We start from the raw sequence: 70,037 nt of genomic DNA, 5'->3' as shown, positions 1-70,037 counted from the left end.
ATAGTACAAACATTTCGTTTATTAGGTAATATAAAAAAAATCATTTACTTATTATTATTAGTTTTTGTTTCATTTGAAGAACACTTTTGTTTCACTAAAATTTCTCAACCATTGAGTATATATGTTGATATTTAAAAAGTTTTCTTATATCTCTAAGATATTTTTCAACTTATCATACCCTTAATTTTACATTTGTTTTTCTTTGTGTGATTTCTTTCAATAGTCTCTCAAATTGTTTGTAAACATTGGTTAAATTTTTAATATTTTTATTTATTGTTTATTTTCATTATGTAGAAAACTATTTTGATATATTTTATCTAATTTTTTTTATTTTCTAACTCATTATCAATTATACTGTAATTTTTTCACTATAATTGTATAAATAAATTTTATTTACTACAATATAAAAATCTAATGTAATTGTCATGAATATTTTTTTATCATCATCCAGCATAATTGAAGTTCAAAAGATATAAGATCTATGTTAAAATTTTATTATTATGATTATTATTTGTTCTTTGTATCATTTTGATCAAGTATTATTACTTTTATTAGTGTATAAAAAAGAGATTCATTAGAATTTAAAAGATTGAAGTAAACAAAAATTTAAAATATATTTTAATTTGAATACTTGTTTTCCTTTTATATTTTTAAATTTTATCAACTAGGTTTCATTAATGTTTGCAAATTTAATAAATGTGTTGGTTCTCATAAAATTTTATTTGGTATTATAATTTAAAATATAAACAATTATAATTTATTTTAAACTTTTATTATGATTATTATTTGTTCTTTGTATCATTTTGATTATGTATTATAACTTTTATTAGTGTATAAAAAAGAGATGCATTAGAATTTAAAAGATTGAAGTAAAAAAACATTTAAAATATATTTTAATTTGAATATTTGTTTCCTTTTCTATTTTTTAAAAAATATTTTTAAATTTTATCAACTAGGTTTCATTAATGTTTGTAAATTTAATAAATGTGTTCATTCTCATGAAATTTTATTTGGTATTATAATCTAAAATGTAAAAAATTATAATTTATTTTAAACTTTTATTATGATTATTATTTGTTCTTTGTATCATTTTGATCAAATGATGTATTATAAATTTTATTAGTGTATAAAAAAGAGACTTATTAGAATTTAAAAGATTGAAGTAAATAAACATTTAAAATATATTTTAATTTGATTTTTTTTTTAAAAAAAAAATATTTTTTATATTTTATCAACTATGTTTCATTATATTTGAAAATTTAATAATTATTTTGTTTTTCATGAAATTTTATTTGGTATTATAATCTAAAATATAAACAATTATAATTTATTTTAAAGTATTTGATATCGAAGAAATAATCATCCTTCTAATATTGAATATTTGATAATATTATGTTTCCTTTACCATAATTTTTTATTATTTTATAAAAATTATTTAAAATTAATATTGAAGTAGTAAGAAAATGGGTATGGGTATGAGTATGGGTACGAGATTATACTCGTTACCCGGTGGAAATGGGGATGGGATAAAAGTTTGATACTCGTTGAGTTTGGATATGGGAATGGGATGAATTTTTTTTACGGCAATGGGTATGAGATAGCGAAACTCGTCCCCATCCCACCCCGTTGCCATCCCTAACTACAACTCTTCTACCAAAGTAAAATTTCAGGAAATTTCTCATAAAATTAAAAATGCAATTTATGAATCTCTAAAACCCTAATATTTGAATCATTCAATAAGACTCCAATCAAACAAATTAAGCTCTCTTCTTCAATTTTTCACTAAAATATATATTTAATAAAATGATTGTTATAACGTGTGAAAAAAAATATAAATTTAATATTTATTAAAATGATTGTTATAACATGATGATACCAACTTAAATGCCTTATTATAAATATATGCATTTATTATAGTGTAAAAGTAAAAGAGGTAAAATAAAAGGTCTTGTAAATATATTATTAAACTTAGAAAATTTTATTGTGTTTTTTAATTTTTTTTAAAGAACCTTAGATAACACTTAAAAAAAACTGAAATTTAATTTTAATTTAATCCATGTATTATTTTTTATTCTCAATTTTGAATGAAAAATTGTCTATATATATTTTTATTTTAATTAATTAAATTGTTTTTCAACATACTTTAAATTAATATGTTAATTTTAAGGTTTAATAATATATATATATAATTAAATTTTAATTTTTCTATAAAGAAAAAATATAAATGTTTATATCTTAAGATTCGAATCAAACTTATAATTCGAATAAACTGAAGGATCCAAAATGTATTCAAATTAAATAATAACTATAATTATATGAAAATAATATTTATTTTAAAACATTAACTTTACTTTGCAATCAAATTTTATGTTTGCCTCTTTCTATAACTTATTTCTTTTTCTCATCAATTTATTTTTGTTTGAGTGTTTTTCACATTCGCTGGTGAGAGGGTGGTATTTGTGAATTTGGACACAACTGTCAGGTGGTGGGACTGCATGATAAGTAGCCTTCCTTATCTTATTATTAAGTGATAGACAATCTACTTATCTTTCCTTACTCCTCTCTGTGTATTTCTTCTGTGGGAGGTGTGCTTTCTTGTCTATCTATTATATATATTTTAAATAAACAATAAAATTTATTTTTCACACATTAAAATTAACTTATATATAAATCAAAACAAATTATGTAATTATTTTTATCAAATGATAGTTTTACTTTATAAAAAACTAATTTAAATATTTTTTTTTAAAAAAAATTCTCATAAAAATGTTTAGTTAGGTTAAAACATATTTTTGTTTCGTGACATATCCTTATATATCGTATAAATAATATACTTCTATATATTGACGGAGCGATGATCGAACATGAACAATCGATCATTTTAACCGATGATAGATTGATAAGTGTGTTGTAAAACATGTTACTAATTAAGTTTACCAGTAATTGATTTATGGTTAAGTCAATCTTAATTAAAAGTTCAAATATCAAATTATAAGTTCAATGTATGGTGGTTAATCACTTAATTACATATCTATTATACACTAACTTATTTAACCCATTAAATTTAAATTGACTTTAGTACCAAGAGTATAAATAAATTATACACGAAGAAAAAAATATTGCATTTGGTAGATGAGAAAATTGTTTTAAGTGGATGTTGGGCCTTATATCCAAAACACTTTCCATTTTGTTTTTTCCAATCTTGGCTTTATATAGAGTTAATGGGTAAACCAATTTTAATCAATTTTTCTTTTTCACCTTTGTATACTTTCATGATCATTTGATATTAAATTACCGAAAATATGACCTAATGAAATTATAAACCAAAAATAATTCTGCATGTGAATCATATAATAGAATGTTATATTTTGTCAATCCAACAGGCAAAATCTTTAATACAATTTTTAAAAATATTATAAAAATCAATAAACCTATCATTCATTGCACTGTTATAAAAATGTATACTGTCAGTCACATATATTATTTATTCTAAAAGTTTAAAACAATTATATTGACATTGGGAAAGTAAGCTCTTGCTGGAAAAGCAAATTTCATTTAACCTTTTAAGCAAAAGAAATCCTTCTAAATTCGTTTTATAAATAATAATTTTCAAAATAATTATGCTAGTATTTCACTCTTAGGTGGCATACTTATCATAATACACTCTATAATGAAGAGAAGAAATAAATTTAGCTAGAAGATTTATTTTTTAAAGCTTTCATGTTCCAAAGACTTTTTCTTTTCTCTCTTTAATTAAACAATACAAATGCATCATTATCTATATTTCCTTTTTTGTTTTCTCCTTCCTTCCAAAAATGCCACAAGAGTTATTTTTGAATCACCCATGTTCATCCACACACACACACACAACGTTTTCTTGTGATCTAGGGATCCATTTCACTATTAGCATAAACAAAGATAAAGAATGAAAAAAAAAAAAACTGAAAAATTTACACAAAAGAAGGCTTTCTCAATATGAAGCCAAAGGTACTTCAGTGATTCTGCGATAAGTTATTTCAATATTAATATGAAAGTGTTGCAACTATGAATCAAGAATATTCTAAGGGGTTAAAAGCCCGATAAATAAGAAAATTAATTCAATATTGCAGATCCATATTTTTAAGGCACCAGGAATTCAGAAGGGAAGCCTTTACCATAGTGAGGAAAGTTGATAGCTTGATACAGCAGTGGCATCCCTTACAATGAATTTCCATATACATTTATCAGTTTTGGTTTGGATATGTTGAAGAAGTGAAGGACTAGAGGAGATGTTGAAGTGGAAGAGGAATGGTAGGCCTCCAAGTTGTGCCATCTGGACTGTCCATAAGAGTAATACCAAGAATAGCTAAATCCTTCCTAATTGCATCTGATTTAGCGTAGTCCTTTTCTATTCTAGCAACAGCCCGTTCTTCAATTTTCTCCAACACTTTCTCTTCTGTCAAGTTTGCACGCTTTAAAGCTTTTTCCTTAAGCTGCTGCAAAACCTGCACCATGTAACAATACTTATTGACCATTTGCCAGAATAATATGAATTATGTTATGCAAACAGATACCAGAGAAACAGAATCTCAAACCTATTCATATTTAATACCATTAGATTTACCTCTGGATTTATGCAAGCTCATTGTAGGTATCTATATAAAACACAACAAATGTTTCATAAAAATATACAGAATCATTACGGAGAATTTGTAGCAGTCCATAGTTATAGCAGCTTAAGACTGGGTGGAAGTATTAATCTTGATATTAATCCGATGGCCAATAATGCAGGGGTACCACAAAAGAATGTCTACAAAAATCTCCATTTAAACACTATGCCAGAATTGAACGGGAGTTAAAGATTTAGAAAAAAAATAAAAATGAAAGGGTTCAATGAATTGACCAGAAATAATAAAACCCGTAAAAAAAGATTGTTAAAAGAGTCCAAAAATAACAATGACACCCCAGAAAGATAACCGATAAAGGAATAAAAAACTTCTATTCAATGGAATTTCTGTTAATTACACATAAATCAGTGATTGTTCTCCCAATAAAATTGATGGGTGGGTATGATATCATACCTCACGTGCCAAAAAAAGAAACAATAGAAAACAGTGACATAAAGAAAAATGTATTCATACCTCAGAGTAACTTGCAGGCATTAGTCCTAAAACAGTAAGAACATCCCCAATGCTCTTCTCTAAAGCTGCAAGTGACTCTATTCGAAATTGTTGTTTTTTCCCCTGCATGATTATGAACTTGGAATGTTATAAACAGTATTTAATTCAAATACTTTACTTGCTTATGTGCCAAGCATTAAAGAATATCATCCCCAAGACAAAGTTTCAAAGATGCATTTCTAGCACAGAAACTCAGAAGATCTGCACAAAACCCTTTTATTGATCCTTTGCAAAGATTAGGTTATTGGCATCATGTAACACTTAGCAAGTAAACAACTTGAAATATAGGTTTGCTTGAAGCAAGGTTGATTGTTAGATACAAGTATGACCAAAACCAGAGATTTGATAGACTGATATTAACCTAAAAAACCAAAATTGCACACCAACAATAAGATGTATTAATGTTAAAGTTGTTCATTTCCAAACCTTGAGCTCTTTTAAAACCATTACTAAACCATAATTACATAATAACTTTAGCTATAAACGAGAAAATGCCATACCTTGCGGGTATGCAGCAAATCATTAATTGATTTTAAGGGATCAGACATTCCAGCCAATACAACTGGAGTGTGAAGATCATCCGACATTGAGGTCAGAAAAACATCCTGGAACTTATCAATAATATTCAATGTATCTGGTGGGATGGAATCTTTTCTAGTTGTCTGATCATGCTGATTCAATAAGCTTTTGCATTCGTGTAATGTCTGCAAACACACAAAACATTCAAGATAGTTCACATAACATACATGCTGACACAATAAAGAAGCAAGCCTATTTAAGAACACCCAGCGGGCAAATGCATAGTAATACCTCGTATATATAAAAGATACGGTCTGAAGCACTTTCAAGTTGTACATTTGAGTAGTTCACAGGAGATCGATAATGGGCACTCATCAAAAAATATCTCAAAGCCAGAGGATGGTAAATGTCTATAACCTGATTAAACAATATTCATGGCATCAAAATGCAACCCTTTGAATGGTAACCATCAACAAATAAAAATTGTAGGTCCTTCATCATAGACTAAATAGTTCTTGTCTAATAAAAAGACAATATACTTAAGTAGGATAAGTTTAAACCATCAGGGATGAGTCACCTGACGTATTGTGAAAAAATTTCCCAAAGATTTTGACATCTTCACAGAATCAATGGTAACAAAACCATTATGCATCCATACGCTTATATCACTTTTATTACAAGCAGCACAACTTTGAGCAATTTCATTCTCATGGTGAGGAAACACAAGATCAATTCCTCCACCGTGGATGTCAAAAGAGTAACCAAGATAAGCTGCACTCATGGCACTGCACTCAATATGCCACCCAGGTCTTCCAGGACCCCAGGGACTTTCCCAAAATGGCTCCCCAGGCTTTGAAGACTGCAAAATAGCATTGGAAATTCACAATAAGTTCCAAACTAAATTAAGATTTCAATAATTTAATAATCATTGATTTGTAATATATAAGATCAACATATTTAACAGATAATGTTATCAATATTTGTCAATTGTCACTGATATATTATACCTTCCACAGAGCAAAATCAGCAGGATTTTTCTTCCTTAAGTCAACTGCAACCCTCTCACCAGCTCGGTTATCTTCTAGATCTCGACTGGATAGTTTCCCATATTCTGGAAATTTTTCTACATTAAAGTATACATCCCCATCAACAACGTAGGCATACCCATTATTAAGAATCTGTCAACAAGCATGTTAACTGATCAATAGTGAAGCAAATCAACATTGTATTTCTTAACCAGAAAACAAAATAGAGTTTTCTAATGAACTATGAAGAGAAGCATTTCATCTACCAATAACGTATCTAAGTAAGGTTGTGTAGAAATGGAATATGAATAAACAGTCTAAAATTTGTATGTCTTCTAGTATCCATTTTAATGACACAGTAAATGGAGAGTATCAGTACCTTCTCAATCATATCAATGATTTGGGGCATGTGCTCCGAGACCTTTGGTTCCACAGAGGGAGGCAGACAATTAAGAGTTATCATGTCTCGACAGAATTCTTCACAATAGCGCCGGCTCAAACTGATTGGATCTTCTCCTAACTCTTTCGCTCTAGCAATTATCTACATATTGAAAAGTGCAGACTAAGATCCTGTAATACCAATTAAAAAACAGTGGGTACTTTGCATTTTTAACAAATGGATATAATCAAAACTCAAAACTTGTCTACAAATTCTTAAGGTCTAAACTCTAAACGATTAAGAACTACTGTTTAAGGGTAACAACTAACAACTGAATGACCAAGAGCCACGTAAAAGGTTTTGTTTGGATAAACTCCTGTATAAGTGTTTTTATGACAAGAAAAGGAAAAAGGTAAAATAAATTGAGATTCTCTCATGAGTTAAAATCATTTCTACATACTCAACTTTTGTACAAGCTATCTCATTTACCTTCTCCAACAGCTAAGATACATAAGTGGATAACTTTTGAGAGAAACCCAATTCATTATACCTTTTTATTTACCTTTCCTATAAGTAATGACGAAAAGAAGTTGACCTAAACAAGACCTAGTTCAAACCCACGACAAACTCCCCACCCACCTCATTACCATCCTCTACTAAGAGCAAATTCAGGCTTAGATGCAAAAATATCATCTCGAAGATTTTCATCCCTTCTTTATCTGCTAGTTATTAATATTTTGAACAAGCCAAAAGCTAAACACCTTAACCTAATGAAAACAAAGGCACAAACAGTAAAGCTATTAAAACAAAGCTGAAAGACGCGTCACTAAATAACGAATAAAATTGCCTTAAGAACGCCAACTTGTGTATTATGAAGATATTAGACATGAGACAACAAAGAACCATAAATTTTTTTTTTTTCTTAATGAGAAAGTGCCAAGGAGGCATAGAAAAAAGGAAATAGACACTCACTCACTGACCTTGTCATCAACGTCAGTAAAATTGCGAACATAACAGACTTCAAATCCCAGATGCTTAAAGTATCTGCCTAATTGTCAAGCAGAGAAAACCAATTAGTGCCAATACGAAAAGGGGTACAATTGAATTAAGCGTGTGCGAAGAGAAGAGAGAAACCTGTAAAGAAGGTCGAAATTGATATACACGCGTGCATGTCCAATATGGCTGAGATCGTAGGCGGTGACGCCGCACACGTACATTCCCACTTTGGATTCCACTTTGGGTTTGAAGAGTTGTTTTGTTTTACTCATGGTGTTGTGCAGCCATACCTCCGGCGAAGGTTTCTTCAGGGTGAAACCCTGGGCGCCGGATTTGCCGCAATCCTTCTCCGCCGTGAACGGCGGAGACGAGCAGGCGCAGAAGGACGGCGGGCTCTTCTTCCTGAAGATGGCGGCGTGGGGTGTGGATGGAGCGGAGCGAGGAAAAAGCGTAGAGAAGAAGGGTCTGTAGCACTTAAGAAGAGAGACGGTACCCATTTTTGCAGCTTCTCTTTTGCGCTCTCTCTGATATGAGTTATCAACAATCAACTTTCAGTTACCGGGTTCACTCGGACGAGCTCATGCTTTAAGGTTGTCGTTTATCGATTTATACATATAGCCAACAGGGTATCAACTTAGAAGGAAAAAGAACAAATTTTAAAAACTTAAAGGACTCAACTCTTCCTTTCTTTCTTCTTTATTGGAGATTTCCTCTTATTTTAACCTTGATTTAGTATACAAATTGTATTTAAAGTATTGCTTCGAAATTAAATGATTTGTATACTTTGGAGATTTAGAAATAACTAAAAGCAACATTATTCTAATTTTATGATTTCTACTTTTTTTTTTTCTCTTAAGGGAGGGATGCTTTGTAATTTTTTCGAAAGTCTGAAACTAAAAAAGTGTATTTTACACGTCGGTTTAGTTTTAAAAAGATATTATTTATAGGAAATAAGTTTTTCACAATAACATTCTTATATAAGACATGAGAAACTAACTTAAAAAAAAAGTTAAATTTTATTGGAAAATAGTATAATACTTTTTATTAAATTTAAATGGTAACAAATTTAGGATTTTTTTTATGAAAATAGCATATCACTATTCTATTTCTAAACATTTTCTATAACATTTTTGGAAATTTCTTTTACTGGCCAAATAAATGTATATTATTTCTAAGAATTATAATTATCAGGATTGGTTCTCGAAGATTAACACACACAAAAATCCTACCAATAAATCACCTTAAATTTTGTTCTTTTTATTCCGTTCTTAATAACAAAAAAAAAAAGTGAACGAAAAACTAATATCTCACATCTAAAGGAAACGATTGAAATTTGTTGGGAAAGGTTCAGTAATATCATAATTATATATACATATATATATATATATATATATATATATATATATATATATATATGACAAGAATATTTATATTCACAGTGGATAATTGATAACCACACGTATTTTTGTTATTTGTAAATAGTGAATATTTTAATATCATTATTGATACAATATTCCGCAAATGCTTAAAAAAATTAAACTTAAAATTTAATTTAAGTTTTATTAAGTTAATTAATTTATATTTTATTTATTTTATAATTTTATTTAAATCATTTTAAATATATATATATATATGAAACAAAACAAATAATTATTTATTTTCATTTTATTACCCAAATATATCAATTATTTTAAATTTGTGAGCATTTTAGGATAAATCTATTTTATGAGAAATTTCAATTTAATAACTAAATTGATAAAATTTACTCACGATTTGGTAAAGGTAATGTTTTATCCATTTTGACAGCATTTGTTCAATCTTATCTAGGCATTTTAAATTATTTTACCACCATTTTAATTATTTTTAAAACATTTTATCACCTAGATAATGTTTACAAAATTTTTATTTAGTACTCGACAAGATTAATAGAATTACCATCAATCCCAATTATTTGCATAAACCACGAACAGTTAGCTCCATTACAGTTCATCCTTGACAAACGTCTGGATGAATTAAAAAATAAATAAAATTGTACATAAATTATAATACTCTTTTGGTATAAGAGTAATTATTAAAAAAAATTAATTTCTCTCTATATATATCCGAAACCCACTCTTACTTTTTCAATTATTAAGCCTATTTTAAAATCTGGAAGCTTAAATGGTATCAATTTAAATATGAACCCATTTGTTTATATTCTCCTCATAACTATCAAAATCCCAAATTTCAAAATCAAATTACAAATAACAAAAAGAGAAGGCAAAAACATACATCGTAGAAGGCAATACAGCCAAAACAGATTATAAATCAATTTTCTTTTTCAAGAAAAACGACCAAAAGTGGAAATTAAGAGCTTCTACAAGTAGACCAAAACAGCCAAATATTACTGAATGGTTATCAACATTCACAAGAAAATGGGAAGAGTTACGTAGAGCCCTACTCCTGAGCGTTCAAACCAAACGTATAAATCACTACCAGAAATTTCAAATTTTAGCTAATCCACAACATAAATCATCGAAAGATTTCTCAGAGTACCAATTTGTCATGAGAAAAGTCCCCAATAATCAGAAGTCATATGTCTTCAGCTCGTGCTTGAGGCAACCAACTTGCTCACCAGCTTTCCATTACTCATATATGCCTAGTTGCTTCTTGCGGCACCGGGTAACAAGCTTGCTAACGATGGAACTCCTTGATTTCTCATTTCTTCTTGTGCACGCCTCATTTCTTCTGGATCTGTTTCCACAGAAATACAATGAGGCTATCAGCACAATTTATGCAAAATGTAGCACAATATCCGGCATTTTAGGTTCATATAACTAACACACGAAAAACTACCATTCGGCAGATTGCCTATGAAACAAGTAAAGCAATTCACAACATCAAAAGTAAAGTTGCACAAGATTTTCGAGATTTTCCCCATTTCATCTGGGTTTTGACCAAAATGGAGTTAATGATTAGTTAACAAGTTTTTTCCTGAGAAACTCGTCAAGTTTGATAATCATGCAAGAACAAGTTAGTAGAAGCCCAAAAAGGGAGAAGCATAATTCATAGCTGAAACCTTTTAATAGTACACAACGTATTCACATAAAATACCATAGCGGTGGAACGTTGCAAAGTATTCAGTTATGACTCAGTAATACAGTAAAATTAGGGGAGAAAGATAAAAAGATAGAAGGAGGTTCAGATATTTCAACTTGATTTTTATATTTTGACGTTGCCAAGCAACAATAATATCGGCTACGAGATAGGATTAGTCCCAAACTTCTCCAGAAGGAAATAAAACATTTCACCCATACAAAGCAAGAACATCAATATATGCAAAAAAAAGAGACTCAAAAATTGAAAAAAAGTTAGCAGATAAATTATTAAAAGCATACCCATGTTCTCCATCAATTTGGGCATGAGGAAGACAACAATTAGCATAAATCCAACCATCAGACCCATTGGACTTTTCACAACGGACATAATGGAGAATGGCTCCCTAACCTGTAGCAAGACAAGATAACACCATGCAGACATTTAGATGATAAATTGAAGGAATGGGAAGGGGAACAGGCAAACAAAAACAGAGACTTTGCAGTCTAAACCAACCTCGTAATATTGTTCATCCCTTAATGGCTCTAAGACAAACTCACTAAGTCCCCTCCTATTCTCTGTCAGTGCCGCCTGAATTTTGCCATGGTGTCTAGCACTTATATCAACTCGTACCTTTTTTTAATGAACATAACAATTTAAGAAATGAGCATACATTAAAAAAAAATGTATTTGGGGAAAAGAATTGAGATATAATTTTCAGGTTGAGCATTCACCGGAGAAAAGAAATAACCTATTGCAGCTACTTCAATTAGATGTGTCCCTGCAGGAACATTGTGGCTTAAAGCATACACGTTAAGGAATTAGATCATCTCTTAACATGATTTGCCAGCATTAATTACAATAACTTAATAAAATCAAGAACAAGAAGATGAGGAGAGATAGAATTTAATAGGGTTTAACATCCCAAAAACATCCATCATGCAAATTAAGAAGAAGTGGAAATTAAGTTGTAAATCAAAAAGGATACAATGAGAAATATCCATCAGGCCTCAGAAAAGTAACTCTTTGACCACCATTGAGTATGACTTTGACGTTTGAAATTTTTCCTGGAAGAATATATTCTTTTGTTCCCACACCTGTCATAAGTATTTAGCAACATCACTATGCAAACAAAACTTGTAGGCTATATAGCAAACCTATATACAGTCAGAAGATAGATATGCAACAAATAGAATGAATGCATCAAGGATATAAACTATCAAATTTTCCCATTTCAATTTTCAACCGCCTGGTAGCTAAACCATCAGCTTCCCTAAATCCTGACTAAATCTGGCTTATCTAAACGCCATGGGACATGCTTTTCCAATGACAACACATAGTAGCCAGTTCAGAACTCTATCTTCCTATTTCAATTGTCCGGATATAGTTAATCAAAGTAACTTATGAGAGCAACCAACAACTTTTAAACCCATCCATTTTCTTCATTCAAGTTTGGTGTTTTATAGTCTTGTCACATGAAATTTCACATCCTAACACGACAATATTTGTTGTCAAGTAAAAAGAGGTGTATTTATCTGTGAATGCAGAAGTTCTATTTAAAAATAAATAAAATAAAATCATTACGTGCAAGCAAAAAAATGTTGAAGACGGAAGAATAAAATAACCAGTCAAGAATTTCAAACTAGGTAAATTTTGAGCAATGTAATGCAGGTAAATTCATGTGAACAGGATGAACTGAGTGATCACCCAAGTACCACTACAGTCCCAACCACTATTCAAAATTAATCTCTATGATACAGCACAACCTATAGGATCCTATCGTGTATTAACCTGTTAACTTAGCCTCATCACAACAAGCACACGCTTCATTCACAGATCGAAGTTCAGCGCTTTTTTTATCATAAAAAAAATTAAAGAACTGCACAGTAAACAATAATCGGGATTTAAAATAAATAATTAATAAAAAACGAAGTAAAAGTAAGAACGTACTGGGGATCTTCACTCGACCATAAATAGTATAACCTTCGGTGGACCTGGAGAAATAGATTCGTTAAAATAAGGGTTGATAGAAAGCAGAAAGCAAAGTGAAATTAGGGTTTAGGAAATAGGGAATTGATACCCCGTGGCAGGGGATTGGGCGAATGAGAAGGGTAGAAGTGAGAAGCAGAATTGAATTAATAGAAAAAGAATGAGTGATCTGGTGGAGGCCATAGCAGAATTTCAAAGGTGATCTAAACCTTTGTTTTCTCAGAGACACCAAAACACTGTTTTTCTTTTTCCTATTTCAACTGTTAAACGCTGAAGTTCAACACACCAAAGCACTCTCACGATCTATCACTTGAAATCAGAGAAGAGAAGAAAATAACAATAAATCTTTTCTTAATTAAATTTTTATTGTTAGTATTTCTTTATTTTAAATTTCTCGATTTTAAAAATGTAACAAGTGGAGCACTAAAAGATAAAATTATTAACAAAGAAATACTAATAAAATTAATTACTTTAATTTTAACTGTAAAGAATGTTACATTAATATTTTTTTAATTAAAAGTTTAATTGAATATTTTTGTACGATCAAATTAAATAAGATAAATTAATTACTTAAAAAAACACAATTTTTCCTCTAGTAATGTTTTATACTTTCATGTTATCACAAAATAAATTACATTATTAAAAGTTATTGAAAATTTGGGATTCCATCCCCTGTTTTTAATCTATGGTGTAAAAAAAATGTAAATTTAACATTTACTCACTGTTTTAAGAGTTTGATTATTTTATATTCTCTGTATAATTTTTTTTTTCATTATCAATTAATCAAAAAGTACTTTTCATATCAATTCCAATTTTATAAAATCCCTAAAAAAGATAAATCATTTTTGGTATTGTTATTAAAATATATATTGATATTGGAAGATAATATACAAAAAGATCGGCACATATGTTTTAATTTCAATATTTCTTTCAAAAAGTATATAAAATCACATTTTCTTACTTCATTAAAGTAAACCATCAATAATAAAACACTTCTTAACATTCTTTTTTTTATTGACAGACAATAATATGATTTATTATTGTTTAAATATCATGTATACATGAAATAAAATGAAAGTTTTAAATTTTTTAATATTGTTTATAAGTTTTATTGGAAAACCGATATCATCTAAGTCCAATCACGTACGGATACATCTCGGTCCAATTCATAGATAGGTCCAATCAGATATATAGACGTATATCTCAGTTAGAGCTATCAAAATATGTCAGAACCCATGAACTAACCTGACCCACCACAGGTTCAGGTTGAAATTTCTTTACAAAATTTTGTACGGATTAATTTTTGACCAGCCCACCAAGAACTAAGCTCACTCGGGTTGAACCTGTGGTGAGCGGGGTTGGCTCACCAACCCACTTGCAAATAAATGGTCACTATTTTTTTATATTTCGATTGGGCTATGCTGTTTTTTCTTAGCCAACATATTGGGTTGGCAAATGCAAACCTCATATTTTTGTAATTTGTGATTTTGGTTTGTATTTGGGGTTGAACATTATTTTAGATTATAATGAAATTTATTTAGATTTTACTCACAATTATTAGTTTTTTTGGGACAGGAGAAAAAATTATTATTCTTTTAATTAAGTGAACTAGTGAGCCAACTCGTTTAACCCACCAACTCGTGGTGGGCAGAGCCGTGTACCAAGTTATGACAGCTCTAATATTAATACATGTGGGCTCAGGCATACAAACGTACGTACGTACATCCCAGTACATATAGAGCTCAAGCATACATATGTGCATCCCAATACATATGCTTAGACATATCAACGTACATCCCAATACGTATGGGCTCAGGCATACAGGCAGGTGTACATCACAAATGGGATTGAGGACTGTATGAGTGCATTCAAGAATATTACAGCATAAGGGAATGTAACTGTCGTTACGATTACAATAGGGCATTCATAGGGTTTATTAGTATTTACTAACAGAATAAAAATAGTTACCGTAGTGAAGTCAGGATTAGACTCGGGTAATATAAAGAAGGAGTTCAGTGTCCAGGGTAAGGGACTTATCTTTGTATTCATCTTTTACTCACACCCAAACTTACTAACTTGATTATTTTTACCTATCTTTTTGTAAACTTTTTATATTACCTTATGTTTCTGCATAAACAATAACAGAATATCAAGGAGCACAAATTGAATCTTACCCAACCATCGGACCTTCAGGATGGATACACCTATACTCTTCAGCTAGGATACGTCATCATAGTGTAGGTGGATTAGACATTTTAAGGGCTACCTGTCGAAAGGACTCTGAAGATCAAGTCAACAAAAGCTCTCTCAAGTGAAATCATAGATTAGTGGATTAATGAATTGCCTCCCTCTACTTGTTGGGGTCCACATGTATTTATAGAGTTATTAATTATGGTTGACCCTGTTTTAAGGAATGGACTTTCTTTACTGTGTTGGGCCACCATTTGGGTTGTATGGGCCTGGTCCAAGCCCAAAGACCAAGTTTGTGAGTTGATGTCAGAAGTTTGCCTATTATCTAAGTTTAAATTGGGCAGTCCATACTCATGCGTTATTTTAAGTATGCGGCTATAGCCGCTATGTATTCATTGTGTTTTTTGTATTTAGCCAATATCCTTATTTTGTGCTATTATATATGTTGGTGGTTGGGGCCGGATGGATAACGAAGCGTGCCTATCCACCTAGTATAGTACACCTTAGATTTAAGAACGACGTTAAAATAGAACATTTATAATGTATGATTATTCAAATGTGTTGTTTATATTATTTTTTCTTATTGTATAATATCGTAATATATATCAACTTTTAATTTATAGGAGAGCTTAGTTTTAGTTTATCATGTATTTTTTGATGATGGAATTTGTTTGTTTGTTTATTTTCTTTTATTTATTTTTTAATAATATTTTTCATGTGATGAGAAATTATTTTAACTGTCAATATAGTCAAGATGTAAAAAAAACATAATAATTTCTTACATAAACTTTTGATAAAAAATATGCAAAATTTAATTTCAATAATAAAACTGCTAAAACAAACATTTAGTTTATTTTATTGTTCATCAATTGACTTCATATTTAAACACTCAAAATATTTTTCCATAAATTTTTCTTTTCAATACGTAACTTTTGAAGCAATATAATTTTTTATACAAACAACATGTTAGTGTAAGTAATGTCACATCGTATATTTTAATCCCAAAAATTCATCAAATTATGTTGATTAATTTGAAGTAATTTTATACATTTGAACTTTACATATGATTTTAACAAGATATGTAATTTTACCCCGGCCACGGTTAAATCCATGCAGAATGAGCGCTTAAAACAAGTATTGCTTTTATTTAGTTTTATGACAATATACTATATATTTTAGTATAAAATTCACAGACTACATATACTAAGTTATGCAATTCAACTAGAAACTCATTCCTCTAATACCTTCACTCAATGATCTATCCAACTTTTTTTAACATTATTTTTTCAGAAGCAACTTAATGAGATTTCAAAAACTAATTTCTGACAACACTGTCTCACAGCACGGGCTAGCAACACAAACAGACCCAGAAGAGCACACAACACAAGTAACCTTAGGTTATTACTTCCTGCACCCCCATCAGATTTCTCTCAGCACCCAGAGAATTATTTTCTAAAACACAATAAACAATTTCGGATTTTTTTTTTCGGAAAGCAATCTTCGCCTTCTACTAGGGCCCCCAGAATGCTTCTTGATGATATGGATGATAAATTTGATGAAGTGTAGGAAGCAATTCAGAATGATTACCAAGCAATTTACACTTTCTTTTATATGAACCATGCACATAGACCCAATAAATACATTTTCTGTAATCAGGGTTGATTGGCCCAATTTTATCATATTTTAGGGTTGTCATGTTATGAAATGAAAAATGTTTTTCCCTAATTCTTGTGTTCCTCTTCACTCATAACTTAGTATAACTGTCGCAAAAACCTAACAGTGTCATTTCATTAAAGGACCTAAAAAATATTTATTCTTTAAAGTAATTTAAAACAGGTTATGTGTACATTGATAAATGCACCAAAAACGGCAGGGATGTATTGCATGAGAAATGAGTTACATCATAACATATCTAAAAGAAAGAAAAGAATCTTAAATTACACGGAGAAAAAATAAATTGCATACAGAAATGGAAAAAAAGGCTTCATTACATTCATTTGATCCGTGGCTAGTAATACGTCAACCTATAGTGTAAACAACATGAACTTCACCCTAGAATCATATACACAAAAAAATTACAGCACCCATTCAGCGCATTGATTTATGATATACATTGTCTTGTGGTACAGCACCCTATCAGAACAAAGGACGGATGATGGACCGAACAAAGAATCAACTATGGAAAAAATTAACAAAGAAAACAATATGCTACAATCCCAACTTCTTCGTCAACCTGTCTGAAAGATTAGCTATTACAAAGCCTGCAAATACCTGCAGCTCATTTCCAAACCAATTTTAGCATTAATATGTGAACAAATCGCTGATAACAATTTCTCTCCATCAGTCAATAGTTAATACGTTGGTGCAAAAAGAGTTAGCATGCATAAGGTAAAACAAATAATAATGATTACTCATATATGTCGATCAACCCAACCATTAATACGTTTTCAGTTTGATTAATTTTGGAAGAAAAATGCATTTTTTTAAAAGCTCTTTCAGTAGCATTTTTTATCACAACAAAATAAGTTAAACCCATCCATACGCTAAACCAAATTACAATGTGTTGATCACAGGCCATTCATGAAATCCGAGGAAAACCGTCATTGTCATCATTCCTACTCGGTCCCTAACCTTGGCATGCGTCGTCATATTAGTCCTTAAATTGAAAGTGCAGAATAAGTCTTAGGTCTATTTTTGTCTGTCAAATTAGTTCCTAACAAAGGTGTTATGTTTCGGAACTTATATTGTTGAACAAAAGCACAAACGGAGGACAAAATTGACTGAAAACAAAAACAAAGGTTAAGGACTTGTATTTGTGTTTGTTTTTTCAATGGAGGGACTGGTATGAGAATGCGTGCCAAGATTGGAGATGAAAGTGGGGTATATTTGATGAAATCCGTTTCCTGAAGTTACTTGACAAACAACATAACTCATAAGCATGATAGAATTTAACAATATGCTATCCGCAAGAATTTGTAATAGACTAGACCAAACAACAGGCAATCCCCCACAAACATGCCCTCAACTACTCATAAATATGGACATGCCCAAACAAACAAGCAGGTAAGCAAATATAAACTATCTGAACAGATATTAAACTGCAAGGGTCATCATAACACCAAGAGGAAAAGGACCATTTTTTAACAAATATACTTATTGTTATCATTTGGGTAAATAGAAACAAAAATCCTCCCGAGGTACCGGCTAAAAAAGATCAAGTAGTTAATATCTTTAGAGATAACAATACCTGAGCTGAGCCAAGAATGTATACTGCTGAATAATGTCGACCATGAATTACCATGTCAGCCACCATTGCCAGAGGAATGGTGAGTGACATACCCAAAGTGGCCACAAGGGGAGTAGTCCATACAACGCAAAGTGCCCTGGGTGGATAGATAAAGATTTTGAGTTATTACAAGGATTTGAATCAATAAATTTGAAAGTAGGCTTTTCATGTACCAGAAGTAATCTGAGAGTACGCTTCCAATAAATCCATTTGCAAGAACCACTTCGTCCAGTTTAGCAGAGTGGGGAATGCTGAATTTGGGTTCAATTCCTAAGGCCATCAATGGCCAAACTGAGGGAAGTATAGAAGAGAATTAGCAATCTTTTAGTGTAGCAATTATAGTTTTCATGTTCGACATATAAATGAGAGCATAAAGTAGTAAGTTATTGATGAGTAATTGCAGAAACATTAATAAGCAAAAACTTACCAAGCCACCACAGTGCTACTAGGGTAAACAATCCAATATACCCAAACAGCTTTTGCACATCAACCCTTTCTCCTTCACCAGAAAATTTCTTAAGAAGAACTGCAGTAGTGATGATTCAAGAAATGGTCATGATTTATCTAAATTATCTGATCAAAACAGAACAGCCAGGACATTGCTTAACCTGTAAATAGGCCATATGACATAGCTGAGAGAATTCCAAAAAGATCGCCAACCAAAGAGTGTTTTCCATTGCTGAGCACAAACATAAAATGTCAATGTCCCAAATAAAGCATTACAAAGAAAAATATGTAATAATATATTTATTTAAAAGACTCGGTCTTAGATAAAGAACAGTCCTGATGACAGCATCCTAGGATAGTGAAATGTCATGAAAAAGAAAAACAAGAACTTCGCTTCCTAAAGTTATGCCATATGATTTTAAATAATTATCTTTATTTTTGTATCACTTCATACAATCCTTTCAGTCCCATCCTTATGAATGACATATACATCAACGAACATACACAGAAAGAGATAGATTTCTAAGAAATACAAAGCAGGACAAAGAAAAATCAGTTGAAATTATATTTTTTACCTCAATGATTTTCCTGTCATTTTGACATGAATTATTTATGGGGATTTTTTTAGTTACTCTGTAACTTTCAGGTAATTATATCAGAGTTGAAGTTATGATTCATAATATTTTGAATTGTACTATAATGTTTTCTATTTGTAAAGCTAGCCAATAACGTTTTTATACTGTAGGGATCATTGCATGAGATCTTAATTTACTTTTTGTGAGTCCTACTGTGCTATATCAATTTTTTCATGGTAAATTTTACTCCAATGCAAGTGTTTTATAAGACTTCATTTTATTGTCTTTCTTTGAACTTATTTGAAGAAGAGTTGCTTTGAAGATTAAAAGTACTTTTTATTCTGATCCAGGATTTTATTTAAGACTCAAAGTATTAAATTTTATGTCATGTCAACAAGTTCCAATGGAAGGATCTAATAAGACTCATGTCTTAAACTTATGACCCCAGCAATGCAGTTACCCTTAGTTGCCGGTGGAGTTTGTGCAAAGGTATGGAACAGTTTAAAACACCAGCAATAAAGTTCACCCAAAATACTATGCCAACATGATCAACATTCAAAAATGATTTCTTTAAGCGTTATTTTGTTTGGAGGAATGTGGGAGGGTAAAAATAATTGGTGCCAAATTTGAAAGCAGAGAATAGGTAACCAAGGTCTTAATAAGTTCTTCAACAATATGAAAATTTTAATTTCATGCAATTCAGTGCAGTTTTTCTTTTTTCCTCACCCTTGTATTATATGAAAGAGAGGAGGGTTTGCAGAACCAAAATTATAAAGTAGGATGATGTGGACTAGCTCCCATTACATTATGCAGTAAATTCAACCACTAACCACTATTCAGCTAAAACTAGAAAATCTGCTGAATGCTATTTGGCCATCAAAAAGATAAAAAACTTACGCATCACTTAATTGAGATTCATCCGCAGCCCAAGTTTTCCCCATTGTTGTCATGACAACCCCAGCCATGCTGACTAAGACAGCAACTACTTTTGCTACATTTAAAGTGTCTTGACCCATAAATGCACCAATAAAAAGTGTGAAAAGTCCCGAAGTTGATGATAATACTGTTGTACTTGCAACACTTGTTCGTGCAAGGGCAGCATTTGATAGATACTGAAAGCAACAGAAGATAATTAATAAAGTACCATTGCTACTTCCGTAAAGCTGTGATGGAAACAGCAGAATAAGCAAAAGGTTCAACATTTACAATTGAAAAACATCAACGTGAAGGAAAGGAATAAAAGTAGAAAATGAAGAAAGGCATGTTGAAAAAGTTCCATAGAATCAATCAAATGCTGTCGGCAAAAAATACAAATGTTGAAGTATGAGAAGCATGGAAACATCTTATTGTACCAATATGATCAATATGAAAAGGCATTAACTAACTCAAGGACAGACAGGTGAACATAGACTTAGGTGCTATATAAATTATCTATCCAGTGTTACGAAGGGTCAGGTGTTCTGAAGTTTTCCCTAGTGTATAGAATACATGCATGCGTTGATCTACAAGTATGGTGCAGAAAATCTGTTCATGCAACATCAACTTATCAGCAAGAGAGATCACTGGTCCAAAGAGATTATAAAAGTGTTGCGTTTGAGTTTTGCATTTTCTAAGTCATTGTGGAAGGAGACATCTATCAACTACTTTAACCGATAGATTTTAATATAATGTCACATCTTGTCAACTGTATCATAGCCTCATCGCAGGACAGATAATCAAGCATTTTTTGTCCTTCTTAACCACAAAACAGAACAGTGATATCACTCTGCAGTTACCTCTGTTATAAACCAGATAGGTGCAATGTAAAACCCATAAGAAGCAATTTCCTTCGCAGTAAGTTCTTTCTCCACCTTTAGGACATTAGTATTATCATTATATTTAGCTACCAATGGCTTTACTTCTGAAAGTGTCGCAAGGTCTAAATCACTATCTTTTCGATTTACACTCCCCAGTTCTAGTTCAAAGTTTTTCTGCACTCCATTGCTTTTGAGAGGAGAGCTAATCCTGACAGAAAACTCATCCACGCACTCTGCATTTTTACCACTTTTAGAGGAGCGGGATTTAAGTAAGTTACAGAACCAGTCCTTAATGAATGCTATTGGGAGGTAAACTACCATAAGAGAAGCTCCAAGATATGTCACTGCAAACGGCTGCTTATAATCTGTAAAAATATCCTGTAGAGAAATATTTTGCAGAAAATTATTCACAGGTATAAACCTGGAGGCTGAAATTGTTGCATGACAATGTAACATTAAATAGATACTAAGATACCACTTAAGCAGGATTTAAAACTACAAGGAGAATACGAAAAAATACAATCTCTCATGAGCAGATAATGAATCATAAGTTTTGTTGCAAGAGTATTAATAGTATACAAATATAAATCACCAATTAATAGTGTCCACCTATAGGCATATGTAACATACAGCAACATAAGATATAACTGGAAATGCATATTGAACCCTCCTCCAAAGAACAAGGACAAATTATATATATATAACTGTCCTAAGAGCATTTATAAACTTTACCCAAACACACCAACTGTTGGATAACATGATTGAATTATAAAGTTTGAAATGCTTCATAACCTGAAACAATAAAAAGGCTGATCCTAACACAAGAGCTGTAACTCAAGTAGTACCAAGTGTATTAGAAGAGTTCAAATGGGATCGGAAACCGAAGAATTCGAAGTTCATTTGTATGCAGCTCAAGTGCAGACAAAAGATACAGGCCTGCACTTTACCCGCACTTCCTTTCCCCAAATTAGATGTCCAGATCTTGTATCTCATTATTAAATCACAAAGAAATACAACCCCCGGATTGCGGAGGTTCGGAATATCAAGTCAAATGAAGTCAAACATTAATTTGCACCCAGTTTTGATCGTGTGATCGGTATAACCAGAACTAGTAATAAATATTTAACCTCATTCAACAATTACCAAAGAATCATAACCTAGGAATCAACGACAGTAACTAGAAATCCCATTAAAAAACAGAAGACCAAAAATGCGTTAAGTTCGTACCTGGGTAACTTCAGCGGAGGTAACCCAAATAACAACGACAGTGGCTATGAGGAACAAGCCAGCGTTGTATCTCCAACCCATCGCAAAAACAAAGTATACCCCGATGGACCAAGAAACTGCGAGATCCGTACTCTTTCCACACCAATTTCCCAACCAGATCTTAATCTTTGCCTTGCGTTAGAATAGAGCAAGACGCCACCGAACTAGGTGAGGTGTGGTGGGTGCAGGATTCTTGTAACCACCGAAAAGCCAAGTCTATGTGGAAAACGTTAAAATTAAGTTCCTTTTTATTTGTTAATACCTTAATTAACTCTTCCTCACCTGTCACGGTACTCAGTATTAGTAACACAACCACATCTTTCCCAATTACAGAAATTAGTATACTTTAATTTACAAAAGGACAACAAATTAGTGCTCTGAAAAGAAAATTTTATTAATCCACAAATTACAGGTTTAAAAATGTGCCAAGTCATTATGATATTTTTATTGTAATTTTAATATATTTTACAGTTGTTTTTTAATAAAAGTATTCAATTTTATTACAATTTATTAGAATTGGTCTCTTGGTTTTAAATATTCATATTTAATCGTTATAATTTTTAACTGCTAAAATTAACTCTCTCGTGTTTTGTCTAATAATACGTAATGAAAACGCGATGTGATATTAATTTGAAATTAACGAAAAACGTTAAAATAAATAAAGTATAACAATCACATTGCGTACTATAGTCTAATATTTTTTGTTTATAAATTGATAATAGATTATTACCGTACCATGTTTATTATTAGATGAAGTGTAATGAAAGAGGTCCAATTTTAAATAATTAAATATTATAAAAATTAGATATGGATTATTAAAACTATAGATATAAATTAAATTGTAATCATCGTCAAAAAATAGTTTAGCTGTGACAGTTCCGTTGGTATTGATGAACCCGGAAAGGTGAAATTGATATCTCATTTGATTGATTATGATTTATGAACATTATCTTACCGAATAATAATAAAATGATATTTTGATTGATGAAAAATAATATTTGTATAAAGAAAAATGATTTTATAAACTTCTTACTTCCAATTTTTTTTAGTGTAACTTAGATGTAAGCACATAAAGTCAGTAAAACTAAACATTTCTAATCAGGTAAAGCCTTAATAATAAAATTTTATAAGTAAAGAATCTCACGTTACCACTTATGGATGAAATTGATTTCTAATGATTAAGCGTAAAATACATAGTTAAATCATTTTATTTGTAGATAGATATAAAATATTCTTTATTCGAAAAAGAATAATTTACTAACCCTGAAAATAACAATACTTTAAAGCTAATTGCTGTTATATCTTATATGTCACGTTTGAATATACGCCGAGGATTTTTATTTTCCGTTTTCATATTGCCGACAACCTGTTAGGTTGAAATCAAATAAGCATGGTGACACATAAATAGTAAAATGTACACGGATACAGACGAATATAAACATGTAAATAAAGAAAATGGTGGGGCCTTTAATCTGCATCGTAACTGTATGTCCAAATTCGAGATAAGTACATAATTAAATTTTAAGTTTATAAGTAATTTTAGTGGATTGCATTATCTGTTAAAAACATTTGCTTTGCTATCCATTGAGAAATTATATTATATATATATATATGTTTAATTTTTAATGTTTCACATAAATTTGAATTAAAATCAATAAAAAATATATAATTAATTTTTAAAATAGTTGCTAAATAAAAAATTTAAAAAATAAAATATGTATACAATTTTTTTTAATAATAGTTAAAGACAAAATAAATGTTTAGAGCAAAGGTTAAAGATAAATTATGGGATAAATATGTTTTTGGTCCCTTAACTTTCAATGAATTTTGGAATTATTTCATTTCGAAACTTTAGACTAATTTAGTCATTCATCTTTTGAAATATGTAGGTTTAGTCCTTTTAATTAAATTATGTTATATTTATTTGACATTTCAAGTGTGTTTCATGATAGTATTTGGCTTAACATTAAAGTAAAAATGTGTCAAACAGTATAAACAACTTAAATATAATCCTAAAATGCATACGAACCATCAAATAAACTTACCAAAATTTGATTAAAATGACTAAATTCACGCATTTCGAAAGACCAATGACTAAATTGGTTCAAAGTTTCGAAATAGACTAATTCTAAAATTTACTCAAAGTTAAGGAACCAAAAACATATTTAACTCATAAATTATTTATAAAAAAAATATTTTTAAAATAATAATTAATTATAAAACTGAAATAACGAAAGATAAACACAACAAATCTTTATATAAAAAATTAAGAAAAAAATAATAAAAATTTAAGTTTTTATTTAAGCTTTTTATAAAGTTGAATATTTTTAATTAATTTTTATTTAATAATAAAAAATTTAATACTTTTTAATAATAGGTCACATCACTCAAATTTACAATAACGATTTAGTAGTAAACATTTTGAACATTTAATAAAATAAATGTTTTTTTCATTTAAACTTAATTACAAATATTTGAATTTATGAGATTTAAAACTTAACTAAATTAGGTTTACACATTAAAGTCTATAAGTAAATGTAAATAACAAATATGTCAACCATTGACTAATTTTAAAATATTAAAATATTGATATTTAATATAACAAAAACTTTCAAGAGTTAATTTATGTCAACCATTGACTAATATAAAAATATTGATATTTAATATAACAAAAACTTTCAAGAGTTAATTACAAATATATATATAGAGAGAGAAGGGGGGAGAGAAAGAGGGAGAGAGATTGGAGTTTAACTTTTTTTAATAATAAAACAAAAAACAAAAAAATTGTTTAAAAACATTTCTACAAATTTCAATTTTAGTAAGAATATCATAAATTTATACAAAAAGTAAATTAAGTCTTAATTTAAGAATGAACAATATTATTCTTTTTTTTTTACAAAAATTGAAACTATAAATAAAATACAGAAATCAAATTGAATCATTTTGACACATGACACAACTATGAGGTGACATGTATAAAAAAATTCAAAAAAACATAATTTAACATATGACATTGACTCTTACATCATTTTGTAAAAATCGACAACAATTACCAAATTGAGACAAAATAAAATTGTAGGACTAATTTGACCAAAATAGTAATTTAACATCTAATAAAATATATATAATTATTAAAAAAATAAAGAGAAAAACTATATGATTAAGTAAACAAATATTTTAAGTATTTAAATATTATTGAATAACTTATAATATTTAAAAATATTAAATTATTAACATATATAGCTATACATAGTAAAAAATTATAATAAAAGATATTATTAGTGAATTACCTGTGAACTTACTTTCAACACAATTCAAATTCATTTAATTTAACCCATTTAACTTATAATTTTTTTTGCTTTACTTTCACTCACTTTTAGGGAAATTAATTTTTTTCTTCTTGCACTTCTATTTTTTCTCCTTGTATCACAAAATATGAAATTACCAAAATACCCTTTTTTTTATAATGAAAATCTTTATACTTTTATTTCTTTAATATTTTTCGGTTTGAATATTTTAGAAAGTATTTCCAGAGTCGAAAATATATTTCAAAATATTCAATATGAAAAATGTAAAAATACATTTTAAAATGAATATTTTGAAAAATATTTTTAAAAAATGTAGTTATGAAAATTTTGTTCATATTTTAAAATTATTATTCCAGAAGGTATTTTTGGATCTGGAATATGAAAAAAAATATTGGAAGACAAACCTTTCGAAACATTTATTTTGAAATATAAATACTCTTTGAAACACTCATTTTTTTTTTAAATAACCCTAACAACTTATTTCCCCTGGATATTTTTGTCAAATATCATCTGTGCTTCCATCCTTCATTTCTCATAGTAGGTGGAAGACGTAGAGGGCGATGGCATTGGCTTGGCGTGTATGTAAATGTGCATCCTTTGTGTTATGCAAACTATAATTGCTATTCCAAAAGAAGGAGGTGCAAAGCATTTTGCAGCTTGTAATTATAATTTTTGTTTTTTTTACTAAAGAATAAAATAAGAATATTATAATTTATGAAAGTGCATGAAGAAAAAAGGAAAAAGGGAAAGTGCAGGAAGTGGCAGCATAATTTTTTCTAATTCAGTCTAACTTAAAGTCACAACGAGTCGAAGTAATTCATAAATTTAAACACATATTGACACTTCTACTCTGATTAGTATAATGGTACTTTCACTTTTATTATTGTAGTCGAATTCTTTTATTTTTCTAGTTTTAGTTATGAATTATAAGAAGCCAGTTTGATTGGATCACTGCAATTGATTGAAATATCTGGGACTTTGTAGGAGATACAAAAAGGTGAAATGTGCTGATTTTATATGAATACTAGTGAATCTAGCACAACCTCAAAAATCCACCTTGGTTTTATTGTTCTGATATACACACGAATAAATTCTCAACCAAACTTAGAGTTCAGACCAACACGTTGAATAGAAAAGGTGGACAATTTAAGGCGAAGAACCCCACAGAATTTCAGCGCTAACAGTCGCAAACTCTGCCTCAGTCGCCGAAACTTCCTTCACAATCCTCAGTATTTCTGATTTAACCTCTCTTTTCTCTTCCGCGCTTAAACCCTCGCCTACTTCCACTTGAATCGCAAACCTCGAAACACAATTCCCAAACGCCAAATCACAATCACACTCACTACACCCCTCTCTTTGCAAGTCCATTAGAATTTCAACCACTCCCTCTTTCACCATCGCTTCCACCACTTCCCTTCTCCCTATATATCCCAATTCCAAAACGCACTCCAACGCCGCAACGCGAAGCCCTAATTCCATCGAACGCAGAAACCCTATAATTTTGGGGATCTCTCCGCTGCACAGAATCTCATCAACCAAAGGGCTTCGAATGAAATTAATCAGCGACGACAGAACGCGAACGGAGCACTCGGAAGCCATCGCTATCAAGGCCTTGATGGTGGGGCCCATCAGCACCAGCCCGACGAACACGTTCTTGTTGAACTTCACCAGCGCTGCTATGGTCATGGCAGCTTCCTCTTTCACGCGCTTCGAACTCGAATTCGACTTCTCGAACAGCACGCACTCCAAGAGCGTGAACACCTTCGCGCGCAGAACCAGGTCCTGGAACTCTAAATCGAAGCCCTGGGAGAGTCTCTGGCGGAACTCGGCGAGAGCCTTGAGCTGGCGCTGTTCTTCGTCGTGCCGCAACGGCGGCTCCTGCAGCGCGTCGACGAGATCGCGAACGGCGACGCGGTCGATGTACTTTTGGATTTCGGACTGGATGGCGCTGGCGAGGTGGGATATCTTGCATTTGGTGAGGTGACGTTGGAGGAGGGATCGTGGGAAGTAGCCGCGATGCTTGTGGAGTTTATCGATTAGGGTGGGCAGGGAGGAGAGGATGCGGGAGAGATTGCTGAGGTTCGGGTCGGAGGAGAAGGCGGCGTGGGCCTTGGCTTCGAGGTCGAGGAGCGTGTCAATGGCGGCGCTGGAATCTGTTGGGAAGAGGAAGGAGAAAGGGTTGGAGTTGGTGTGAAGTGCTTTGGAAGCTTCTTTGAGAGCGTTTAGGAGAGTTAGGAGGCGGTGTTTGGGAGGATCATCCATGAGAGACAGACAGAGACTGAAGGAAATTCAGTTGATCTGATTTGTGTGTGCGTTTTGGAGTGTGGAAGGAAGTAGAAGAGAGGAGAAAGAAAGGGAAAGAAGAAAAAACAGAAATTGAAAAAGACAAGAATGGAAGATCAGATGGTGACTGATGGCAACTATCAGTCCAAATCATCAACACAAACCAGCAACCATTCCTCTTAGGTATGAATTCACTAATTCTATATTCCTTTTATCTTCATTCAAATTTTGTTTGCTTTTGCATTTTTACATTATATGTTTAATGTCCGGAAATGTATATATTTTTCAATATATCTTTATACATTACTGTGAATTTCATCTGAAGTAAAAAACATAGTATAAAAGAGGAAAATTATTTTCAAAAATGTTGTATTGATTTATTTAAATTTTATTACTAGATTCGATCTCTATACATTTTGAAGGATGAAATTCACCATTCTATGTATTTCATAATTGATCTCTTTTGAAAGAACAATGGTTTTCTTATAATGTTTTAGAAGGTTATTTAGTGTAATTGTTTTTATTTTGGAAAAAGGGAGCGATTATCTACTGATTTATCTTTATTTTTGTTATTTTCTGTCAAAGGAAATAAAAGGGCACATATATAATATCTTTAAATAGATATTTTTTTTTCAAAATTATAAAACTTTTTTAACCATGCACAGAGCCTTAAGGAATTATTACTCCAAAACTAGAAATATTATGATTGTTGTTGTAGATTCTAGATATGGAGTGTAATTAATTTTTTTAAACTAATAGTAGTAATGAATGCTTTCAGTATAATTGATAGGAATTCTTAAAAATTGTATTAAATAAAAATAAATTGTAAAATATTGTAATAAGTGTCTTAAATAATATACTTCTTTTTAAGTGTTATATTATATTTTTTTTCCCTTTTCACCTAATCCCAACCTAAACAAGACCTATATTCGAACTTGTCGAGAAACAGTGAAAACAAGAAAGAATATCGTTTTGTTGTTGAAATGAGATGATTTTGTTTTACAATGCGGAAGGAATATTTAATATATTTTTTGTAATGAGATAAATTGTGTTGATGATAAATATTTGATTGTAACTTTTTTTTTTATTTTTATAGATTTGAATATAGTGACATCTTTACCTCTTATTAGATAAATATATTTTGTTTTGAGTGTAGTATAAAATATTTGTAAAATAATTAAAACACAATTTAAAAATACATTATTATAGTACGTCCGAAACATACTAGTAAATAGATAGATGAAAAATTATTGTGAAGTTAAATTTCAATATAAGTATCAGAATAAATCAGAGCATACTTGACATCGTGACACATATCCTGAATTCTAGGCTGTTTGATAAATTGACAGTAGTTAAAGACTGTACTACATAATTTCTATTGTGTCAAAATCAAATCTAGAATGCGTACTGGCCACAATTATTTTGGGTGCTCAATCATAAATATTATAATCTATGCATAAATGGAGATAAATATTTCAAGAACACTTTATACATACGTAATTCATAATAATCCGATAAAGCCTCTTTCACCAAAATAAAACACTTCAAGAAAATAAAATTATAGTAATATGATATAAATAGCCTATATTTACACAAAAATGTAATACTTTGCTTTGTAGATACCATTCTCATTTTCTCCTAGAATTATAGGAGGCTTCTTCGACGATCAACCAAAAACCGAAAGAGTTTGTCGAATCTAAATGATCAAAATAATAATAAATAACAATAATACATTAAAAATATGAACTAGAATAAATACGTAAATTAGGGCTCTAAGTATCCCGGAATTTGTGCTGCGGAGTCCACTTCAAATATAAAGAAATGTTTCCGGATTTAGCTCCATCTAGAGGATAAGTTTCATTGTATTCTCCTTCTAAGATGACCTTAGTCAGTGTTAAGATCACTCTTCCAATTTTTTCCTGAAATAATCATGCTTTTACCATAACACTCCAATCGATACTGATTTAAGAACGCAGAAGGATATGATGAGATGGAGATGTAGATGATAAAAGGAGTTTCCAAACATGCACCAAGCGCCCTATAGGCACCTTTTTTTCTTGCTTTTTCATTTAAGCAATGATTTGTTCAATTTATAAAACCACGAGCATAAGCTCCCTAAACCGCTCTGTAGGAGCAGAAGAAAGGTGGGTATATAAAGATTATGGCAACATAAATTTATTTGTCAGAGGAGGTTATTAAATGTTTCAAATTCAAGCAGTACTCAGAAGGAACAAAACAAATTCAGGAAGTATCACCTTGCCAAACGTATCATGATCGTAGACTTCCAGAATTAACATTTCGTGTAAGCCATCCTCCACAACAAAATCAAATGTTTGATTCCAAACTGGGTTTAGGGATTCATTTACAACCTGGGAATACAAGAAAGATTCATTATCTGTTCGTCAAGTAAATTCAAAACAAAAAATTCTGATACCTTTTATTTTAACTATCTCACAATTCTAATCTATTTAATCATTTGAATTCATCTCGCTATTCACCCAATTATAACGAATTAAAAAAACTAACGTAGCAAAAGCATTATGCAAAAAATGTCGAAAATCTTACTCTGGTCTTGAGTTTTTTTTCTGTTTTTCTCAAACTAAGGACAACAAATGGATCAGCCTTGCCCATTAAGTCCACTACTGGTAAGTCTTCAGCTGAAATCACCGTGACAGATAGAACCCCTCTTACGATCACGTTGCTTCTCTTACGTGACCCTGTAGGATCTTCATCCTCTCCCTCACCACTCTTGAGGGTCTTCTCCAACGAGGTTAATGAGAAATCAGGGTCAAAAGGGTTCTTGATGGCGCTTTCCACTCCAATTGGGCAGTACAAGAGCTCCAAATGCACCTACATATATAGGGTATATATTTATGTGTCGGAATAACAATTATCGACTCACCTAATACGAATTTGGCTTTTTACAAAAATCGAATTTGAACGAGTACAATATTACTCCCCCTTCTCATTATGAGTATAAGACAAGAAAACTAAACTGCAAGCATTGAAGAAAAGGCCAGATTCGATGCCTATAGTATAGGGAGAGTCTATAAATTAATAAACTTGAAAGCACTTTGGTTATTCTACCCATGCCACCGGGGAATTTCTGTAAAAAATTGCTATTGGCATTGATCAATTAGATAGAATGGTAGATGAATGTTACGAAGACGCTAAAGAATATACGTTCTTACCTCACCCCTGTATTTGTTATCTCTTTGGATCTCCAAATCCTTAACCAGCTTAAGCCATACATCCTTGACTTTACCAGGTTCGAGCTCCTGCAGTGAAACTTTGGCACAGCCAATAAGTTCAGAAGCCTGAATGCCTTCATCATCGAAAATTCTTATGGTCAAGTGCTGCGTTGCCGCATCTTCAATAGTGAATTCAAAGTGTTCATTCCATATTGGACTCAACTGGTTGTTCTGAACAAGCCCGGGCGCAGTTGGATTACAATCACACACAATAATAATTCAATAAATAATCAAAGAAAAATGTAAATGAAGCTTCCATTGGAAAAAAAAGTTGTCTTACCACTACTTTACTGCTTTTGGTTCTGGCACGAAGCGGGCGTACAAAAAGGACAGCATAGGGATCGGACTTCCCAATCAAATCTTTATTTGTTAAGTTCCTTGCTTGCACAAGTTTAACTTCCAGTATTCCAACCGGTTTCAACTCTAGATTACTGGAAGAGAAAGAAACAAACACGCACTCAAATTAAGAGAAGGATATTGAAATATTATCAAACACATATACTCATGTTACAGGTGATGAATCCCTTTAGTTTCTAAACTTTCGCTAAATCTTACGTGATGGTTGGGTTACATCACTGATCCAATATTTCTTATAGGCCTTAGAGCAAGTGCCTAGCACTATTTTTCTTTGTTCTTCGTAGTATATATTGCATTTGCATTCTTAACATCTTATCAAAAGCAAGTTTGGCTTCAATAATTAAGAAAAAGTTTAGAATAAGATGAAGAAAAAAGAATATAAAGTGTTTTTAGATGAGTCACTAGACAGCTTCAATAAAAGGTTGACTCTTATTTGTTTCGAGTTGATATTTTAAGAAAAAAGTTCAGTCCTAGACATTTCTTCATTCTCAGTTGTTGATTGGTGAAAAGTGGGTTGGTGCGCAATTTAATGGATTCTTAGGTACTTACTCTATTTGTTTCGAGTTCGATTTGCATGAACTCAATTAACTCACTTTTATACGTTGTTATTATAAAATTATCATTAATTTGATAACACAAGAAATTTATGCAATTATTTAATATCTATTTTTTTTCTATTTTTCTTTTGGATTATAATTTTTTGTTTTTATTAGTAGCATTATCCCTAAAAGTAGGTAGGATATTTGTCAAAATATCATTTTCTATTTTTTTAAGTGCTCGAAGATAAGGTAATAAAAAAATATTTTTCTACTTTTGGAAGAAAGAGAGAATGAACTTTTGCGTACCTGTAATCTCCAGGTAAAATGGGTATAATTTGGCGCACAGGCCAAGTTATAGAGTCTTCAATCGCATCTCTAATCGTTTCCTTGATAAATGACAGAAGTGTTTATTACCTAGTTAGAGTGCGGAATGAAAATGGACAATGCAATGCGAATTGATAATAAAGCCTAATTGTAGTAAGTGATTATACTTTCTCCACGTTATGAATTACAATGCATTTGAATTGCATTGCTCCATATATCCTTACCTTTATAAATAATTTGGCTAAAATCTAAATGGAATATAATACCCTTCTCAGAATAAAGTATAATAATAAATATTAATAATTGTGATTATCATTAGCTGTGTTAAACATATATTTACTTCTTCTATTATAATTTTTAACCATTTTACTGATCAATATTTTTAAGTGCATTTAATCTTCTAAATACACCACCTTCTTTGTTTAGATAAGTTCGACAATTGAAACTCGCTAACCCCAATCTTACGTATACATGAATATTGTTGTAAAAGTTAGTAAACTACTCACAGTACTTAATAATTCGTAAAGGGATGATACTGTAAAACTAACATTAATATATGTTATTGATAAAGTAATATCAACATCATTGAAAACTATAATGCCTGATTATTATTTTATCGCATAACTAGGAGATCCAACACCTGAAGATTAGAGATACATGACTTACTTATTTTGTAATATACCTTCGGCGATCTAACGTAAAAAAAATCAAAGGAAAAACAAAAGTACCGTAAACATGTGATTTACTTCGTACCTCTATTGCATCAGATACTCCCGGTAAGGCTGATAAATCACCACCAATAACCTTCAGAGTAAAATCCAGATCTTTCTGTTGCCAGAACAAAGAAAAATAGGAAGGAATTTTAGAAACAGCTTGATTTTGTAGATTACGCATATTTGAACAAGCCACATTGTGACATCACAGAAATGACATAAAAAAGCTATTTATCCCAAGTACGAATCTGCATCTTGTTACTGATATCTTGCCCTGCCCTGAACCCATGCACGTTTGCAGTTACTTGATCAAAGAGAGGATATTCCATTATATAATCTCGTATGAATTATCCTTCCTTCAAATTGTTGAATATTTCTTGGACCAAATAAATTTTGAAATGTTCTTTTTTTTTTAATCTTACCGGTAAAAGCAAATGTTACAAGACATTGTAACTCACCTTTTCTTTCAAGGAAAAACAAACAGCTCCGAAACCCGGAAACTCATTCACTAGTGGTTTGAAGATCAACCTGAAAACCCCAGTGAATCCAATATCTTTTACCTATATACACAAGTTACCAGGAAAGAGAAAGAATAGAATGATAAGAATAACTTCAATAAGTGTCAACATATATCGACTCATTAATTATGTCACTAACAGATTGAGTTGCACAGTCCACTTAATTCATCATGAAAAGTATACAAATACTCTGATAAAGATAGAAGTCTAATCTGTCTGTATTAGAAAACAGAATAACATGCACTTAAATATACATTGCTTAAAGCCTATATGGAGACAAACTTGTGTGGATAAATAATGAAGTTGAAAGTTGACAATATTTACCAGAACTAGCATGACAGACTTCCATTAATTTGCGAAATACAAATACAATTTTCTTTGTATTCCTTTCAAAAAATGTGTAATGTACGATTATTTTTTATGAGACAACATTTAGATAATAATCCGATGAGGCAATTTATTCAGCATCCTTTGTGGTTGATAACTAGCATGGATGATGAGATAATCAGCTGCATAAAATTTACAACTTCGTAGAGGCATCTTATCCTCGACAATAAAAGGAATCAAAGAGAAACAGATATATGGACTGCCTAATATTAAAGTATAATATTGGTGAATGTAAATATTATATCAGCATGCAAAAATGTGATAGGTGGGCAATGGTTTGTGTATCACCTGTACAGGAAGTACGACACCAACTCGGGTTTTGATGTCAAGAACGATATTCGGGTTACCATCCCATTGCATCTCAATATCCATAGTCACACCATCAGGCCCACTATCCTCTTCAAGAATAGTAACTCCTAGAAATTTCAAGAAGAACACGTTTGCTATTACAAGGATGAACAGAACCAACAATTTAATCAAGTGAAGACCAGTCGGGCTCGCTTCACTTTGTTCAAACTGGTAATGAGCATGAAAATGATGAAATAGAGCACGCAATTGCAAGTACAAAACAAAAGCTCCATCCATTAGTCACAAAATTAATTACCATATTCATATTTCAAATGTATAATAATAATAATAATGCAGCAAACCTGTAAATTGTGGAGCCACAGTGCCAAGGGTCAACTTGGAGAAGGTGAGAGAAGCCAAAACAACCGGTGTATATTGTTCAAGAATTGGTTCCACACTGGTTCTTATCAACTCTGACACTGCCTATATACATTTCCACATTGCATTTTCACCACGAATATACATAACAATAAAGTTGATAAATGAAAACTATAACAAAAGTAAAGTACCTCATCAACATATGGCCAAATCCTCGTGAGTTGGACATTAAGCCAATTTAACTGCAGATAATGAACAAATTAATATCAGAACCCAGATAAAAAATACTGAAAGTTGATGTAGCAAGTAAAAGTGTATGTGTAAATGAACTCAACTTCTGTCTCTGTGTGAAGACCACCCATGATGGATAGAACTTAGGAGGCAAAAGTTTTCTGGAATCTTCCACTGTCATTCTCGCAAACACTGCTATCGTCTTCGCCTAAAACAGATTCACGAAAATTAACCCGCAACAAGAACAATTGAAAACGACTTCAAAAGATTCGTATTATTTTTATTATTCTTCTTATTATTTTATGAACTGGAATGGAAGAAACAGTTAAGATGAAATGAATGCGGATATACCAAATCGGAGCGACGTTTGGATCGAACGCTCTCGTGACGAGCGAAACCGATGATCATCACGATACCAATGGCGATACCGAGAATCATGCCGCTGAAGAATCCCATTTTCGCAAGATAAATTAATTAATCTCTATGGCAAACGCTAATCGCAAATCTTGAAACTGCTTCGCTTTTATTCCCAATGTTGTTTAGCTGAAGCATGGTTTTCACTTTTCAGACCATGTTTGTTGGAACAATGTGATTGTGAAGAAAAAAGAGAAAAATCATGTGTCTATTGTTGATTAGTTAGTTACATATATGAAACGCGGGTAATGAAGCGAGAACTAGATGTTAATTTATTAATCAACCAAATTTGTGTTATTATTATTATTATAATAAAAAAAATACAAATGAGATGTGAACATTCATTGATTATTGAGAAAGTAATCCATGTACCCCTGCTCAACTGAGATGATGAGTATTGTCCAATTAATGAAGAAAGAAATATGTTCTTTTTCTTTTATTTTCTTTTGCTTTCGTCCTATTGTTTTTTTATTCGACTTCTTTATAGCGTAACATGTTTTTTAACCTTGTCTCCTTCATATGCTAAAAGAAACAAAAAGGTAACCAAATAATTTCGTAGTTGCACAAAATAATAATCATATCATATTTTGCTGTGCGGTCCAAGTTATGAGTATGGTAAAGTTTGTATTTATGACGACTATCTTGAAATATTAATTCGAAAGGGACACAATTTTTTTTTTTAGAAAAATAAACGAAAGATACAACAGGATCCGCTCACAAAGTTATATGACCATACATACTAAAAAAATTATGGCACTTGCTTCTTTTTCAAGGAATTATAGGCATGGTTTTTCTTTCTTGTAATGTCTCATTAGTTTCGTATAAAACATATAGCCTGTAACACAATGGTTTAACCGGATATAATTATTTGAGAGAAAAATTAATAAAATTTATTAAATGATGATTAACATTAACACAAACTTATATAAATAATTATTAAGAGATATATGTCATTGGATAACAAACAAAACATTAATTAGTATATTTAAAAAAAAGTACAAAAAGTAATATGCAGTTGCCCAATCATTTGTTCATTGTTTCCCACCTAGAGTAAGATATGATGTGGGACATAACATGTTTATCTGATAAGAATAAGATTAAATAGTACATTTTAAAAATTTGTATCAAAAATAATACAAAGCTACCCATAGTATTTACGACTTGTAAGCAAATTTGTGTACATAAGAGATATATGTCATTGGATAACAAAAAAAAGATTGATTAGCATATTTAAAAAAAAATGTACAAAAAGTAATATGCAATTCCCTACTTCTTTATTTAATATACCCACAGAGATTAAGATCTGCTTTTTTTTTTTCTTGAAGCCAGCCACATAGTGAAAAGAATAAGGATAGATTTTTATAACCTATAATCAAATTCGTAGTACATAACATGTTTATCCTATAGGATGATAAAAATAAGATTAAATAGTACATTTTAAAGATTTGTAAGAAAAAATAATATGGAGTTCCCATGATTTTTATGACTTGTAAGCAAATTCGTGTACATAAGTGATATATGTCAAAGGATAACAAAAAAAGATGATTAGTATATTTAAAAAAAATGTACAAAAAATAATATGCAGTTCCCAATCATTTGTTCATTTTTTCCACTTAGCTTAAGATCTGATTTGGCCTTTTTTTTTTCTTGAAGCCAACCACATGAAAACAATAAGGGTAGATTTTTATAACCTATAGTCAAATTCGTGGTATATAACATGTTTATCCCATAGGATGATAAAAATAAGATTAAATAGTACATTTTAAAAATTTGTAAGAAAAAATAACACGGAACTCCCCATGGTTTTAATGACTTGTAAAGCAAATTCGTGTACATAATATATCTCAAAGGATAACAAACAAAAGAATGATTAGTATATTTAAAAAAAATGTAAATATGTGGTTCCCCAATCATTTGTTCATTGTTTCCCACTTAGAGTAAGATATGATTTGGCCTGTTTTTTTCTTCAAGCTAGCCAGCTTGTGGAAATAATAAGGGTATATTTTTATAACCTATAATCAAATTTGTGGTACATAACATGTTTATCCATGATAAAAATAAAATAAAATAGTACATTTTAAAAATTTGTACGAACAATTGTTCTTATGGTTTGTAAGCAAATTCGTGTACATAAGAGATATATGTCATTGGATAACAAACATAAGATTGATTAGTATATTTAAAAAAACAATAAGGATAGACTTTTATAACCTATAATCAAATTCGTGATACATAACATGTTTATCCCATAGGATGATCAAAATAAGATTAAATATTACATTTTAAAAATTTGTACGAAAAGTAATACGGAGCTCCCCATGATTTTTATGACTTGTAAGCAAATTCGTGTACATAAGGGATATATGTCATTGGATAACAAACAAAAGACTGATTAGTATATTTTACAAAAAAATGTATAAAAAGTAATATACAGTTGCCCACTCCTTTCATCATAATTCCCCACAAAGATTAAGATCTGATTTGACCTGTTTTTTTGTTCAAGCCAGTCATCTAGTGGAAATAACAAAGGTAGAATTTTATAACCTATAATCAATTTCGTGGTACACAGTGGCGGATCTTGACTAAAAATGTTGAAGGGACCAAAGTAATATAATTAGGGATGTCAAAAAAATCCGTACCCGCGGGTATCCACGGATAAAACCCGCAACGGGTAGGAAACAGATATTAAAAATGGACACACACACACACACACACATATATATATATATATATATATATATATATATATTAGTTGGCTTAATTTTGTTTAAGTTGCACATCTTGTCTTCTATCTTCATTCTTCAAACTTTAAGTATTGGTATGTTGTCTTCTTCTAAGTACATCCCTTGACATTCTTCTCTTTCCTTTATTTGAAATTGGGCATATACATGAAATCCTATATAGACAATGATGTTTATGGTATGCTTGTTGTCAAATGATGGAATCAAAATAAGAATACTTCACATGTGGCAATTGAGGTTTATTATTTGTTTATTTTGTTTATTTTTTAGGAATCAATTGGAGAAAATGGACTTTTTTTATAAAAACACTAATTAAAAAAATTTCATTGTGTTGAAAGTCATTTTATAATTACTTTTATAATTATTTGGACTTGTATAGACTTTAATTTATTTGAACTTTTTTTAAAATTTATGACACAGATGTATTTTATTTCGTTTTATTTGAATTTATGATTAAATATTTATTTTTTAAATAATTTTGTAAATATCCGTGGGTACCCGTGGATACCCGCGGGTATGAAAAAAATAGGCGGGTACCCGCATAACGGATACCCGACGGATATGGATACGGGTACGGGGCGAATATTTATCCAGCGGGTAGGGTACGGGGGAGCTACTATCCGTACCCTACCCGCCCCGTTGACATCCCTAAATATAATTTTGAGATCATTATATTTGGTCATTAGTATAAAGGTTTAAAAAATTGCTTCTCTACTAAACAATTTGATTATAATGTTTCAAAATATGTGAAGAAGTATAATTTATCTTGTTTTCATCAATAGTTTCCTTTTTTAATCATTTTTTAATAATGAATTTATTTTTTTATTCTTTATCAATATATATTTTTTGTACATAATATTAAAAAACAATTTATCATAATTTAATAAAAAATTGGGACACATAATTATTAAAAGAAAAATATATTATAGTTAAGTCACAATTAAAAATCAATTATAAAAAAATACATGATACATTTTTTTTCTATATTCATGAAAAATGAATAAACAAAAAGCTAATGAGATAAAAAATAATGTTTTCATTATCAAGTGAGACAAGAGACAAGAAAAGAAGAGGATAAATAAGAAATGAAAGCAAAAATAATTTTGTGTCTAACTTTTTTTTCTTAAAATACAAAAAGAAAATATATGAGATAAGAGATTATTATAATTTGTGAAAAAACTAAAAAGAGAATAAGAAGGAAAATAAAAATTATAATAATAAATATTTGGTTTAAGTATTGATTTATGTTTCGTTTAAAAATGTTAAGTTGGTCCTCTAATCTTTTTAGTCTCAATTTGGTCCTAAAATTTTGAAAAAATTATGCAATTTAGTCTTTTACTTAAATTTCTTGAAATGGGTAGATGATTCTTTCATTAAAATTGAAACTCTTAATATGAATGATTTGGTTTGTTAATGTGATTAATATAATCTTAATGTCAATTTATTGACAAAAATAGAAACCAAATGAGAAATTAAACCTAAATATTTTTATTCTTTATTATCTATTAACATTAAATACATCATTTAATTTTCATCAATTCCTAAAATATATTACCTATGATTTAAAAAATTTAATAAAATTTTAATATTATATATATATATATATATATATATATATATATATATATATATAATTTAAAAAAATTCAAAATTTGGAGGGGGGCCATGGCCCCTCCCTGCCCCTTTAAACATTGGCCTCTGGGTGTACATAACATGTTGATGATAAAAATAAGATTAAATAGTACATTTTAACAATCTATACGAAAAAATAATACGAAGCTCCCTGGTTTTTATGACTTGTAAGGAAATTTGTGTACATAGGAGATATATGCCATTGAATAACAAACAAAAGATTGATTAGTATATTTAAAAAATGTACAAAATGTACAAAATGAATAGTAATAGAAAATATTTTATTTGGGAGACAATAGACAATATCTATTATCTAAATTTCTTTTTCATTATCCCTAATAGAATATCAGGCCCATCTCTGTACAAATAGAATCGCATATCAAGTACAATGAAAACGCGGATATAGTCGAATGGTAAAATTTGTGGTACATAACATGTTTATCTCATAGGATGATAAAAATAAAATTAAATAGTACATTTTAAAAATTTGTACGAAAAATAATACGGAGCTCCCCATAGTTTTTATGACTTGTAAGTAAATTCTTGTACATAAGAGATATATGTCATTGGATAACAAACAAAAGATTGATTAGTATATTTAAAATAAATGTACAAAAAGTAATATGCAGTTACTCAATCATTTGTTCATTGTATCCCACTTAGAGTAAGATACGATTGGGCCTATTTTTTTTTTCTTGAAGCCAACCACCTACTGGAAATAATAAGGGTAGATTTTTATAACCTATAATCAAATTTGTAGTACATAACATGTTTATATCATAGGATGATAAAAATAAAATTAAATAGTACATTTTAAAAATTTGTACAAAAAATAATACGGAGCTCCCCGTGATTTTTATAATTTGTAAACAAATTCGTGTACATAAGATATGTATGTCATTTGATAACAAATAAAAGATTGATTAGTATATTTAAAAAAATTTACAAAAAGTAATATGTAAATTTATGTCATTTGATAACAAATAAAAGATTGATTAGTATATTTACAAAAATTTACAAAAAGTAATATGTAGTTCCCCAATCATTTGTTCATTGTTTCCCACTTAGAGTAAGATATGATTTAGCCTGTTTTTTTCTTCAAGCCACCCACCTTGTGGAAATAATAAGAGTAGATCTTTATAACCTATAATCAAATTTTAGGTACATAACATGTTTAACCCATACGATGATAAAAATAAAATTAAATAGTACATTTTAAAAATTTGTACGAAAAATAATACGAAAAAATAATACGGAGTTCTCCATGATTTTATGATTTGTGAGCAAATTCGTGTACATACGAGATATATGTCATTGGAAAACAAACAAATGATTAATTAGTATATTTTAAAAAAAAAAAGGTACAAAAAGTAATATGTAGTTCCCCACTTCTTTGTTCATTATACCCCACAAAGCTTAAGATTTGATTTGGCCTGTTCTTTTCTTCTAGCCAGCCACAATGTGAAAATAATAAAGGTAGATTTTTATAACCTATCATGAAATTTCTGGTCCATAACATGTTTATCTCATAGGATGATAAAAATAAGATTACATAATACATTTTAAGAATTTGTACGAAAATATAATACGGAGCTCCCCATGATTTTTATGACTGGTAAGCAAATTCGTGTACATAAGAGATATATGTCATTGGATAACAAACAAAAGATTGATTAGTATATTTAAAAAAATGCACAAAAAGTAATATGCAGTTTCCAATCATTTGTTCATTGTTTCCCACTTAGAGTAAGATATGATTTTACCTGTTTTTTCTTCAAGTCAGCTACCTTGTGAAAATAATATGAGTAGATTTTTATAACCTATAATCAAATTTGTTATACATAACATGTTTATCCAATAGGATGATAAAAAAAGATTAAATAGTACATTTTAAAAATTTGTACGAAAAGTAATACGAAGCTCCCCATGGTTTTTACGACTTGTAAGGAAATTCGTGTACATAAGATATATATGTCATTGGATAACTAACAAAATATTGATTAGTATATTTTAAAAAAATGTACAAAAAAGTAATATGCAGTTCCCCAATAATTTGTTCATTGTTTCCCACTTAGAGTAAGATATGACTTGGCCTGTTTTTTTCTTCAAGTCAGCCACCTTGTGGAAACAATAAGGGTAGATTTTTATAACCTATAATCAAATTTGTGGTACATAACATGTTTATCCCATATGATGATAAAAATAAGATTACATAGTACATTTTAAAATTTGTACGAAAAAATAATACGGTGATCCCCATGGTTTTTACGACTTGTAAGCAAATTCATATACATAAGAGATATATGTCATTGGATAACAAATAAAAGATTGATTAGTATATTTATAAAAAATGTACAAAAAGTAATATGCAGTTCCCTAATCATTTGTTGATTGTTTTCCACTTTTAGAGTAAGATATGATTTGACCTGTTTTTTTCTTCAAGCCAGCCACCTAGGGGAAACAATAAGGGTAAATTTTTATAACCTATAATCAAATTCGTGGTACATGACATGTTTATCTCATAGGATGATAACGAAAAGATTAAATAGTAAATTTTAAAAATTTGTACGAAAAATAATACGACCTCATAATTTTTGTGACTTGTAAACAAATTTGTGGTACATAAGAAATATATTTCATTGGATAACAAACAAAAAATTGATTGATATATTTAAATAGATTGTAAAAAGATTAAAATGCAATTCTCCACTCATTTGTTCATTGTTCCCCACTTAGATTGAGATCTGATTTGATTTGTTTTTTTCTTCAAGCCAGCTAGCTACCTAGTACAAACAACAAGGGTAGACTTTGATAACTTATAATCAAATTCGTGGTACATCTAAAAAAAGATTAAATAATAAATTTTAAAAATTTGTACGAAAAATAATAAGCAGCTCCCCATTCTTTTGTGACTTGTAAATAAATTCGTGGTACATAAAATATAATATATATATATATATATATATATATATATATATATATATATATATATATATATATATATATATCATTGGATAACAATTGATTAGTGTATTTAAAAAAAATGTACAAAAACTAATATACAGTTTTCCACTCATTTGTTCATTGTTCTCCACTTAGATTAAGATCTTATTTGACCTATTTCTTTTTCAATTTTTTTAATCCATATAATGTAAACAATAAAAATAAATTTTTGTAACTTATAATCAAATTCGTTAACTTTATTCACATGTACTCAGGTCCAAAGACTCACTAATGTCCAAAACTGTTAAACAATTTTTCTTCTGACACAGCAAAGTCATGAGGTGCTGCTCGTTACCATCATTGTCGTCAGATTTGTGTTTATCCAATTAGGTGGCATTTTAAATATGTTATACTTCTTGTTCCGATGTTATATCAAACTAACGGGTCAAAATATTATATGAAATTAATGTTAGTTTTAAATATAAAAATGTATAAATTATAATGTAAGTATTTGTTTTAATAAAATATTTTTAATGTTTTTAAAATATTGTTATTATTTAATTAATAAGGCGTTGACTTAAATTTATTTAAATAGTGAATTAAATAGATAGGATAAAATTAACCTAGTTTAATTTAGGTCATAATATTTTTAATTTAATCGGTCAGAAAGCTAAAGAAAACTAACACAAGTTTTGACGACTCACCAACAACAACAAAACGAATAGTAGCAACAACAACCATTAGTAGAGACCATATTTCTTTCTCCACTCTTCTGACTTCTTTATGCAATTGCATCGACATTTGAAATTTCAAAATATTCATACATTATATATTTTTTAATTGTAGAGTTTGGAAAAGTATACAAATTGAAAATAGATTTTCAAATAAAAATTATATTTTTTAAATTGTATAATTCAGATTTATTTTTCAAATTAAATATAATATATATTTTAATATTTGAAAATTTATTTTGAATTTCTATATTTCAAAATATATTTTGTATTTCTTAATTATTCAATCCAAATGTATTTCCGGAAATGTAGTCTAACAATTCAAAAAATTTCTGAATTTTGTAATATAAAAATACATTTTAGATCTATTTCATCCAAAATACAGGTTCACACTGTGCAATTCTAAATATATATTTTATTGCCCATAAACAAATTGGATCTTTTTCACACCTATGAAGGTGCAGAAAAGTATGGAGTGATAAAAGAAACTGACAGGGAAAATTGGGTGTATTTATCATTTCAGGTTTTCTTTGAGGGGAGTGTAGGAGTAGCAATAACCCCCAGTAACCAACTTCATATGCCCTCTGTTTCTTCTAAGCCCAATATTAGTTGCTAAAAATGAACAACATTCTGTTTCAAGTAATTGCTAAAAATTTAAGATACTTTGTTTTGACCATAAAGGTGTACTTAACTAAATTATTCTTTCTTAAAATACTATCACTCCATTAACAAAATATATAGAGAGTTAGAGAACATCCAGTTTTAAGGTCTGTTTCAAAGAATCACCTGACCCATAAAGAAAAACAGATGCTGATAGGTGTTTACCAATTTTATGGAATATGCAGCCCTTTCTACAGTGTGCATATAGAGATTGTCTACTATACTTGTATAACTCATGTATAAACATTTATATAAAGAAAAAGGTTGAGGAAAATCATACAAGAATTGGAAACAAAACATACCAGGAATGAGAAAAAAAAATTCCCATTTCACAATATAATGGAATGAATTTAAGTATACCTTGTAACTACAAAACTGGTGAAAAGAAAAATTAAATATACCTAAATCGCATAACCAGAGGAAAAAGGATTTTCTTTGTTGATTACGTATTAAAAAGTGAGTTAAGACTTCTTACAGCGCTTAAACTGTGGCCCGGGATAAAAATAGAATCAACCATACGGCCAAACTATGTAATAAGAGTAAGCTATAACTATGGAAAGATGAAAAAGCCTGTAAGTAATAATTTCCCCCTCAAAAAGACGTAGGCGCAAATGAGTACGGCATTTGCAACTGATAGTTCCACTGGATTAACATTTGTTGTTGTAAGGCAGCTCCAACAGTTCTATCGGCCAAAATACCAAACAAATAACTCGAAAAGAATAACATTGTATTACCCGAGCGAGAGAGAATTCAAGAGTGGTTAAACCAGGGTCCAACTGCACCATTGACATGGCCGTTGCTGTGGATCCCCACACCATTTGGGATGATTGAGGGAGGCAGTCCCACAGCCATAGGGAGGGAGGCAGTTGGATACAATCCATGGGTGTGAGGGAGAGCATGGGGACTCACAAGAGGGCTCCCACCAGGACTCCCTTTACGCTGTTGAATGGCATGGATCTGCCTAAGCCCATCTTCATGAATACGTGATAGTGTTTCCAACTCTTTCAATGACAAAGCCTCCAGACCAGCGCCGTATAGAGGTGCATGTCTTGACATTTCCTCCTGGAGTGAGGCCTCAAGTGTGTGAATATATTGCTGCACAACCAACACAAACACATTATTAACTCTATCATATAAGTTCAACATGAAAACATATAAGGCAATAAACAATTATCAAAAGATAAAAACAGTAAGAAAAGTACAAATTCTATGTCAATACAGACCTGGCAAGCTTGCAACTTTGATTCCATGCCATCAATATATGCTTCACACCTAGCAACCTGCTCTTCCTTCTCACGCTTTTCCCCTTCAGTTTGCCCAACCGTTTGAGTCAATCTACGGACTTCGTCTTCAAGGGATTGCCGAATTTCCTCCCGAGTCACATTCTCTGTCGCAAATCTTTTCAGTTCTTCATCAAATCTCTTGCGTGCAGCTTCAGCATTCTTCAATCTCTCAGCAAGGGCATTTTTCTCCTTGACTACTTTCTGTATGTAATAAAATTCGCATTAATTTTCAATTTGAGCCCATCATACACAATGAAAAATTAAGGGTCATCTAATTTGAAAAATAAAACTTCTTGTTTTCATTTCCTGTTTTAACATTAGATACAATTTACAAAAAGCCACGCTGTTTTCACTTTCTTCTTGTTTTCCAAAGTTTATACAGTAGACATTGAAAAAAGAAAATAGAAAACCATGAAAAGTTGTTTTCACTAAATGAAAACAATTGATTTTCAACAGAAATGAAAATAGAAAACAAATCATTTCACTGGCACCAAAATGAAAACAAATGTAACGTTTTGTAATTAAAAGTAAAGTAAAATCTTATAAACCAAACAACCACACTAATCAACTCAGAACCAAAATGAAGCTCCTTTCACTGGCCCACCATTTCTAAGAGTGCCACAGAAAAAAAATGTGGATATCATCACCATAGGATTATTTCAAACACATGTTGATGCATAAATATCACCAATGAGATTATTGATGATAATCGACAACCAAGTAAAAGAGAATATAAAATAGTTAATCATGATATTTTCTATAAAGTAATTTGATAAATGAAATAAAGTATGACTAAAGAGAACTTTATAGCTCATGATTCAAGTCAAGGACCAACTCTTTTGAAAAACTCATGTGGTTAATTGGCAAGTTGGATCCCCTCTGTAGCAAGCAAAAAATAGAGAGAGAGAGAGAGAGAGAGAGAGAGAGAGAGGGAGAGAGAGGAGAGAATGCGTAAGTGTGAGGTTAAAGAGATGAAGAAGGAGACAGATAAAGAGGATGGAGCAAGCTGGAGGGATATGGTGCTAGAGTAGATCCAGCCCCATTAATGGAAGCCTAGGAATGACTTATACCAGTAATACGCCCTTACACACAAAAACAACTTTGGCCTTGAAGGTTGGACAGTATGAGAGCAGACTGTGTACTGAAACTAATATTTAATTAGACGTATGGCACCAGGTAGGATCAAACTCCTTCCTAACACAGGAGCAACCTGTCAGCTGAAAAACTAAGTAGAATAATAGCTTAAAACCATCTTTCGTGAATTGGCAATAACAAAGCATGGATAACATCCGCCCATACCAGAGTTTATAGGAAGGACTGAAAGAGGGGGAAACATAGCAAGAATCACAGGTGAGGTAGAGTCAGATAAAGCAAAAAAAGTAGACAATTTCATACTGAAGAGTGCAAATGCATATGCACCAACTATGAGTAAAATTTAAATGGTATCTCCTTCAAGATGCACTCAAAAAATGTAAGAATAATCATCATAAGCATAAAAGTTATTGTGCAGTGCACAGCTTTTAAAATTAGCATAGTTGCACAATCTTTTTTTTTTCAATGTAGAAAATCAAACTTTTTGAACAATACCTTTAATTCATCACGTTTCCGAGACTTCAACTGAGAAAGTTGCGTCTCTGCATCATGTAAACGGTCATGAAGAGCTTTTTTCTCCGCAGAGAGCTTTGCAATTTCATCATCTCGTTCTGAGCGGAGCCATTCAAGCTGACTCTCAACTTCTTGAGCTTGTTCAGCTAGTTCCTTCTTTTCCCGAGAAAATCGATCCATCTCAGCCCTCATTTCAGACTGTTGAATCATGAAGTGCGTTAGACCTAAATTCTCCATTAGCAATTAACATGAGGTAACCACAGTATGTTATCAACTAAGACATGAAATACCTTCAATCGATTGTTTGTCACTTCAGATTCACTTAGCTTTTGTGATATAACAGATTTTTCCTTAGCCATATTAGAAATCTCAGTTTTGCTTTCTTCACGAACGCGAATAATTTCATCCTCGCTAGCGCACAACTGGTGCCATAGTGCAGCCCTATCAACATTTGCAAGTTCAGCAACTTCACGCATCATACTCAAAACAGGCCTGATAAACTCCTGCTCCTCACAGACCAAAGTAACCAATATATCCAAATCAAAATCTACTTCACGACCACTGTCAGTATTGCTAGTGGCACGGTCAACAAGCCTCTTCAGCATCCTCCCCCTATAAGATTCATTGGCAAACCATCTAAACATTATCATGTAGAGCAGTTTAACAAATTCTTTCACGCATGGATCTCTAGAGAGGGCCAAATTTTCAGCAAGGCCAAGAACAGAAGTGTAATCATCCCTCTGAGCTCCCAATTGCTCACAGGCATCTCCTTCTGTAGCACCATCTGTATGTTGGAAATTTTCAGAAACATATCTTCCATTATTGTTCAATCTTTGGGAAAGACGGCTTTGCAATACCAGGGCTACAGACTGAGCACTTATTGCACCTCGAGCTACAGCTCTCTCAAATGTTTGGGAAGCTTCAGCAACAAGGCAAGGAATAGATAACATCTCAAACAGTATATAAATATCAGAAAAATGACGACTAGCTTGATAAGCCTGCTCATCAATCACATGCAGCCCACTGGGAGAAGTGCCATGTTCTCCGAATAAGAAAATCCCACATGGAAGAGCTGAGCAATTGTCACCATAGTCATCGTCGCAATCAATGTCCCTAAGTATGGTTTCAGCAACATCCCCCCAACTATTTATAGTCTTACTCAAAAAATCAAGGACGCAAGGTGACACCTCAAGACCTAGATTTTTCAGCCTGACACGAACAGACCTAACCTGCATAAGGGGAAATCATGTTACAAATGCTTGAAACATTTGATGACTTGTCTGCTTACAACTTTTGCACACTAAACATCCATTTTTAAGTTGGCACCCTGTTTAATGATTTTGACAATACTAACAATTTCACAAGATGTAAAGCTCATTAAATGATGCAGCAAAGCATTATTGAATGATAGTAAAGAACAATTTTGCATAGACAGTGCATCAAAATCTAAACAGTGTAACATAGTGCAATTCCCAACTATTTATCTTCAAAGCTTACTGCTTCAGGGAGGTGTTGACATTGAGATGCCGCTTTGAATATAAAATCTATCGTTGTAGCAAGGGGTTCATCATTTGAGTCAGTCAAAAGCTCAAATGACTGAAAAAGAATGCGTTCCCAAACTTCACTACCACACTCCAATTGACTAAGAGCCCCAAAAACCTGAAAAATAGAACAGCATCAATAGGAGAAAACCAATGCAACCATATTCAGCGTTGACAGAGGTGGAAATGCAGCACAAGTGTAACTAAATTAGGATTGCTCCCTGAATTAATTAATGCATGTGATTAAACAATTCAAGTAAGGTATTTTGGAAAAAAAATATTAGTTTCTCACTGGTATTCGTAAAGCAGGTTCTGCATCTGTCTTTTGAAGACGCTCAAGAAGTGCATAGGCAGCAAGTGGGTGTTCTGACTGCTCAACCAATTTAGGTACCAAAGCAACCAGGTCAGCTTGCAAATGCTTAGGAGCTTTGTCCAATACAAGAGTAATTTTTTGTGCAGATTGAGGCCGACGTCTTGGTTCTGGACAGCCTTGAGGAACAGCCCCATCCAAAGCTCTTAATGAGTTTACAATCAAACCTAAAAGCTCCTCAGACTGTTCTGGCCACTTGGTCTGAAGTTTCAAATTCACAAAAATCAAAACCAAAGATATGTGTAACAGAATACACCTCTAACGGACATTAAAAAAAGTTGTACCTTTGAGCGAAATGATGCATTTTCTGATGCGGTCGCAGATGTCTCTGGTGGACAAATGGGATGTCCAGGAACAGCTTTTTCCTGAATACCATTCCCTTTTAAATCAGAGCTCTGCACAGCAGATGTATTACTGCTTTCTACAACAACTGAATCCAATCTCTCATTACCAGGAACTCGTGCAGACTCCATTGCCCCACTTTCTCTTTCACACTCAAGAGGACTAGCAGCTCCACTTCCATCCGGAGAAGGTTTAGAACATGCATCAACAGAATCAGCAACAGGGCCTACTTCAGAAGGTTGACAGCACTCAACCATTATATCTAATAGTAAATCTATGATAGCTTGCTGCAAAACTTTAACTCCCATCAGCAAATTCATCAAACTTGGGGAAGATTCATCAGCTTTGGTGGCCTTCTTCCCATCACAACTACCAGACAGCTTGGTAGGTAGAAGCAGGCGCTTCACTTTTGCAGGATCGTCAAGATAGACTCGGAGACCAGTAAGAAACCCTGCAATTGCACCAGCATCCATTAGAAGTTTCTCCCTTAAAGTAACTTGTGGCTGAGAAGGATTATCTCCGTATGTTAAATGGAATCCAGCTCTGGAAAGAAGATTTCTGAAAATATCTTCCTCATCTCCACTTATCCCTTCACTGTCTTCAGAGTCAATGAGCTCATCAGGGTCAGTTGTCAATGCATCTTGATCATCCTCTGATGCTAAAACCTGAATATTGAAGAAAAAAACAGATGATATGTCTGCAACCGTATGATAAGAGCAACCAAAATTTAATATAACCAGTAGGTATTATAAAATCCATAACAAAATCCCGATTTTACAACATGTGAGAAGCTAAAATGTAATACATATAACCATTTTTTATCTTTCACACAAGACATAATCATAATATATCATATGGCTCAGGTATGGGATAGAAATCTGCTTACAATTTTTTATTGTACAATAAGAAGTTCAAGGGATGCAAAATTATGAACTGAAGCATTAATCAACTTCTGTAACTCGTGACTTATCAGCTTGTTCCATGCATCTTATCAGGCTAATCACAAGCAAAAGTTCCAAGGAAGAGGCCATATTTCCTAATTGGCTTGTTCCGATCTTACATTAAAAATGAGTCATAAAAAAAGATATTATATGTTAAATTAGTGACATGTCAGAGGCAGAAGAGCCAGTTCAAATCAATAACTATGAATACAGGATAACATGTAGTCTCTTATCTAAAGTCAAGAATAGGTCATCCTATAGATGGTAGGAGGAAAGTCTTAAAACATGGGGCAAGAATATCTGGCCTCTATTAAATGATATTTGTATGTACAATATTTGTAAGTACAATGTAACACGAAGACAAGCAATCCATAAGGACTTACCTCTAAATCGGAAAACTCAAACCATGGACAGCAATCCAATATTTCACATACGAAAACAACAGTGTCACGAACAAGAAATCCTGCATCCACTTCTAACATATCAGACACCTTCATGAATTGCAAAACAGAATTATTCCACGTCTTTGTGCAGATAGAAGATTCTTTCCAAACTGTCTTGGTTGGGTTCTTTTGATTAACAACAGCCATCCTGTATCTCACCCAGAAATTTTTATCTGGATCACTACCAACAGCCTGGTCACTCTCTAAATAAATACATATCGTGTCAAACGACTCGTATACACCTGGGTCATGGAAAAGTAAGCTTAATCAACGAATAAAAACATAAAAGTTTACTACTGCTACTACTACCAGTGAATAAAATGCAGGAAATAATATATGTTTGCAAGAACACCTACCAATTCGAAGTTCACATCCACCAGCTTGAAAGAATTTACTGAAGATTTTTCGTGTCTCCATTATTTCCTTGAAAGACAGGAAATTCTCAACTTTCCATGTAAATGAACTTCTTTTGCCAGCATCCAGAGGAGAGCCACTGCTGCTCAACTCAGAATCATGCTCAGTAAAATCCTGCATTATTGATGTCTCCTTCAATATAAGAACTTCCGCAGAGAATATGACAGTGTCCTGGACAAGAAACCCTGAATCTTGATCAAAGAGACTGGTGAGAGTCACGAATTCACGCCAACCCCAATCCTTTGCAGCTTTTGAGTAGCGGTTCTGAGATTCCTTGGTGACAGATTTATCCTCCATCTTCTGGTTCACAACTGATAAACGATGACTAACAAAACAACTCCAATCACTGGAAGTATTTCTTGAATCTGTAACTTCAAGAAACACTGAAAGGTGACATGGTGGCTGAGACTGCCCTGATAGCATCAAAATCACATAAAAATTCATCAGACTCCATTTTTCAAAAAAAAACTAAAAGTATTCTCTGTTTTTAAATATACTGAGTAACTATTATATTCACACATCAAAACCCAATATCTGGATTATCAATTAAGCTAATGGTGGTATCAGTAGATATGCAACTACAAGCATGAAATATCAAATTCAATGAAAATTTCAAAGATAGAAAGGCTGATAAAATTGCAGCAAGAATGCCCTTTCAATTCTACCAATATAGACAATAATTGCACTAAAATGCGTACAAGATCACATCTAATGGAGTTTTGACTCACAAACACCGCAAATATTTAATAGCTAACTAATAAGCCTAAGAAAGTAGTTCACAGAAAATGAAAATAGATTTGCAGAGCGAAAATATTGCACACCTCGAGGGTAAACAATAAGTCGACAATCCCTATTACCAATCTGAAACCTCCGGCTCTTGATGCACAGCCCCGTGATTTTCCTCTTCTTTAGCAAATCCTTCAACCTAGTAAAATTCTCAATTCTCCAAGTGAACTTTCCAATATGCCCATCAGACTTCCTAGCACCACTCCCACTTCTCCCGGCAATCACAGAACCATTCTTGGAGAAGCTGCTAAACTCCTTGATCACATGAAATGAGGTGCTAAAAACTGCGGTGTCATCCACCAAAAACCCCGAATCCACACCTATAAAATCTGACATTTTCATGTAATCATTCCATCCCAAGCTGGTATTGTCACCGCTCTTATTATCAGCCGCAAACCGGCCATAAGAATCCCTATGCATGTGATTGGAACCAGGCCTCTGGTTCAACACAGACATCCTAAACAAACACCAACAACTCCTATCAGATAACACCACAGTCTTATCCGTGTCCTTGCTCTCCAAACACATAGACAAATACTCGACCCCATTCACAGAGCTTTGGTACACACTTATTCTCAAATTACACTCCCCCGCAGGGAACACCGGGCTCATTATCTTCTGTGTTTTGATCATCTCCTTAAACAGACTGAAATTATGCACTTTCCAAGTGAACTTACCACTCAACACATCAGACACAGGACCCGCAACAACGGAGGAACTTGTCGAGGACGAGGATGAAGAGGAGGACTGCAACTCATTGTTGTCCCGGGTGAAATTAACGGACTCATTGAGAATGAGAATATCCGCAGTGATCAAAACGGAATCCGTATTGAACAGGTATCCCAATTTGGGGTCGAAAACAGTGGAAGAGGGTGTGAAATCACACCACCCGTGCGATTTCTTCTTACTGGAGAATCGGTGCCAGGAATCGCGGTGAATGGTTTTGGAATCGTCGGCGACGTTCACGATTGCCAACCTATAACTCGCGAAACAGTCCCATTTGGAAGAGGAGGTACCGCGAGGGTCCATGATTTGGAGGTAGATGGAGATGTACCCTGGAAGCGCCTGTGAGTCACCCTTGGGATATATTAGCAACCGACAATCGTAACCGCCTACCTCGAAGTATTTGCTCCACAGTGCCCTAGCCTTTATTCTCGGGAAATTGTGCACCGTCCATCGACACACAGCGGAGTACTCGCCTCGCCGATCCACCGCCACCGTCTCCTGAGCGCCGCCGCCACCGTCCCGTGACCCTACCGCCAGGTCCTCCGCCGCAGCAGCGGATGATGACGACGATGTCGTCGCCTCCGTGAACGATGGCGTGGAAGATAGCGAAGGAACTGCCTCGGCCGAAGCTTGCTTCATTGTTTCGTTTTCCTTCTGTTCGTTCCTGTTCTTCTTGTTCGTGTTAGTAGTTTTCTCACGAGTATTGAAATCTTGGACGCAGAGAGAGGAGGCAGAGAGATGTGGTGCAAGCGAGAGAATGAAAGCACACACAAACAGGTTTGGACAACGTGGGCGCAAGATAGCACAGTGCGCCTCTTTCTTTTATCGCCTCATCCCTCCTGGCGTATGATAATAATCTTGCGCCTTTGTTTCTTCATTCTGTTTTCATAGGGTAGGTTACAGTGCAAGCAAAACTAGGTTTCTTTCTTCATGCTAACCCTTTTTATCCGTCGGATTAGTACAATTGATGTAATCAGTGGCTCTCGGCTTGGGCCATTATGAGTGCACGTAGTTTTTTCTTCTTTCTGTTTTCATAGGATAGGTTGCAATGCAAGCAAAATTAGGTTTTTTTCTTCATGCTGACTCTCTTTAGCCGTTGGATTACTATATGAATGTGATCAGTGGCTCTCCGCTTTGGCTCATTGTGCGTGCACGTGGTTCTGGGAGGATCTGGATCTTCTGTTCCACAACAACCACGTCATGCGGCAAGTTCGGGTTCGAAGTTGTATACGAATAGGGTGGATCGCATCGCATTGATTCCCACGATATTTCCTAGTCTGGGATACGCATTTTCCACCGTTTGATTTTCCACCGTTTGATTTTCCTTAAACCATCATGGTTGAAATTAGGTTTGACTTTTTTGCTTCCTCTTCTTTTGTTGGGTGCTGGTATATGTGATGTCATGTGAATCATACCATTATGCAAATTGTTTTTTTGGGTAAAATTAAACTTTATCAAAATTAAACTTTATGAAATTAGTCTTATGAAGAGAAAAATAAAAAAATTAAGGTTTAATTAAGCTTTAAATTATTTTTAAATTTAATTTTTTAATTAATTTTTTATAATATAGTAAATATTAAAATATTTTGTATTTTAATTAAAATATTATTATTTAAAACTTATAAATTATAAAATATAAAATTGTAAAATTAATATGATTTTTCCATAAAAAATTTCCAAATACTTAGTCATGATTAGATAGTCTATGAAAGTATATTTGTGATAGATACAAAAAGTGTGTAAAAATGAATACAAAGTTAAATCTAAACAAACATATTATTGGTGTGATTAATATCAAATTTGCTGTCTTTTATGTGAAATTTGTGGACATATAATTAATAATTATCATGACAATATAATGAACACACAAAGAAGCAATCATAGTTGTTATGAGATATATTGAAACATATTGAACACTGGTTTATGGAATAAAGCATGAAAATAAATACTTAAAAGAAAATTGTGCATCAACCTTCTAGAAAAAACAACTTGAATGATTTTAAGGAATATAATACGAGTTTTATATCAATTTAATCTAAGAACGTTAACAATTATATCAATAAAAAAATTAGCATTCTAAGACTTTGAATATACGTGCACAAGAGCTATAAAGGAAAGAAACATGGAAATTTCATACTAGGAAAGAAAATCATCTCTTTTGGTTTGAAGTCTTAGCAAAAGATGTGAATTCTTTTGATGGAAATAATATTATTTGATAAATTTAATTAAACATTAAATGGTTATCTTTTTATATATTTAAAGTGTTCATGTACATATGTATATATACACATGTATCAATAACTAAATATAACCAAACTCTCTGACCATTCTAGCACTAATAATAAAGATAAATGTTACAATATGACCGATTTTTTCTTACGATTTACTATTAAAAATAATCATCATGGTTGTCACATTACTCGAATTAATTATCTATTTAAATTTTACTACAAAACATATTTTTTTTATAAATGAAATGATTATATTTGAATGAGCATTCACAATTACTATATATATTCAGTTGTATTTGAATGCTTACCTCTTAAGAAGTAATGAAGAAACATACAAATGTGGTAATATATCTTAAACATCATTGACAAAATGAAATTATACCCTTTATAAGATGATATGATCAATATCACGTAAATAAGTCCAATAAATTTGTGAATTAAGATTGAAAAATGTCATATTAAAATTACAATCAAGAAAACAAGACAAATATTATAAATACACGAAAAAACTTGCACAAACATATATGTTTTATATTTTACGTAAAAGCCTACAAACTTATATAATCTTTGTGTCTTAGTTTTTTTATATATCGCAGAAAAACAATGTAATACCCTAAATTAATTGAATTTGCACAAAAGTATTCATTGCATATTCTCTTTATATATCTTATTTATTTGTACTCAAAGGTGACAGTAAAAATATATTTAAAATCCTTAGTTTCAGTGAGATATCAAGAAGGGATCTCCAATCATGACTTAGGGTACTCGCTTGTTTACTAGAAGAGACATTGTGTACATGATTAAAAAAAATTATTATAGGAAAAAACCTTTAAAAGTTTTTCAAATGAAAACTGGATATAACTTAAAAGCTAAAGTAAACAAATAAAAATATTTTATGTCTTTTGCTTTCTTTTATTAGTGTAATAAGCTCTTCTGAATCTATAATATTACTAATAACTTTAATATTTTGTTGATTGACATGCAATATATGTTTGTCCTTTTGTAATTATTATAAATTAAATATTTATATGCTCCTTACTTTGATATTCTTCCTCCTAGCATATATTTGGTGCCTTTAATTAAATTATTTTTTCTCTATTTGTTTGTACATAAATTTGGAACTTTTGTGTCATTGTACGTTGTAGTTTTAATTGTTAGTCAATCAAGAAAAAGGTGTGACTTTTAATTTGAGTAGGCAACAACTTTTATAAATGTTATTGATAAATGTTGTATGCGTGAGATTGGAAATAAATTTACATTGAATGAGCATAGATAAATGATTCTCACTAACCAGAAATTGAAACGTCTCTTCCCAAAAGCACATCTTGTTAAATTATGTTAGATTCATCCTTGTAATAACTCAATTTTGATAATGCTTAATGATACATGTATGGAAAATATAGATAGACGTGATTTTTATTTATTTTTTGTTTAGACTAGACATGAGCAATATAGAAAGGTGTTTCACTCAACATGAAATTTACACATAAACCATATTACTCAAAAGATCAACATAGAAAATCTATATTTTATGATGATAATGTGTTTAGAAATACTTTCAGTAAGAAAAGAATAAGGAAAGCTACACCATGTAGAACTCAGGAAAACCAATGACATACATAGATGGAGCATTGGATGATGATTTGCAATAAAAATATAGAGAAATCCTTAAATAAGAGGAAATCATTTGGCACCACAAGTTTAGGGATAAATTGATTAATTTTAGGGGTCCTAATACATTAATTTTCAATTCTCAAACCATTTATAGGCACATGAGAAGTTGTGTAAAAAAGCTAATATCATGAAAGTGGAAACTAAAAAATATTTCATAATTAAAGTTCCTAAGTTTTCTACAAGTGATCATTCTACCCATGCCTTTTAATTGTGTTTCAAGAGTTATCAAACTAAGAAAATTAACTCCTAAATTTATTAGAGATTGTCATATTTTCAAAATAATAAGTATTTGCTCATTTAGTGAAGTCATATCACTTAAGACTTTGTTACGGTGTTGTAATCGAGATATATGTTTTTACTTAGATATGTGTATACATATATGAAATGGTTGAATTAAATACATATTAAATGAACATGTGATTAAATATGATGAATGGGTATGCATGATGTTATATATTGCATGGACACCTCTAGTGATGTAGTATCAATTGTGATCGTAGTTTTTATAATATAAATTGTATAGATTAATATGAGATTGAGAAACTTAACCAGGTTCTTACATCAAGTTTTGCAAACTACGATGGAGTTATCCTGACATAAGAAGCCAAACTTAGATTACCAATATCGTTTTTTATGAAACACGTAAGACATACTTCATATGTATTTTTTAAAAGACATTGAGTATGACAAATTATTCTAATGTCAATGAGACAAAATTGAATTTTTCTGTAATATTATATTGTGAATCAAACACAATTTGTTGTTATTAGTGTGTTTTATTATCTAAAAATATATATGTGGATATATTTGTTGTTTAGTATACAAATATGTAGTTATTTATTACATGCGGTCTTTATTTGTATAACTTAGCTTAGAATTGTGAATATTTGGAAAAAAAATAGTTGATTCTTGCATTTTGTATTGTAAATTATCTATATCTATTAATAAATTAATTGTTTTTGTGACATCACATTTTGATGACATAAACTACTAAAATAAAGTATATATATATATATATATATATATATATATATATATTAATATGTATATATATTAATATGTACATTGTTGAAAATTTTAAATGCAATAACAAAATTACATTTACAATTAGAATAATATAAAAAAAATCATATACCTTAAAGGGTTAATTACACCATTTTTTAATTTAACAACAACTTGAAAATGTTGTCTAAAGTAAAATTGTGACTCTAGCTCAATACAAATGGTTGGATTGAGCTTTTACCACTGAATAAAAAATTATCTAATAATTAGGATGCAATTCTTTCTATTCAAGATTGTAACAATTAAAATGTCATTATATCAATTTTATAAATAAATACATTTAAATATATTTAATTACAACGTTATTATAATTAATTTTTAAAATAATTACTGTGTAATTATATTTAATTAGCATATGTATTTTTTTTTCTTTAAATTTTATTAGTAAGATTTTTTTAAAGAGACATTCGTTTATATACGTAGTGAATATACAAGTAATAAATGTTTTTATCATTTTATTCGTGTTGGTGTAATAATAAAGAGAATTTCATCGCTCTAAGTTTGGATTCAAATTTTATAATTGAAATATAGATTAAATATATTTTTGATTTTTTAATTTTAATAAAAAATTGAAATTAAATTTATTTTAAAATATTGATCAATTTATTTAGTCTATTTAACATTTCAAATTTATTTTATGATAATATTTGATTAATTTAGATTATTTATCACATTTTTATCAATTATTAGTTGAGACTAATTTTAATTTTTATTAAAAAACAAAAATATATTTTATCTTTAAAATATTATTATATCTATGCAAAGAATTGAAGTGTATCTATAGGTTAATTAAATAAATTGAGGTGTTAATTTAAAATAATATTAAAATTATATATATATATATATATATATATATATATATATATATATATATATATATATATGTGTGTGTGTGTGTAATTTTTATTGTTCTGTTTATACGTTAGAATTAAAGAAAAGCGAAAATTTGTATAAGATTTGTTTGAATAGCTACATTGATCAGAAACGTTGGTGATTTTTTTTTTTTTTCCTGTCTCTTGTTTTCATATTTTTTTCTTTTCCAATTATTTATTCTCTTTAGTTTCTTTCCGATCTGTTAAACACCATCTCGAGGGTGTCTCTTCTCTTCCCATAGTCTCTTATCTTCTGAGGAAAAATGAGTTGTCTCTGTTCCTTTCCACAATGCTTCAGCGTTGTGTTTCAATTAAAACCTTCGCTCCACTAAAAACTAAAATCAGCACTCAAATTCCAGTGTTGTGTAGTGAGATTTACCTGAAGGTTGAGAAAAACAAGATTTGCAGAAAAAAATGGCGCGCGCGCACGCACCTGAAGGGGAAAGATCGACGAGACTAGAAAGACTTGGGTCTTATAATACGAACCGTGGTACGTTCATTTTGCCATTCTTTTATTTCTTCCACTGTTTTAATTTCTTGATGTACTTGTAAAAGTTTTTCTCTCTTCATATCATTATTTAATATTTACAGCATTGATTATTTTTTCTCAATGGACTGATGTGTTTGAACTTTGGATTTTTCTGTTCATTTTCACTTCCGAGATTTGTTATAAGCGAAACATCTAAGCAGAGAATGAGTAGTTGCCATTTGAAGAGTACTAACGATACTAGAATATATAAGGTAACAGTATCTAGACAAAATTTGTACGTTAACTAGTGTTGGTTTGGAAGATTCCAACTAAAGTACTGTGGTAAGGAATATGGATTGAAATATGTGAGGAGGTAAAGTGAAATACGCGAGGAGGTGAAGTTATGCAAGAAAACAGAAATGTTGGGAAATTGTTTTGTTTGCAGGTTTTCAAGAGTATAGGAGGTTACAGAAGGAAAAATGAAACTATTTTAGTCCTGTTTGGAATTGTTGAGCTGAAGTTGGTGCACTCGCAACACAGCCCCATTTAGAGCTACTGCTTGGCGAAAAAATGGTCCATTCCTCGCATCGTTTTCATTGAGAAGGAATACAATAGGATTCCTAAAAAAAGAAAAATTATAAACTTATCAAAGCTATACATAATGAGAAAATATTTACCAATAACGATAAGAATAGAGTTTTAGTTATGTATTACTTAAAGGAGGTAGTGAGAAGGGATACAATAAGATTCCTAAAAAGAAAAAAATATAAACTTATCAAAGCTATACATGATGAGAAAATATTTACCAATAACGACAAGAATAGAGTTTTATGTATTACTTAAAAGTTAATGTGGTTAAATCTTAATTCAATCATAATATTTGTATAGCAGTATATACTATATATGTTTAAATGTATGGAGTGGTGTGATTAGTAAAGAAATTTAAAATGAAAGTAAATTGTAGAATTTAGTTTGGCTAGAACTTGTAAGCTTTAGATTGTTTAAGTAAGATGGATAGAAAATTAGAAATAATTAAATGAGAGAAGTGAGCTTATAAAAGAAGGGGTTTTGTAATCGAAGAAAAGAGTTAAGTTTTTTCCTGTTCATTAACAACACCGTAAGCTATTCTCTGCTTCGTTATTCTCTTTTTCTCTCAACATCCAATTTCTTCTCCTTCTCCTACCTCCTTCCAATACAGTTCTAATTTTTCCCAGTGTATGACGTTGAAGCCTCCAAATTGGTAGAAACAAGAGTCTAAACATCAAATCTGGTGAATTTTAGCTTGGATAGTTTTCTTTATTTCTTTTACTTATAGTTGCATGCAAGAGTTTATGTCAATGAATAGTTTTTTGAGAGCACAATGAAGGTTGAGGTAAGGGAAGTTAGTAATTGTATTTAAATTATTTGAACTGAAATACTTGGGTGATTTAATGGTATTGATTTGTTAAAGATGTAAACGATATATTTTAGATACTTGAGAAATTATTGAATTGCCAATGTGGAAATGTTCAGAATTGATAATTCTTATATGATAATAAGGGAGAGTTAGAATGTTATTGTAAAATGTAATTGCTTTATTTCAAGTTTAGTTTGACATGTGTGAAACAAAGAAGAGATAGTCATAGAATTTGAATTAATGATGAAATTGAATTAGATCACCTAGTTTTGATTGGTTTGGCCATTTAAGTGAGGGTCACGTGATAGATTGAATTGATTAAGATTTTGATTCGTTTCAGTTTTTAAACTTGTAATAATGCTTCCACATTATTTTGGTAAGTGCAAGATCTTTTAGATAGTTGTTATGTAGATTGAGTTGCTGTCATTTGCATATCTTGTTCAAGCGAGATAGAGGTTGAATGCTCGACTTCCAGTTTTGGAGCTCCTTGCTCATGTGAGAGAGTATTGCACAAGCGATGACAATTTGTCATTTAAGTAAAGAAAGGACTGAATGCAACCTCTATTGTGTTATAGAATATCGCTCAAACCTCCTTCAAGTGATATTCTCCTATTTTAAAGATGTTTTGACTTGTTTGTAGATAATTCTTAAATGATAATGTTTATAATTTGATTCTATTATAATAAGGTGGTTGTTGTGTGATTTTATTTTATTGTTATAATTGAATAAAAGTGAGTAATTGATGAATTTAATGTGTTTGAAAAATGTTTGAGATGAAATATATGATATGATTGTGTGAATGTTAGTTACCTAGGTATTAATATGGTTTAGTTTGAGTACAGTGTGATTATTGAGTTATGGAACTCTCACAAGAATAAAATATTCAGAACTAACAAGTCATGTAGATTAAGATATCTGTTAGTTAGATAGAAGCCGATGAAGGTTCTTGCAATGTTTGATAGAGTGTGTGCCAGGAGCTTCCCTGATTGTGAGTTGTTGTGGATGTCCGATAGACTTTAGTCATAAGTCAAGTATAGTTTTAGGAGGACTTATTTCAATTATTGCCTTTCGAAAGTCGTCCAGTTTTGGATTTTTTTTTTTGTAAATATATTTGTGATGCCTTTGTGGAAATATAGAGTTGGATGTGGATTTTTAGTAGACGAATAATGTGGTTGTGGACCTTTGGTGAGGTAATAACTAGGGATGTTATTCTTTGGTGGTCTTTGTTGAGGTAGAGAATGTGTTTGGTGTTATGGATGATGTTGTCGTACCTCTATATAATATTTACTTATTAAATTAAATAAAGTGTATGTCTTATTTCTTTTTTGTTAACTTATTCTCTTTGTTATATTATAGTTTAGCTATAGTGATGAATGTGTTTTAACATGTGCACAGATAATGACGATGATGACTGCCACAAACGTGGACTTAGGTGTTATACTGCACATTACTTTATATTAGAAATACTTTATATAATAATTATTTTTGGAAACTAATCTTTCTGGATATTTTATAAATCCTTTTGGTATATATATATTTAGATTCAGGTTTTAGGTTTTATTTAAGTTATATAGTTAGAGACATTACAATAACTATTATAATTTTCTACAAAATTAGAATTCTGGATAAAATTATAATAATAACATATCAACATTTTCTGTAAAAAGTTATACATAAAATCAAGACTTACTACTAACTAAAATATGGAAAGAGTTCATGTTTACGGTATCAATATCAATCTCCAACACTAGTTGCTCTATCATATGGATATCAGAAGAGCAAAACAATCAATTTTTGTTTGAATTGGTACGAAGCCAGAATTATGCAAGAATGATACCCTCAGTGTTATAGATGTGGTTGAATTCATTTGGTATCATGTTTTCACGGTGACATTATTCAACCCCTGTAATAAGTACGATAATGTTCATGAATGGTTAGTGTAATAATCCTAGAATAGATGGATTTCAATTATTTACCACACTGCTTCTGTGAATTTTGCCACTTTCATTCCAAATTAGCGGGCTTGCTGAAATGCATGATCATAGACATTTGTTTAACATCATTCCAAGTCGGGAACTGTTTGATGACTAACTGAACCTGAAGCAAGAAATATTTTCAGCAGCTTATATGTTGTGGATTAGAGATTACTCTCACGGTAGAGGTGCTTGACATAGAAACTTAAATGTGGAGAATTTCTTGGTGTATGGTGATAGAGTGCATAAAGTATCGTGAAGATTTTGAATTGAGTGCAGAGATCGATCTCTGGTCATGCAGTGTTATCATTTGGAAGAGTAAGTGAGAGAGGCAAACTGCAATTGGAAAAGTGGACTGAGGCAGAAGTTCAGTTTCACGAAACAGTTCATACATTTGGTTCCTGTCACGCCATGAAATAGTGATAAACCATATATATACCAAGAACAGTAATGCTCAAATGTGTTGCCAAACTTGCAATTTTTTTTTTAGCTTTTAATTTCTCAAGGCTGATCGAGAGGATCCGGTCTTCCATTTTGCAGGGGTGAGAGGGCGTTTTTTATACCTGTTATATACAAAGGGAAGAATGGGGTTAGGTTAGATTTTACAAGTTGTATATTGTATTTCTACATTCTCCTCGTGAAAATAGAATGTTTTGTAGAATAGCCAAGTAGATTTATATTTCTGCTAAAATGGCACAGTAACTTATCATCAGATTTAGAATTATTTTAAACTTTGAAATCTTTAACAGAAGTGACACATCTTGACATGAAAACCGGTGTCATAATGTCTTTGATATTTATGAACCCAATGGTTGAGTTTTTTTTTTTTAGTTTGATCAGTGAAACTGTAAATAAAGTATTAATAGAAGATGGGTAAATAAGATATTGAAATCTAGTAGAACCCAAGTATTTTGATTATTTAGTGGGTTTAAGATATAATGATATCTTACTCTAACAAAGAAACACTATAATAATAGCTTTAAACCATAACTTGGTGTTTCTTAACGCTAGCAATTGGGGCTTACAAGATGTGCAACATTATGAGTTGCAAAATGAGACACTACGCATAAATAGTTGAATTAGTGTGTTCTTGAGATAGTATAGAACCTTATAATTTGATTTCTACGTTACAACTCCATAGTACATTATGAAGTTCTAAATGAGACTGGTTTTTTTTAACCGAAGCCTTTTTAAAACTTATGTTTGATATTGGAATTTACAGTATGAAATTTTTTGGCAATATCTTGTCCTGCATCTGCTCTGCTTTTCTGTCAATTTCTTTTTATTTTCTGAATCCTCTATGTCAATTTCTGTCTTGTTCAGCGTTTCTTTTATTTAAATAAAGATGATTAATCCCCATCATCGTCATAATAATAATAAGAATGTTATATTCAATCGCTGTATTGGAAAGCGAAACAGATAACTTGGGATTTATCACAGGGTATAAGCTAACTCACATTACTCGTTAACATGCTAGCTGTCATAATTAGCTAAACTATCAGTCACTTTCTTAGATAGAAGTAAACATTGAAAAAAAAATTCTGCAATCGTCTACTTTAGAATATTAACATAATTTCTTTAATTTTTTATATATATTTTTTTCTTTTAACTTACTTATAAATATATTTAAATATTATTTTTATTTAGATTAAAATACTCCGTAATTCTCATATTTTTTTTAAAATTTGAATTTGATTTTCATCTTAATTCCTCTTAATACAATGCTAATAAGGTTAAATATGTCTTACATATTAATTTATGATTTTTCTTTTAGTTTTTTTTTTAATTGTCACATGTTAAATCAGTATTATGTCACATGATATTGTTAATGTGATATAACATCATGTCATTAACTTAATCTCAATTTAGTTTCTATATCTGTTATTAATCTCAATTTAATCATCCTATTTGTCATTATTTTAATATCAATTTAGTCTCAATTTTTGTTGAAATTAACAAATTTCGTCACTCTCGATAACAAATATAATTTTTATGAAAATTTTATATTCATATTTTTATTAAACTTGATATTTCTGGAATTATTTTCAAACTAACTCTATTTAAAATAATCGTTGACAATATTAAGTTTATTTAAATTTATATATTATATTAAACTTTATTTAAAATTTTCTTTAAAATTATAAATTTAAATTTATTTAAAAAGAATATTTTAAATAATTTTATATACAATAAAATTGGTTCATTTAACAAAATTAAGACCAAATAGAGATTAAGTCAATAAAATATAATAACTAAATTGAGATTAAATAATAAATATAAAGACTAGATTGAAATTAAATCGATGTTATTATATATTTAATACGATTAGTATACCACTATTAGAAATAATCTAATTGTTATATATTTAAAAAAATATTCTAATTGAAACCAATCAAAATGTGATGATTGAATTAAAATTTTTGAACAAATATGAAGACTAATAAAGTATTTTTAACATTTTATTTATATATTTCAAGTATTTTTATTTTTATTTTTAGATTTTAGTTTTTAATTTTAAAATATTATTTTGATTTCTTTTAACACTTGGTTTATTTATATCATAAATATCATATTAAGGTAAATAAAGAATGATTTTTTTTAAATGTAAATAAATTAAAAGTGATTCATTTATTCTTCACTTCAGGATTTTGTATATGTAAGTAGTTCAATCTTATAAACATTTTCTTTAACATTGTTAATAGACTAATCATCAATTTTACAAATAGGTTACACAAACAATAACAGATTAAGAATGACCAATAATTTTTTTCAAAAAGGTAAGATCTTATTTCCTTTATTATTGATTCAATTTTTTCTTTATTTTTCTTAGTATTATAAGGTTGGGTTGGTAGGCTGAAAGAGCGGGTAGAAGAAGAAAAAAATTATAAAAGTCAATTGACAATTACCAATGTTGAAGTAATGTAAAGAAAAGAAGGTGTTGAAGTTTTTGAGAGTTTTATCAATCTGTTTAGACGTTTTTGGATTTTATATATATATATATATATATATATATATATATATATATATATATATATATATATAATTTTATTTTATTTTATTTATTTATTTATAAAAAAATACCTTTATGTAAAGGCAGCTATTATCTTACATCTAGTTTTTATTTATTTATTTAGGGGTTTAAATTAGTCAAATTTAGTTTTAGTTGGTTATAGTCAATTTGCCCAATATATAGTGTTGTTGGTGATTTCCTTTTTGTGTGTGTTTTACTTATTTTAGTCTTTGTATGTAAATTACAAATTTCACTATTATATTAATATAGTATTTTTACTTAGGATTCAAAACTAACCAATTAATATTAATTTTTTTAATATTCTATTATTTTATAACGATTGTTTTTTATTCAATACCATGTAGTGAAAGTGTTTTAATTAATTTTATAAATTAAACAATGTTTATAATAATAAAATAAGTTTTGTAATTCATTTATTTTTATTTGTAAATAAATAGAATTAAACTATAATTTGGAGAAGACTCATTTACAAAAATAAAAAATAAATATAAAAATTAGATTGAATATAAAATAATGATACACACACGACTTCATCATATGATATGACACACATTTAACGTGTGAAAAAAAAAACTTAATTTATTTTTAAATAATAAAAAAATAAAATAAAAACAAAATAAAACTACCAACTCACACGTAACATAATTTCGTTGGTACAGATCTAATTGCAATGTTTAAACAAAAATTTGGAAATAATTGAATTTTAGCCAATACTTTATTTTGAGAGTCGAAGATGTTATGTAGTGAGACAATTTATTTATTTAGAAAATTTATAAAATAAATTATAAATTTGAAATAAAGGATATTTTGAATCCTTAAAGTTGAAAGATTTTGAATTTTACAAAAAAAATTAAAGTTTAAAGTTTTTCGTATTCTTTTTCTTTGTGGTCTTTCTTTTCTATATTTATCTTTTTCTATTATTTTTCTTTTTATTTATTTATTTCTTTTCGGTCTTTCTCTATTTCTTTATCATAAATGCTAAGAGACGGAAAATATGAGTAAAACACTATAAGTTTAGAAGGAAATCTATAATATCTAAAAATGGAAACAAAATAATTGTCATATCGTATCGAGAGTTTATATTTTGTCTTGGCCAGTATATTTGTACAGTACCTCCAACAATAACTAATATGCATAGTTTATATTGAACATTTTTTTATGGAAAAAATGTCTTTATGATACACTAGAATCGTTATAGACATGTCTAATAATATTTCTAAATTATTAATAAGTTAATTTTTATGGTACAAAACATTCATTATCATTAGAAGACGGTGAAAAAGAAGAAGAATTTATTATTATTTTTTATTTCTTTCAATATTATGGTTCTTTTGTTGAACACTTGAAAATAATGTGTTCATAACCTAAATATTTATGAAATTTGATCTTCAATAATTTATAAAATATGTAAAAAGGATATAAGAATGAGAATAAGTTTAAACTTACCTTAAGTTCTCATACTGAGCTTCAAAAGATTTTGAAAGTTGATTAACTATGTTTTAAGAAATGTTAGTTATGGACTTTTATTTTATTAAATAAACGTTATGTAAAATATATTTATTGAGACATCATTATTCTGATTCATGCATGAGATAATCATCAAAGTCTACAAAAATCGAGATCAGATCTTCTACTGATCTTTTTGGTGATGTTCTCAGTAAAACATTAAAAATACATTATTTTAATATTTTAAATATTTTTTTATTATATTTTTAAATGTCAAAATTAGTAGTAATTGTTATATTATGAAAACACAATCCAGAACAACACACCAACATCAAATAGAGAATCCAAATACCAAAAAATCATTATCCCAATAACTATTAATTAATCCATACTTTTCTCACACGTTTATAGTCATGTCTTTTTTATCATTTAACAATGATAAATTTTGATTTGGTGAATTGATTCTTTGAATAAATTGGACACATGAAGAAACATTGTCTTACATGTAATGTTTATTTTTATAAAATTTAACTTTTTAATAATAGAGTTTAAAATGCCTCGTGTAAACTAAGAATTCAAAAATCAACGTTAATTTATCTATACCTGAATTTAAAAGTAAGATAAAATATTATGTAAAGGAAATTTAAATTTGATATTTTAATTTGTCGAAGATTTTGATTTTTTTTATCTAAACCTAACGTTAGATATTTTTACGCAGATTTTTATAATAAATTTAAATTACTTTCGCAATTTAATTTTTTGTTCTTCTAATTTATAAATTGCATTTTACAATTTTTGTTACTTAAAGAATCATAAGACAAAAACAAGAAAAAGAAAGTTTGATAAGAATGGGTTATAATGTTTGTGACGAAAATGCCATTTTTGCAAGGTGGGGACCGTATAGTGTAGAGTTTCCGTCGGAATGTGATGTGACCTCGTTCCGTTATCCATTATGCTACTACGTGTAAATAATTGACGGCAACGAGACGTGTGTGTGGTGTTATTAACGACGATAAATCGTGATACCCAGTCTCATAATTTAATCAGTGAAGATGTATTTGTGTGTTCTGTAACTAATATTCGATTTAATTAATTAGATGCTAATGCATTTTGTTAAAATCGACATAAGTCTTAATTTCACTGATTAATATTTATATGAAAATATTTCATTTATCAAGTAAAAGGGATCAACATTCTAAGCATATATTTAGTTTTATATATGTCTTGATAAGTCCTGTTCAAAAAATCAAAAATAAAAAAATAAATTAATAAAAAATTAGAGAAAAATTTATAATTAAAAAATATAATCAATTATATTTGTAAATATTATATTATTATTATATAATTAAATAGTTTATAAATAAAGTTAAATATGTTTTTTAGTTTTCAATTATTTAAAAAATTGTATTTCTTTTTAAACTAAAACTAAAACTAAAACGTATAACTAATTTGTGTCTGTCTACAAAGTTATGTAAAATATTTTCTTTGATGTGAATGTTATATTATACTCTATCGCCAAATTTCATTTATTATATAAAAAACGTATTTGTTTATCAAGAAGATAACTTATATCATTTTCATTAAATGCAATACAGTAATATGGGGATGAAATTCTAATTCTGAAAATAGTGTGAGGAACAACAATATATTTAATTCTTATAGATATAATTCAATATCTTATTAATATACATTGTTATATGATAAAACATAAACACTAAAGTTTATTTGAAATTAAAATAAAGTTAATTGATTAATTAATTTATTAATAGATGTTTTTATGTAATAATAAAATAAAAATATTTAAACAATTAATAACATAATTTATTTTAATATATTATATTTTTAAATGTAATTTTTGGTTTGATACTAACTTTTTATTTTCATTTAAAATGTATTTGAACTCTAATTCATATTTTAAAAATTATTTTTAAGAACTTATTTTACAACTTGTTTTTTAAATATACACTAAAATTTATTTTATTACATTAATGACATCTAATACAATTTTTTTACTTGTTTTTCAATTTAATTTTTTTTTCCTTTTCATTGTATTGTCTTTTAAAAAATTAGGTTAATTATGCTTTTGTCCGAAAACTTTTGCTGAAAATTGGAATTAATCCTCTCCTAAACCTGAGCCCAATTTAGTTTTTAAATATTAAAAATATATGAATTTAGTTATTTTAATCAAATTTTATTAAGCTCACTAAACATTTCAAGAACGTTTCATGATAATACAGGTAAACAACTCATATACTATCATAAAACACGTTTGAAATCTAAAATAAATTTAACAAAATTTGATTCAGGTAACTAAATTTGCATATTTAAAAAGTTTTGAGATTAAAATGAATTATTTTTTTTAAAAGCACTAATTTTAATTTTCACTGAAATTAAAAGATTAAAAATATATTTAACCCACCAAGAAAATATAACACTAAGGAATTTCTCTTTTTACTTTGTTCCAACAATTTGAGGAACAATTATAATTAAACATACTGTAAATAACATATCAACGTATATAAGTTATCGCTCTTTTGTTGTCATCTTTTTATCTTAAATATCATATCAACCTCTCTCTTTTTCAATTCTTTCTTTATCGGAGACTATCTTTCTCAAAAAATTTCCCTTGCTCGTTACTTCCAGCCTGGAAATAGCTAAAGAAACAAGCAAATATCCCTTTTGTCCTTTTATTCTTTTCCTTTACAATTTCTTTAATTTTTTCTGCATCATTTTATTCAAACCACTTCTCATAAAATTGAGTCTATATCCAGATAAAAATATATATTTGCAAAATTAGAGGTTTAAAAATATAACACACAGTTTAATACTTTTCCAATAATAAGGATTAAATTAGAAAAAAAAACTAGCAATACAACATTGTAATTAAGAGAATTTATCTATTTTCATTAAATATCTTGGGTGATTCTAGTTTCATTTGGACTCTTTCAATACCTGATTGCAACCACTCAAAGAAGGTGGAGGCATGCAAAATATTGTCAAAGATATCATTTTTTTCCTAAAATGTGTGATAA

The 70,037-nt window shown here is 30.2% G+C and overlaps 6 protein-coding genes across 9 annotated transcripts; all 6 read right to left on the bottom strand.

Annotated features, from left to right (window-relative positions):
- Window positions 1-3,988: 3,988 nt before the first annotated feature.
- Window positions 3,989-8,693, bottom strand: LOC114196110 (cysteine--tRNA ligase, chloroplastic/mitochondrial). Of its 4 annotated transcripts, none has more exons than XM_028086638.1 (9): window positions 8,217-8,693; window positions 8,063-8,126; window positions 7,083-7,244; window positions 6,686-6,856; window positions 6,256-6,537; window positions 5,970-6,095; window positions 5,660-5,863; window positions 5,121-5,222; window positions 3,989-4,484 (listed from the first exon to the last, which is right to left on the bottom strand). In XM_028086638.1, the coding sequence occupies exons 1-9, from the start codon at window positions 8,573-8,575 to the stop codon at window positions 4,260-4,262; spliced, it is 1,695 nt and encodes a 564-aa protein (XP_027942439.1). In that variant the 5' UTR covers window positions 8,576-8,693; the 3' UTR covers window positions 3,989-4,259. The 4 variants fall into 4 exon arrangements, with proteins under 4 accessions (XP_027942439.1, XP_027942440.1, XP_027942443.1 ...); XM_028086639.1 differs by having other exon boundaries at window positions 8,063-8,130; window positions 8,217-8,445; XM_028086642.1 differs by having other exon boundaries at window positions 8,055-8,130; window positions 8,217-8,315.
- A 1,683-nt stretch (window positions 8,694-10,376) lies between these two features.
- On the bottom strand, window positions 10,377-13,480 carry LOC114196142 (ER membrane protein complex subunit 7 homolog). Its single transcript, XM_028086687.1, has 7 exons — window positions 13,234-13,480; window positions 13,104-13,147; window positions 12,142-12,250; window positions 11,888-11,951; window positions 11,670-11,786; window positions 11,456-11,564; window positions 10,377-10,811 (listed from the first exon to the last, which is right to left on the bottom strand). Exons 1-7 carry the CDS (start codon window positions 13,323-13,325, stop codon window positions 10,717-10,719), a joined length of 630 nt encoding a protein of 209 aa, XP_027942488.1. The 5' UTR covers window positions 13,326-13,480; the 3' UTR covers window positions 10,377-10,716.
- Window positions 13,481-17,269: 3,789 nt separating this feature from the next.
- Window positions 17,270-22,942, bottom strand: LOC114164406 (uncharacterized vacuolar membrane protein YML018C-like). The gene is made up of 8 exons (XM_028049074.1): window positions 22,664-22,942; window positions 21,416-21,814; window positions 20,538-20,752; window positions 19,227-19,297; window positions 19,046-19,144; window positions 18,792-18,909; window positions 18,580-18,715; window positions 17,270-17,603 (listed from the first exon to the last, which is right to left on the bottom strand). Exons 1-8 carry the CDS (start codon window positions 22,742-22,744, stop codon window positions 17,541-17,543), a joined length of 1,182 nt encoding a protein of 393 aa, XP_027904875.1. The 5' UTR covers window positions 22,745-22,942; the 3' UTR covers window positions 17,270-17,540.
- A 4,006-nt stretch (window positions 22,943-26,948) lies between these two features.
- LOC114164129 lies at window positions 26,949-28,460 on the bottom strand. The gene has a single exon (XM_028048663.1). The coding sequence runs from the start codon at window positions 28,270-28,272 to the stop codon at window positions 27,157-27,159; it is 1,116 nt and encodes a 371-aa protein (XP_027904464.1). The 5' UTR covers window positions 28,273-28,460; the 3' UTR covers window positions 26,949-27,156.
- Window positions 28,461-29,176: 716 nt separating this feature from the next.
- On the bottom strand, window positions 29,177-35,904 carry LOC114164128 (synaptotagmin-4-like). Its single transcript, XM_028048662.1, has 13 exons — window positions 35,631-35,904; window positions 35,383-35,487; window positions 35,240-35,290; window positions 35,033-35,153; window positions 34,671-34,798; window positions 33,936-34,037; window positions 33,518-33,592; window positions 32,747-32,826; window positions 31,825-31,975; window positions 31,485-31,715; window positions 30,859-31,143; window positions 30,549-30,662; window positions 29,177-30,212 (listed from the first exon to the last, which is right to left on the bottom strand). The coding sequence occupies exons 1-13, from the start codon at window positions 35,733-35,735 to the stop codon at window positions 30,066-30,068; spliced, it is 1,695 nt and encodes a 564-aa protein (XP_027904463.1). The 5' UTR covers window positions 35,736-35,904; the 3' UTR covers window positions 29,177-30,065.
- Window positions 35,905-44,811: 8,907 nt separating this feature from the next.
- LOC114163879 lies at window positions 44,812-53,670 on the bottom strand. The gene is made up of 10 exons (XM_028048254.1): window positions 52,161-53,670; window positions 51,282-51,752; window positions 50,866-51,167; window positions 49,484-50,206; window positions 49,122-49,400; window positions 48,786-48,947; window positions 47,579-48,517; window positions 47,271-47,486; window positions 45,624-45,884; window positions 44,812-45,495 (listed from the first exon to the last, which is right to left on the bottom strand). Exons 1-10 carry the CDS (start codon window positions 53,488-53,490, stop codon window positions 45,151-45,153), a joined length of 5,028 nt encoding a protein of 1,675 aa, XP_027904055.1. The 5' UTR covers window positions 53,491-53,670; the 3' UTR covers window positions 44,812-45,150.
- Window positions 53,671-70,037: the final 16,367 nt, after the last annotated feature.

This window comes from Vigna unguiculata, chromosome 9 (assembly GCF_004118075.2).
Source record: "Vigna unguiculata cultivar IT97K-499-35 chromosome 9, ASM411807v1, whole genome shotgun sequence".
In the NCBI taxonomy this organism is placed as follows: Eukaryota; Viridiplantae; Streptophyta; class Magnoliopsida; order Fabales; family Fabaceae; genus Vigna; species Vigna unguiculata.
This window is presented reverse-complemented; position numbering and strand designations above follow the sequence as displayed.

Excerpts from the sequence above, each read along its gene's own strand:
- LOC114164406 (XM_028049074.1), bottom strand. The coding sequence starts at position 22,744 with ATGGGTTGGAGATACAACGCTGGCTTGTTCCTCATAGCCACTGTCGTT. Across the intron at positions 21,815-22,663 it reads CCTCCGCTGAAGTTACCCAG|GATATTTTTACAGATTATAA; the intron begins GTACGAACTTAA and ends ATTTCTCTACAG. Across the intron at positions 20,753-21,415 it reads CTATCTGGTTTATAACAGAG|TATCTATCAAATGCTGCCCT; the intron begins GTAACTGCAGAG and ends TGTTGCTTTCAG.
- LOC114196142 (XM_028086687.1), bottom strand. The coding sequence starts at position 13,325 with ATGGCCTCCACCAGATCACTCATTCTTTTTCTATTAATTCAATTCTGC. Across the intron at positions 13,148-13,233 it reads GCCCAATCCCCTGCCACGGG|GTCCACCGAAGGTTATACTA; the intron begins GTATCAATTCCC and ends CTATTTCTCCAG. Across the intron at positions 12,251-13,103 it reads TGGTCGAGTGAAGATCCCCA|GTGTGGGAACAAAAGAATAT; the intron begins GTACGTTCTTAC and ends TACTTATGACAG.
- LOC114164129 (XM_028048663.1), bottom strand. The coding sequence starts at position 28,272 with ATGGATGATCCTCCCAAACACCGCCTCCTAACTCTCCTAAACGCTCTC.
- LOC114196110 (XM_028086638.1), bottom strand. The coding sequence starts at position 8,575 with ATGGGTACCGTCTCTCTTCTTAAGTGCTACAGACCCTTCTTCTCTACG. Across the intron at positions 7,245-8,062 it reads TTACTGACGTTGATGACAAG|ATAATTGCTAGAGCGAAAGA; the intron begins GTCAGTGAGTGA and ends TTCAATATGTAG. Across the intron at positions 6,857-7,082 it reads TCATTGATATGATTGAGAAG|ATTCTTAATAATGGGTATGC; the intron begins GTACTGATACTC and ends GCTTGTTGACAG.
- LOC114163879 (XM_028048254.1), bottom strand. The coding sequence starts at position 53,490 with ATGAAGCAAGCTTCGGCCGAGGCAGTTCCTTCGCTATCTTCCACGCCA. Across the intron at positions 48,948-49,121 it reads AACCTGCTTTACGAATACCA|GTTTTTGGGGCTCTTAGTCA; the intron begins GTGAGAAACTAA and ends TCTATTTTTCAG. Across the intron at positions 45,496-45,623 it reads CAAAGTTGCAAGCTTGCCAG|CAATATATTCACACACTTGA; the intron begins GTCTGTATTGAC and ends TTGGTTGTGCAG.
- LOC114164128 (XM_028048662.1), bottom strand. The coding sequence starts at position 35,735 with ATGGGATTCTTCAGCGGCATGATTCTCGGTATCGCCATTGGTATCGTG. Across the intron at positions 31,976-32,746 it reads ATTTTACCTGGAGATTACAG|TAATCTAGAGTTGAAACCGG; the intron begins GTACGCAAAAGT and ends TTTCTCTTCCAG. Across the intron at positions 30,663-30,858 it reads AAAAAAAACTCAAGACCAGA|GTTGTAAATGAATCCCTAAA; the intron begins GTAAGATTTTCG and ends TTGTATTCCCAG.